Source organism: Chiloscyllium plagiosum, unplaced genomic scaffold (assembly GCF_037043375.1).
Source record: "Chiloscyllium plagiosum isolate Xiang-an unplaced genomic scaffold, Cpla_swu_hap1 HiC_scaffold_3, whole genome shotgun sequence".
NCBI lineage: Eukaryota > Metazoa > Chordata > Chondrichthyes > Orectolobiformes > Hemiscylliidae > Chiloscyllium > Chiloscyllium plagiosum.
This window is the reverse complement of record NW_028270141.1, coordinates 86,474,141-86,546,229: the sequence shown is the minus strand read 5'-3', so window position 1 is coordinate 86,546,229 and position 72,089 is coordinate 86,474,141. Positions and strand designations below refer to the sequence as shown.

General features: G+C 40.5%; 1 protein-coding gene and 1 long non-coding RNA gene across 2 annotated transcripts; one reads left to right on the top strand and one right to left on the bottom strand.

Moving 5' to 3' along the window:
- Positions 1-31,122: 31,122 nt before the first annotated feature.
- On the bottom strand, positions 31,123-35,603 carry LOC148150620 (uncharacterized). Its single transcript, XR_015753808.1, has 3 exons — positions 34,967-35,603; positions 32,931-33,031; positions 31,123-32,551 (listed from the first exon to the last, which is right to left on the bottom strand). It is a non-coding gene; the product is annotated as an uncharacterized LOC148150620 (long non-coding RNA).
- Positions 35,604-37,474: 1,871 nt separating this feature from the next.
- On the top strand, positions 37,475-52,532 carry gprc6a (G protein-coupled receptor, class C, group 6, member A). Its single transcript, XM_043685070.2, has 6 exons — positions 37,475-37,748; positions 39,698-40,001; positions 41,846-42,694; positions 45,337-45,540; positions 48,961-49,084; positions 49,940-52,532. Exons 1-6 carry the CDS (start codon positions 37,558-37,560, stop codon positions 51,013-51,015), a joined length of 2,748 nt encoding a protein of 915 aa, XP_043541005.1. The 5' UTR covers positions 37,475-37,557; the 3' UTR covers positions 51,016-52,532.
- The last annotated feature ends 19,557 nt before the right edge of the window (positions 52,533-72,089 follow it).

The following is a 72,089-nucleotide window of genomic DNA, read 5'->3' as shown; positions in this document are numbered from 1 at the left end:
CATTTAAGTAACTGCTAGACATGCACATGGACAGCAATGAGTTAAGGGGTGCATAGGTTAAGTTACTATATTTTACATTAGGATTAAACCTCAGCACAACATTGTGGGCCAAAGGGCCTGTTCTGTGCTGTACTTTTCTATATTTTATGTTCTAAAACCAGTCTGACTCAATATTGGAATACATATGGACTCTAACCTCACACCTTTAATGCATTGTCTGAGCTGAGATGTCACCTTTTCTGATAAAACCTTAAGTTATCTCGGGAATGTGACTTGAAAGAAGTTCTGGGATTTACATATTAATGAATCGTAATTTGCAATCCAATCTAAAAGATGAAAGACTTAACAGCAATCTAGGTTTGTTCAATATATCATTTCAGTTGTATGACACTATGATATTTTGTTATAAAATTCTGTGTCCTATGATCCTGCCCCACTAGCTACCTGATGAAGGAGCTGCGCTCTGAAAGCTTGTACTTCTAAATAAATCTGTTGGACTATAACCTAGTGTTGTGTGAATCTGAAGATTATATAGAGATAATAAGAGGTTCAGGGATAGAAGGACTGAAGTAGGAATTGAAATGAATGATATCACAGAGCTGGAAGTAAGGAGGACTTTTCATGGGAAAGGATTTCAGGTTTGAATAGAACACTGTTCTTCCAAATAATCTGACTCAACCTGAGACATTCACTGGAGAAGAGATGGAATTGGTGGTGAGGATACAACATTTTTCGTGAATGGAAATGTTTGGCTTCAGTTAAATTGTGCTAAATTGTGAAATGTTTGGCTGAACACTAACTCACAAAATTCTTGAATTATTTTATGAACGTTCCGAATCTTATGTTGCCAGCAGCACTGGAATTTGAGACTTGCCACAGTAGCATTCACAGTGGGCAGGATAAACATGAGATTACCTGTAGTTTTGGGGAGTAGGGGAATGTCTTTGTCCCTATAAGAGTTACAATGGATTATTGTCAATCAGTATTACATGATGATATAAGGATTTCTGAAAAAACTTAATTTGAAAATTCGATTAACATCTGCTTCGATCTGCAGTCTGCTGAAATGGCATCAGCTTCTTCTGCCACCTTCAAGCATGACAAGTTTCCATTGATTTTCATAGAAGGTTGCCTCTTGCTACGACAAAGCATCATGGGTCTGACCAACGCACCCTGTAACTTAACTTTGAGATATGTTTTTGGAAATAGCAACTGACCCAAGTTAGCCTTGTTGTGATCAATTCTCTGTTTTAACAGTCCTGACAAGTTTAATATGATGCACATTCACAGGGTTTAAAGGTGGGTTTCTCATGCTCAACAGCCATTGACAAAGAGCTTCTTCCTGACTACTGACAGACACCAGATTTACTGATAATATTCGATGAAATGAAGTGAAGTGGGAGGAGGCTTTTTGTGGACTGTAAGTGGTGACAAACACCATTGATGGATCTGTTACTGTACTGTACATTCAATGTTAGCTCACCTTTGATTCTGATTTTCCACTATTGAACCTTCCTTTGTAACAGCAACATTAAACAAATATTTGATCTTATGTTGTATGGCCAAACCTTATGCAATGTCCAAAAAATGAACACATTTTCACAGCATGTGTGCCACATTTCGGATCCATAGTTCCCATATTAATATTTAGTATACAGAATTTTAATTGATTGTTAAATGCATTGTGCAAATTGCAGCTTCTGTTGCTGAAATGCTTTTTAAAAATAATTATTGTATTCTTTGTGGCCTATAAGTTATACCATCAACTCCTTGTTAATGTTATGAGTGAAGTACAAGTCTGTGATTCATCGATTTTATATTCTTTGCACAGCTGACTTGACAACTCCATGCAGTTTTAATTAAAGAAAAAGCAAACCTTTATGTTTGGAAAGTAGTTTGCTTCTCCCTGTTAAACTCATTCATTGGGAATATCTTTTTGACCCTTTGTTATTAATGTACTGGATTGACATGGTGTAATAAAAACAAATCCATACGGACAGTTTAAACCCAAAAGCTCCTTACAAAAAGAACCATATTTTTCTGTTTAAACTGGTCTGCCATGTGACCCATCCAGAACCATTTGAAAATACGCTTTTAAAATTATTTGCAGGGAACTGCAATGTGTTGCAGTGAAAACAAAAAACACACCAAAAGTGCCTACTCCAACAAACACTTTAAAATTGAACTTACAGTATACTGCAAATCTTTAACTTCCCACATTTACATGTATTAAATGTAGTCAACATAATAACTCAAAAGGTGACAATAGTTTATATAATCTACATTAAGTGAAAAAGATTGTTGCAAAGATGAGTGAATACTTTTAGGAGTGACCTTAGTGAGGTTTATAAAATCATGAGGGCCATGTATAGGGTAAATAGACAAGTCTTTTCCCTGGGATGGGGGATTCCAGAACTCGAGGGCATAGGTTTAAGGTAAGAGGGGAAAGATTTAAAAGGGACCTAAGGGGCAACTTTTTCACACAGAGAGTGATGTGTGTATGGGAATGAGCTGCCAGAGGAAGTGGTGGAGGCTGGTACAATTACAGCATTTAAAAGGAATCTGGATGTGCATATGAATAGGAAGGGTTTAGAGGAACATTGGCCAACTGCTGGCAAATGGGACCAAATTAATTTAGGATATCTGGTCAGCATGGATTAGTTGGACCAAAGGGACTGTTTCCATGCTGTACATTTCTATGACTCTATGATTAGGCTTTATTTGCAGTTATTAGTATATATGTACATTCGCAACATTTTTTAGAAATATTCAAAATGATCTTTATTAAAGCTGTGGCCAGGTTTGCTCACGATTTCCAGTGGAATTGGATTGAAACAATTGCTATTGATGATGAGTGTGGTCAGTCTGAGATTAATCATTTCTTTGAAGGAATATGCCATGTGAGTTTTCTGAAAACACATCCCTTTACCCAACAAATGCACAGATGCCAGACCTAAATAAATAGGCAACACTGCTTTATGGTCAGAGGTTTTATCTCATTGTTTCTTTTTAAATCGATGCCCAAGTTGTTAAGCTGCATTGGGAATTGTTTCCTTTCAAAATAAATAGGACAAGGAATGTGAATGATGCATGAACAACAAATAAAAACATGGCAATGTCACTTAGTTAACATTCCCAGCATTGAGACAATTGTGGTGCCCTTGTTTCAGAAGAGAAAAAAAATAAAATATTGTCACAGCTACAGAATATTATATTCTCATCCAATTGGAAAAAACTTTGTTTTAAAATATTTTGATTTTAGTTTGTAATTTTTTTCATTATTCATTCATCAGATGTGTGTCGATGGCAAGGCCTGTGTTTATTGAAAAACTGTATTCGCCTATATGCCCTTGAGAAAATGGGGGTGAACTGCTTTCTTTGTTCACAGTGCGTCAATCCAATGTTGTCACTTGGCTCTAAGTGAGAGATCAAATGTGCAAGTAATCAAGGGCAAGAAGTAAAGAGGGCCACAGAAAAAAGGAAAATTAGAAAGATTAAAATGACGGAGAAGCAAGCCTAAAGACTTTAAACTTTAATGCATGAAGCATTCGGAATAAGGTGGATGAACTGGATTAGCAGGATTTTGCAAAGACATGGCTGGTGAAATTTCTCTTGGAAATTGTGATGAGTGCTATCTATTATCCGTGCCTCTGATATGTACAGACCAGCAGGTAATATGACTGGGTTGTGGAACATAAACTCAGAAGTCTTCATCATCAACCACTCTGTTTCTCAAAAGGCCAAAGATTGCACTGGCACATTGAAATGGGGGGGGGGGGGCGTGGGAGACACTGCCCTGCCCCCATAATGTAACATGTAGATAAAGGTGCTCACCTGACTGTCCCCTGTGTATGCTAGGAGAAGTGATACTGTAACAATATCACATGGTTTTATTGATGTGACTTCCAGACATATTTGGACTGAGCCTTTTGGGTAAGATCAAGTGTAGTGTCTATTCTTATCAGAATCTTTTCTGACGAGCGAGAGACCATGATCAGGAAGGTGGTTCTCGCAGGATGGACCTGTGTCGAGACCTTTCATCATCATCAGAAGATCATGATGTCATTGCTGGATCATGACTGCTAGTGGAAATTGGAGGATCATTGGTGGAGCTGAGCTGCAATTGCTGGATCTTTGTGCTGTCTTCGGCATAACTCCAGTTTAGTGACTAGCCAATCAGAACTATGGCCTCTGCGAACACCCAAGTTCCAGACCGAGGTTTGCAATACAATGAGGGTGACTGTGAAGACAGTGGAGGAAGGATTGTTGGTAGACAATCTTCGTGAAGAGAGTCTTCGTGGATTGCTGTGGGTTCGTAGCAGTAGATATTTTCGATTTGTAGGATTTCCCCAGTGCGGGCTACTTTGATGTGACCTGCAGGAGCATGAAGCAATGTGAGCATCTCCTGAATGTATTTGAGGAGAAAAGAGATCAGGGTCCCCTCTCCATCCTGTTTGCAGCACTGCACTGGCACATTGAAGGGTGGGGGATAGAGGTGGTGGGGTGAGAGTGTGGTGGGGAGTGTCAGTTTCTTTGGACCCTCCCTGTACAAAGGAGCTAGGTTGTTAGAATCCATATGTACAACCCCAAAACCTGGCAGCAGATATCTTGACCTTCTCAGGAAGGTACATACAGCTTGAAGGAGGCAGTACCAATGTAGTAGATCCCTTTGGACTGGACTAGCAAAAGGCAGGTCAAGGTACATAGAACATAGAACAATACAGCACAGAACAGGCCCTTCGGCCCACAATGTTGTGCCGAACATTTGTCCTAGCTTAAGCACCCATCCATGTACCTATCCAATTGCCGCTTAAAGGTCGCCAATGATTCTGACTCTGCCATTCCCACAGGCAGTGCATTCCATGCCCCCACCACTCTCTGGGTAAAGAACCCACCCCTAACATCCCCCCTATACCTTCCACCCTTCACCTTAAATTTATGTCCCCTTGTAACACTCTGTTGTACCCGGGGAAAAAGTTTCTGACTGTCTACTCTATCTATTCCTCTGATCATCTTATAAACCTCTATCAAGTCACCCCTCATCCTTCGCCGTTCCAATGAGAAAAGGCCTAGCACTCTCAACCTATCCTCGTACGACCTATTCTCCATTCCAGGCAACATCCTGGTAAATCTTCTCTGCACCCTCTCCAAAGCTTCCACATCTTTCCTAAAGTGAGGCGACCAGAACTGCACACAGTATTCCAAGTGTGGCCTTACCAAGGTCCTGTACAGCTGCAACTTCACTTCACGACTCTTGAATTCAATCGCTCTGCTAACCCTAATGGTGGACACCGAAGGGAACATCCTCCACCCACCGTCAGCTTCCTGATGGGAGGGAGCCGTGGCCACCTGCCATACATGGGGCAGTCTGTAGTGTGCCGAATCTGCTGGAGGTCAAGGTACATGGCGGAGGACTGCAATGTCACCCTCTGCAGGGCCCAGGCAGGCAGCGTCAGTGGAGGAGGTGGAAATGAAAGAGAGTGAGGAGTGAATATCAGTGAGAAACAACAGAAAAAGGAAATTGTGTCAGACCCCCGCTGACCCACAAAAAAATCAGAAAGAAACAGCTGTACAATGGACATAGCAGCAGCTCCTCTGACAATGAAGATGTGCACAGGAAAGGCCCATCAGTAAGAAAAGAGGCACAGCACCACAGGGGAGAAGGAGAAGAACATTCCCCCATCCCAATGTGGCAATGTTGGATGTTCCAAGGGACCTGGTGAAACCCAACCTCCAGCTGTCTGGAACCAAGGGGTACCCATTACTCTACAGCACTGGGTAACTGGGAGCAGTAACGCTCTGAGTCAGGAGCAGAGCACCTCAGTCCCTCTGTCAGGCTCCGAACCAGACTTTCCCGGCTTCATCCTCACCCTGAAAACACCCCCAGGGAGGAGCAGGACAGCTACTTCAGCACTGAATGTGTCCAACAGTTCGCCCACCCCACAGGGATGCAGGGACTCCCCTGGTGACAACACTGTGGCTGAACAGACTGTGGATCGATGGATAATTCTATAAAAGTTCAAAAGAGGTTTTAGAATTAACTTGTGTAGCATTTAATCTACTGCATGATGTGTTTCCATGTTGGCTTACCTGGTCAACAACAATGTGGACCTCCTGTTTCTGTAGGAGTACAGCATCTTAGCAGCAATAGGAAATGGTCAAGCTTGTGGACCCAGGGCCTTCAATTTGATCAGGAAAAAATGTGGCTGTTCCTCCAGCCTGGGTATTCTGCTGCGAGGGGCAACTTCATCAACTCCGAAGTTAAGAAGGTAGTTGGCAGGCACTTCCTCAGAGTAGACAATATGTACAGAAACGCGTTCCTGAGACTAATTAATGAGTACATTCCGCTGGTAAAGTGAGTGTCCGACACAACAGCAGGCCGCACTGATGCTGGAAACATCCAGGCTAGAGATGTCACATGCATCATCATTGCAGATGGATGGTCTGGAGGGGTTGACAGGAAATTGGACGCTTGATGGAAATGGTTAAAATTGCCAAACTACAAAACATCTTCAGATGAAGCGCAATGTAGATACATCTGATCACAGCCAGCCAGCCCTGTCCACTAGAGGATATACTTCCTGTTTGTATTCCCCAGTGTTCTCGGTCCAATCCACCAAGGTCAAGCTGGTGTTCTTTTCCAACCACTGCCTCCTGTTGGCCGACTGTCACCAACACAGCAGGCCAACAAGGGAACATGGAAACTGAATGTGAAACTGTTGACCCCAGAACACATCGAGGAGCTCAAAAGGGATCACACAGTTTGGAGAACAGTGAGGCCTCTTTTTCAGTCTCCAGCAGACTGGTAGAAACAGTCAAGAGGAAAATCAAAAGGTTCTTTATCTTCAAAGGTATTCAGAAGGCAAGAGAGAGATGGGAAAACTGTCCAAACTCCAGAAGAGCATGCATAGCCCATTTCTGCTGCATACAATGGGGAGTCGATGTCATTGGAGGGTCATCAGGAGGTGAAGAGCCAGCAAGCCTCGTTCTTTGCCTTGGAGGCCTCCAAGATAGTGCTCTGGTCCAGTGTCCACACCGAGGAACAGGATGAGATGTGCTCACATTTCTTCTTCCACAAGATGCACAGGGAGAGTTCTGTCCTCAGCAGCATGAAGGAAGAAGATGGCTTGGTAACATCATCCTGAGGATTGGCAAATCCTTTTATGTCAGATTGTATGACACAAAACTGAGTGTGGCCTCTCAGTCGTTCCTGTCCTCTATCATGGAGGTCTTACACAACAACATGCAGGAGTGACTGGACCAGCCATTATCTCTGGAGGAGCTGACCAAGTCCCTCGAGTCCTTAGAACAGAATAAAACGTCTGGAGGTGTTGGCTTACTAGCCAAGTTACATTCAGCTCTGTGGAACTTGATTGGCCAGCACCTGCTGGACATGTTTGACAGTATGCTTCTGGCAGGTAGCTTGTATAAATCCATGAGTAAAGGTATCATCACCTTTAGAAATTAGAAATTGGTGACCAATTCATTGCTGAATGCAGATTACAAAATCTTGTCAGGTCATTGCCAAATGGGTTAGGTCTGCTCTGGGATTGGTGTTTTACCCCAACCAAATCTGTGCTGTATGGGGCAGGACAACTTATATGCAGATGGGGCAGGTGGATGCCTGACTCATCTGCCTGGACCAGGAGGAGGCCTTCGACAGGAAATCACACACCTACATGTGGGATGTGGTCTCTAAAATGGGCTGTGGGGAGGGAATCCTAAATTGGATCTGACTGCTCTACGGGGAGAAAGTGAGGACTGCAGATGCCGGAGATCAGAGCTGAAAATGTGTTGCTGGAAAAGCGCAGCAGGTCAGGCAGCATCCAAGGAGCAGGAGAATCGACGTTTCGGGCATGAGCCCTTCTTCAGGAAGAAGAAAGGCTCATGCCCGAAACGTCGATTCTCCTGCTGCGTTTTTCCAGCAACACATTTTCAGCTCTGACTGCTCTACACCAACATCGTTATTTCAGTCTCAATCAATGGGTGGGAATAAGAAAGCTTCCTGATCAGATCCAATTTGGGCAGGTCAACCCATTCTCTCCTGCCTTGCTTGTGCTGTACAGAGGATTTTGGTGAGACCATCAGGAAGGATGTGAGCCTGAGAGGGGCAACTATTCCACACAGAGGAGGCCTGCAGATCCGTGTACATGGATGACATCACAGTATTCTGCTCAGATCCGGTGTCAGTGTGCAAACCCATGAGCACCTGTGACCAGTTCAAAGTGGCCTCGGGAGCCAAGATACATTCAGGCAAGGGCAAGGCCATGTTCTTTGGCAACTGGACAGACCAGTCCTTTCTCCCCTTTACCATCAGGAGAAATTAGCTGAAGGTGCTGGGAATATGGCTAGCGCATGTGCAAAAACTTGAGAGGAGCATATTGCCAAATTAAGGCAGAAACTGGGATTTTGTGGGAGGCAGGAGATGTAGAAATTGTCACACATCTCCTGCTGGAATGTGCCTTTACAAATGTTGTGGTTTTTGTTGAAGTTTGCACCTCGCAGTTCCATGATGTAGGACTTTGTGCTATACGTGCTGTTCCCTAGGACACATACCGAGACAAACATCGACTGTCCCTGGAAGACCATCAACTCGTTAAAAGATGCTCTTTGGTCTACCTGAAACTTGTTGGTCTGCCAGAACAAGGAGTTGACTTCAACTGAGTTTGGCAGACTGGCAAATTCCAAGGTCCAGGAGTATGTGCTGAAGGACGGACTACAGCTTGGAGCAGCTGCTGCCAAGACACAGTGGGGAAAGACCACTGTCTGAGGTCTTTCTTTTAAAGTACAACGAGGGTCTGTTCAGTTATCGAACCTTCCCAGTGCCTCCATTATATGTAAATAGTATCTTATGTAAGTAAGAAATACCTTGAGTTTATTCGTTCTCCATATGCAAAGAATATACAGAACCGGACTGCTTTAGTGACTATGCATTTGTATGTCAAGACTTTTTACGAATAAAGTACATGTTTGAAATTGAAAAAACTTCACACATCTTTAGATCATGGACCACTTCAACAGAGCAGCAGCCCTTTCCTTCTCCTGGGGCTGCTGGTGTTGTACAAGGTAATTGTTTTGATTGACCTCCTCCCACCCTATGTTCTGCAAAAATGCTATCCCGTATTCCCAATTCCTCCGCCTCCACTGCATCTGCTCCCAGGAGGACCAGTTCCACCACAGAACACACCAGATGGCCTCATTCTTTAAAGACCGTAATTTCCCCTCCCACATGGTTGAAGATGCCCTCCAACACATCTCATCCATGTCCTGCATCTCCATCCTCGAATCCCACCCCTTCACTCCACCAACCGCCGCATAAATCACATCATCCGCCGACATTTCCGACACCTTCAAACGGACCCCACCACCAGGGATATATTTCCCTCCCCACCCCAATCCACTTTCCACAAAGAACATTCCCTCTGCGACTACCTGGTCAAGTCCATGACCCCCCCATCCATCCACCTTTCCCTCCCGGCACCTTCTCCTGCCACCGCAGGAATTGCAAAACCTGGGCCCACACCTCCCCCATCATCGCCATCCAAGGCCCCAAAGGAGCCTTCCACATCCATCAGAGTTTCACCTGCACTTCCATACATGTCATTTATTGCATCTATTGCTCCCGATGTGGTCTCCCTTACATTGGGGAGACTGGACGCCTTCTCGCAGAGCGCTTCAGAGAATATCTCTGTGACACCTGAACCAATTAACACCACTACCCTGTGCCCAACATTTCAACTCTCCCTCCCACTCTGCCAAGGACATGCAGGTCCTGGGCCCCCTCCATCGCCACTCCCTCACCACCCGACACCTGGAGGAAGAACACCTCATCTTCCGCCTCGGGACCCTTCAACCCCAGTGGCATCAATGTGGACTTCCCCAGTTTCCTCATTTCCCTTACCCCCACCTTATCCCAGTTCCAACCTTCCAACTCAGCACCATCCTCATGACCTGTCCCACCTGTCCATCTTCCTTCCCACCTATCCACTCCACCCTCCTCTCCAATCTATCACCTTCACCCCACCTCTATCCAACTATTGTACTCTCAGCAGCCTTCTCCCCAGCCCCATCCCCCTTTTCATTTATCTCTCCACCCCTAAGGCTCCCAGCCTCATTCCTGATGAAGGGCCTTTGGCTGAACCATTGATTTTCCTGTTCTTTGGATTCTGGCTGACTTGCTTTGCTTTTCCAGCACCACTCTAATCTTGACTCTGATCCCCAGCATCTGCAGTACCCACTTCTGCCATTTTGATTGAGTTGATGTTGAGGTAGCATTAGCTCCAACCAATTGTTTTGAACGATTTTCTTCTCACGTATATTTTACAGTGCGAAATTCAACAAAATATGGTGAAAAGCTTTCATTCGTCACCATGATACAGAGCCGTTTTGATAGTTTTAAGAATAAACTGAAAATAAGGAGATATAGCTTAAAGAGAAGTCCATCTACATTCAAGTTCTCAGCCAGCTCAGAACCCCTACTGCCACTTCACCACTGTCTACTCTGGACCTAACTAATGTCCAAGTCATCAATCCTTGGGTGCCATCTTCCACCACTGGGCTAATTCATCTCTACCATCGCCTCGCTGCTGCCTGCACCAGACCCACCAGCATCTGAATCGCATCTTGTGATGACACACAATCTTTAGGTGGGAAATCAAATTAGTTGTTTTACAAAGTTCCAGTAGAGAAAAATGTGACAAAGCTAGCTCCTAATAGTCATAATTATGGCTAAACAGATAATGTTAATTGTACCTGTTATTATTATGCAATAAAATATGCATCATTATGTTTGGCAAGTGTCTCTTTCGAGATCTATTGTCTACCACTGATCACTAGAGAAACTTGTAGTCTCAGCATACATGGGTCAATCAATGGCAGCTCATTACCCCAACCAAAGCTGCCAGTGGTTGGTACTCAGAGCCATAAGACAGATGACAGTTGCTGTGTTCTGGAAGCAGGAACTTAGAATGGGCGTGTTGGGGTCAGGGATTGTATGTAGAGCAAGAGGAGCAGGCAGCTTGTTTATTGTGCCAACTTGTAGGGAAAGAAACAACTGGCAGGCAAGAAGGAGCATGAAGCATTCTCAAAACAATCTCGGAGATGTAAAATGACATAGATTCAATTGCTGTTGACTTCATGCCACAGAGAACCAATTCCTCCAGAGGGATCAGGAAGTGTTGGTTTCCTTGTATCCTTGTGTGCCTAAAGCTCACTTATACTGTATTCACCTTTGTCCTTACAAGCATGTCATTGATTGTGAAGCAGTATGTTTAGATAATGTACCTGCGAAAGTTGACTAACACAAGGTATGTGCACGCAGTGAGAGGTATGTGGCAGAGTGAGGTGGAGTATCTAAATGCTAGTCCTGCACCTTGAGGGCCAGGGTGTGCTAATGGGTGAGTAACAGGAAGTGATGCTTTGAGGAATTTGAGAATCTGGAGGGAAGATGGTTAGGAGATGTTCTGTGAAGTTACATTCACTGCCATTGACCACCCATGAGGTTATTGGTCTCTTGTAGCAGTGCTGCCCAATTCTCAAGGCCAGAGTCTGGGAATTAATCTCCCTAGTCTCTCACTGAGAATGGTCCATGATCTCTCAGGGAATCAGGCCAACTCTCCTCCTGTTCATCTTCTTGCCTCCAACGCCATGTCTGTGACTCTGGAACACTACATCTGCCGTAATGTAGCAAATTCCTTGTTTCAACTGAAGCAATAATGTCCAGCAGTCTCTGATAATTGAATGTCTATTCCCTTTAAGAAGAACAAGCTACCTTTAGGAACAGAAGACAGTCTGCGCCACAGGATATTCGTGTGCATTGCTCAGCCTTCTAGTGACCACAGAAGTATTGACATCGGGGAAGAAATATAGCCTATATTGCAATCAGGTAAACAAGTTTTAAGAAGTACGCTGTGCACTTCCCACCCTTAAAAATGCAGGCAGATTACCTAGCAGCTAGGTTGGATTCTTTTAATAAGACAACCCCTTGCCAGTATAAAAATCATGTAACTACTGGCGAGGGAGCCTTCACAGAAAGCACAATGTTGTGGTTCTGTTTGCCGAGCTGGCATTTATAGTGATTTGTACCTGCCACTGCAGCGGACAGCTGGAACTGACAACCGGAAGCGGCAGGTACAAATCACCATAAATGCCGGAGGAAGCATCACAGAAGCGCTTCACAGGAGGCTCCCAAGCACTGAGGATGTCATCTAGACAGTGGCTGAAACGTCTGCAACACAAATTCCCAGCTCGGCGAACAGAACCACAACAACGAGCACCCGAGCTACAAATCTTCTCCCAAACTTTGAAGAAAGCACAATTTTAGAACTGATCCATGAGTGCAAAGTGCATTAAATGTAAACTGATGTGCTTATCGTTACATCTTTGAAGCCTTATTTTCCAAAAAAAAACTCACATTTCTTTGCCTAAGTTACTGTATCCTGGAAAAATCTCTATTGCATCCTTCAGCATCGTTAAGGGCAATAGTTCTTTTTTTGATGAGAAAACAGAACAATGTATACTAATCTGAATCAAAGGTATTTGTCAGTCTTTCACTTAATAGAATTGCTGCTACATTAATAACATTTGTGAGAAAAACCTGAGACATTTCTAGAACCTGAATGCAATGAAACGGAAATACTTAATTCTGAATGAACCAATTTAGCGCGAGGATGGAATCCAATATTATCCTTGGGGACTCCTATACAAGACAGTGGAACTATTTTATATGGTAAAAACAATGACTGCAGATGCTGGAAACCAGATTCTGGATCAGTGGTGCTGGAAGAGCACAGCAATTCAGGCAGCATCCGAGGACAGGCAAAATCGACGTTTCGGGCAAAAGCTTTTATATGGTGTGTCTCATGCTGTCCTGTTTCAATTTACTGTAACTTACTTTTGCATTTTATTTAAAAATGAGGAAGTCCAACATACAAATTATTTAAGCTGTTATTTTTCCTGTTAAACTCTATTGTGTCAATCTTTTCTCCAGTCTTTTCCTGGTAATGTTATGAGAAAGGTGATGGGTGCAGTGGAGTTAAGCAGATTAAAAAGAATTTTACGGTACACTTCCTTGTTTTTAAGCAAAACATAAAATTATATCAGAGTAACTTGAAACAGGATATGAGGAGAAGGACCATATAAAACAGTTTAAGTGTGTTTGTATAGGAATGCCCCAAGCATGATATCGTATTCCATCCCTGCACTCACCGTGACTCTAGGCAGTAAATAGGTCAAGAATTATAAAATGCTCAACCTTATAAAAATATTAGATTGGAATTTTGAAACTCTGCGGGGGTGAGTACAAAACTAAAAGAGCAGTGGTCACTCAATAGTGTTTTACAGAACTAATTAGATATACTACAAAATCCAAAGACGAGACAAATAAAACTGCCCAAAGCAACAGCAAGCCTGAGGACTGGGAGCACCTCAGAAAAACGAGGACAAAAGATTGAGCATGGACTGTCAAAGTAAATGTACAGGGAACAGAAAAAACTGACAGTAAAATCTTCAATATATATGTGAAGAGTAAAGTGGGGAATGAAGACAAATGTAGTCCCTTACAACCAGAAATGTGGGGAAATTATAATGAGAAGCAAAGAAATGGCAGAAGAATGGAACACATTTTATTTTTGTATTCACTAAAGAAGATACAAGTAATTCCTCAGAAGTCTTAGGGGACCAAGACCGTAAGGACATAAGAATGAGGAACAGAAGTGGGCAATTCAGCTTCTCGGGCCTGCTCTGCCATTCAATACAATCATGGCTGATCTCATCTGGGCTTTAACTCCACTTTCCTACCCATTTTCCATAGCCCTTCAACCCATTACTAATTGAAAATCTGGCTATCTCCTCCTTAAATATAATCAATGTCCCAGCATTCCCCACACTCATAGGTAATGAATTCCACAAGTTCTTTGAGAGAAGTAATTTCTCTTCATCTCTGTTTTAAATCTGCTACCTCTTGTCTCCAAACTATGACATTTCATTCTAGATTGTCCCATGTGAGGGAACATTCTTTTCACATTTGCTTTTTTAATTTCCTTTTGAATTTTAAATACCTCAATTTGATGTACTCTTATTCTTCGAAACACCAGAGAGCAGAGTTCAACGTCTCTTTAAACTGGTCGAGCTCTCTTCATAACCCAAACCCCTCATCTCTGAAATCAGTTGAATGAACCTCCTCTAAAATGCCTCTAATGCATTACATCCTTTTTCTGGTAAGGGGATTAAAATTGTTGGCAAAACTCCAGGAGCTGTCTCACTATGCCCTGTAGTGTTAAAGCAACACTTCTCTGCTCGTACATCTGTTCCTTATCTATAAACGCCAAAATTCCATTTAACTTCCTTACTTCCCGCTGTCCCTGCATACTAGTTTTTTGTGCTTCATGCACAGGGACACCCAGATCCCTCTGCACTGAAGCACTCTGAAGTTTCCTGCTATTTAAGTCATAAATTTTTATTCTTCCAACCAAAATAGAAAATGTCACACATTTCGTGTTAAGCAACAACTTGGTGAGATTGTGAGTTATAAGAAGGCGAAAGTGGGTACTGCAGATCCTCCCCCGTCACCTCCGTCCAAGGCTCCAAAGGAGCTTTCCACATCCATTAAGGTTTCACCTGCACTTCACACATGTCATTTACTGTATCTGTTGCTCCCAATGCGGTCTCCTCTACATTGGGGAGACCGGACGCCTCCTCGCAGAGTGCTTCAGAGAACATTTCCGGGACATCGGCACCAATCAACACCACCTCCCCATGGCCTATAATTTCAACTCCCACTCCCATGCTGCTGAGGTCATGCAGGTCCTGGGCCTCCTCCATCGCCACTCCCTCACTCTCCGATACCTGGAGGAAGAATGCCTCATCTTCTGCCTCGGGATCCTTCAACCCCTTTGCATCAATGTGGACTTCACCAGTTTCTTCATTTCCCCTCGCCCCATCTTACCCCAGTTCCAACCTTCCAGCTCAGCACTGTCCTCATGACCTGTCCCGCCTGTCAATCTTCCTTCCTGCCTGTCCACTCCACCATCCTCTTCAACCTATCGCTTTCTCCCCAACTCCATCCAGCTATTGCGCTTTCAGCTACCTTCACCCAGCCTCACCCCCCTCCCATTTACCTCTCCACAGTCCCCCGATGCTCCCAACCTCATTTCTGATGAAGGACTTTTGTCTGAAACATCGACCCTCCTGCTCCTCGGATGCTGCCTGACCTGTTGTGCTTTTCCAGCCCCACTCTAATCTTTGTAATTAGTCCAACTAGCCATTGTGCCCTGTATATATTACTATTATGCAACAAGCTTAAAAACCCATGGGCAATTAGGATAACTGAGGAAAACATAAAATCAACAAAAGTTACAGCAGAGAGGAGGCCATAAACATAAGATCGTGTCTAATTTGTTTCTGTTTCAAATTCCATTTTCCCATCTAATGAGCTGCCAGAGGAGTAGGTGGAAATGGGTACAGTTACGTCATTTAAAAGGCATTTGGATGGGTGCATGAATAGGAAAGGTTTAGAAGGATGTGGGTCAAATGCTGACAAATGGTTGGGATTTGCTTACTATATCTGGTCAGCGGGAACAAGTTAGCCTCAAGTGTCAGTTTCCATGATATATGACTCTATGACTTGATATCCTACCTAGCAATAATCTAATCACCTCCATGTTAAAAACAACCAATGACCTCACCTCCACTGCCTTCTGAGGCAGAGAGTTCGAAACACATACAATCCTCTGACAGAAAGAATTTCTCCTCATCTTGGTGATAAAACTGTGATCTCTAATTTTAAAATATCCCTTGGTTGTGGACTCACCCAAAGAGTAAACATTCTTTCAGTGTATATTTATGATCTTATACATTTTAGTCAAATCATCACTTACTTCTCTGAACTCTAGTGAAAGAAAGAGAAAAATAAATGGTTCACTGCACAGGTTCCGAATCCAATAGGCCACTGAGAGAGTGTAAATAATTTCTAATACAATCCATTTGCTTCTTACTAAGATATAAGAAGAGATGGAAGCATGGAATTCCCAAACCGAAACAGTGATAGAAGCTGTTAAGAGGGAATGAACAAAATCTGAAGAAGATAAAATGGAAAGAATTTATGGACTGGGTAGGAAAATAGAGAGCTGTGCAAAAGAATTCCATGTAAATAGCCTCCTCTCTGCTATAACATTCCATGATTTTATGTCTTCCTGAGTGGTTTTAATTGCCTGTGTGTTTTTTTTTAAATGGTCTGGCATCAGACTTTTACATCTTACAAACATATCTTTAAAATGGTGAAATTATGGAAGTAACTGGACTCAAAGCAATTGACTATCTTAGGAACATAATGACAGAAAGAGATCAATTGGAATATGACTGTTCTGCACCATTCATCCTCCGTGGGTCAATTTCCTTTTAGCTTTGCTAATGTCCCATCAGATTAGTTGCAGAAAAGACTGTATCTGATCAGTTCCTTGTAACGCTCACAACCATCTCCCTCCTTCACTCCAAACCAGCCTTCTACCTACACTGACTGTGGAAAAAAATTATCACGTAGAGTTATAGAATCATAGAGATGTACAGCATGGAAATAGACCCTTCGGTCCAACTCGTCCATTCTGACCAGATTTCCCAACCTAACCTACACCCATTTGCCAGCATTTGGCCCACATTCCTCTAAATCCTTGCTATTATACACCCATCCAGATGCCTTTTTAATGTTGCAATTGTACTAGCCTCCTCCACTTCCTCAGGCAGCTCATTTATACACGCATCAACCTCTGAGTGAAAAAGTTGCCCCTTAGGTCCCTTTTAAATTTTTCCCCTCTCACCCTAATCTATGCCCTCAAGTTCTGAACTTCCCCACCCCAGGGAAAAGGCCTTGTCTATTTACCCTCTCTATTTGCTAAAACATTTCTGAACTACTGGTCTAGTCTATTCCCTCTCCACTTTTGAAACTTTAGTTTCCTCTGGCTTCCTACCAGTACAGTCACCATCAATGCTATCTTAGTCCCAAGAATGCAGATTTGAACAGATATGGTGTTGAAATCTTTTAGCCATCTACTACCAGATCTAGTTGAGCCACATAAAACACTCTTGAGATCCTGTTCTCATCTGTTAAAACTAAGTGTTCTTTCAGTAATACCATAGAATGCATAGATAGCCCACTGTTTCTTCAAACTGTAACTGTAAACTGTATTCTTAAAACCCTCGCTGTCACCTCCATGCTCACCTCCAATGATCAGTGTGAGGACCTCACAGACATCTTTGCCACTAAGATCAAGACAATCTGATCAGCTCCTTCTGCCCCATCCTTCTCTTCCACTAGTGCACTTGAACTAATGCTTCTCACAGTCCTAACTTGAAGTTGCATTTATTTCTCCGAGGTCTACTGCTTAGCGCAAGCCTCGGGCGTTTGTGAAACTGGAGCCATAGTGGCTGGGGCCCAGCATGCGCCCTCATGGAGGTAGCAGTGAGTGGCAATCGGTGACCAGTAGTGAAGCGATCAGTGAGAATGTGACAGTCAGAGCTGAAACCTTGCAAGTGGCAGCGAAGTTTGGCCTGTCCAACCAGGTCTTAGCCCAGCGCGGGGAGATCGAACCCTCTTGGTGAATGCTCAGCTTGGAAAGCACTGTAATGTTTGACATTTTAACTTTATTTCTTTATTTTTGACTTTTATGCTAAGAATATTGCAGTGCTAAACTCTGTAGCTTATTTCTTTATTTCCCTATTTCTTTAAGTAAGATTTTGTACCTAGGTACTTTGTATGGTGACGTTGTACAATTTTTCTCTGTAGTCTTGTACTCTGTACTTGAATACATAGGACAACAAAACCTAAATCTGAACCTAAATCTAGAGCTGCTGAATGTGTCAAAGATTGGTTGAACAAGTTAAAAAGATGATGTCCTAAACCTATTGTTGTTAAATATTCGAAAAAGAAGAGTTGACAAAGTAAGTTCTATCAAAAATGAGCCTGAGGAATTAATAATGGAATTAATAAAGAAATAGCAGACAAATTAAACCGAACAGGTCTTCATTAGACACTACACATGTGATATCCTGAAAATAGCTGTGAATCAGGAATTGAAAGGGAGGGAGGAACTCAAGAAAATTACCAAGGAAGTAGTACTGAGTAAATTGTTGGAACTGCAAGATGGCAAGTCCCCAAAGTCTGAAGAGATTCATTCTGGGGTCTTCAAAAAGTAGTCAGTGAAATAATTGATGCATTGGTTTTTAATTTTCCAGAACTCTTTAGATTCTGGGAAGTTTCTTTTCGATGTGAAAGTAGCTAATATCACTCCTTTATTCGAAAAGGGAAGGAAGAATGAAGCAGGAAAAAGCAGACCAGTTAACTGAACAGGTATCAAAGGGAAAACGTTAGAGGCTATGATTAAAGACATTATAACAGGGCATTTGGATACATTTCAGGTATTCAAGCAGAGCCAAATGACTTTGTCAAAGGAAAATAATGTTAACTAATTTATTGGAGTATTTTGAAGAAGTAACTTGTGCTGTGGGTAAAGGAGAACCAGAAATGTATTTTACTTGGTTTCCAGAAGGTATTGAATGAGGTGCCACATCAAAGATTATTACAAAAATTAAAAACTTATAATGTTGGGGAGTAGCACATTGGCATGGATAGAAGATTGGCTCACTAACAAGAAACAGGGAATAGGAATAAACTGGATCTTTTGCAGGCCGACAGGATATTATGAGTGGTGCGCCACAGGGGTTGGTACTGGGAGCCTCAACTCTTAATAATTTATGTAAATTATTTAGATGAATAGACCAAAGGTATGGTAGCTCAATTTTCTGACGTCCCAAAGATAGGTTGGAAAGTTAGTTGTAAAGAAAATATAAAGAGCCTGCAAAGGGATATAGATTGGTTAAGCGAATTAGCGAAGATCTGGCAAATGGAGTATATTGTGGCAAAATGTGAAATTGTCCATTTTGGTAGGAAGAATTTCTTTAAAATCCACATTACCAAAATAGTGATGTTGCAGAGCACTGAGATGCCAAAAGATCAGAGTGTTCTAGTGCCTCAATTGCCAGATGTTTATCTGCAGTAACAGCAAATAATCAGGAAAATCAATAGAACACTGTGTTTTACGGTGAGGAAATTAAATGCAAGAGTAAGGGGTTTAAGCTTCACTTATATAGGGCATTGGTGAGATTGCATCCAGAGTACTACGTACAATACTGGTCACCATACAAGGAAGGATGTTAATGTACTAGAAGTAGTTCAGAGAAGGTTTATTAGATTAATATCTGAAGTGAGCAGATTGCCTGATGAGGAAAAAATAGCCAGGCTAGATCTGTATGCCCTCAAGTTTAGAAACATACAAGATCCTGAGGGGACTTGACTGGATGGATGTGGAAATGATGTTTCGTACTGTGGGAGAACCAAAAACTAGATACCGCAGTTTAACGCGAAGGCATCACCCATTTCATAAAGTCATACAGCCGTACAACACGGAAACAGACCCTGCAGTCCAACCTGTCCATGCTGACCAGATATCCTAAATTAATCTAGTCCTTTTTGCCAGCACTTGGCCACTATCCCTCTAAACCCTTCCTATTCATATATCCATCCAGATAACTTTTAAATGTTGCAACAGTACCAGCTTCCAACACTCCTTCTGGCAGCTTGTTCTAAACGTACACCATCATCTACGTGAAAAGGTTGCCCCTTAGGTCCCTTTTAAATCTTTCCCTCTCACCCTAAACTATGACCTCTAGTTCTGGACTTCCCCACCCCAGGGAAAAGACTTGTCTATTTATCCTATTCATGCCCATCATGCTTTTATAAACCTCCATAAGGTCACCCCTCAGCCGCCAACGCTCTTGTAAGACCTTGTGTTTGACTTAACCTTTTGTGCCAAGGGGTGTTTACGGGGATTGTTGCAAGTATTTGCATCAGCATCATTACGTTGGGATAATCTGTTATGTTTTTGGATAGGTTAAGTTATTCGGCATTATGTTCTCTTTTGCTTGTGTTTCATTTGGTAATCTTGTAAATAAATTCTGTTTTGTTTAAATCTAAGTAGTCTGACCAGCTGCATCACTTCTGGAATATCCAATGTCCACCTGCTTAAAGCAACTAGCAAAGTTTGGGTCTGGGCTACTTTCTTGAAATGTTTTGAGAGGGTCTGGCCTGGTCCACAACATTACCAAGAGGATGAAAGGTCATCAGGGCTAAGCACGTTTGTAGGGTTGAGGTCAAAATCAGACCAGCCGTGATTTTATTGAAGGATGGAGCATGCTCAAAGGGCCAAGTGACCTACTGTTGTTCCTTGTTCATTTGTTCAGAAATATAAACTCTCTTACAATAGCCCAACTCCTCTAAACATGAAAGTCATCTGACTTCTGTCAAGTGGCCATTCATAGATTCTGATTTTTAAAAATTCGGCAGTGGAGACTAATGCAAAGTATTTATTCAACTCCTACCACACAAAATGAAACCTATAACCTCCACACCAACCTTTGAGGCATGCACTTAACTCCTTGACTTAAAGCAATAATCACATCCCATGACAAAATAAATTTTAGTGGACCTCATAAAGCAGTGGTAGTATCCCTTCTCTGAGCCAGACAGCCTGGGTTCAAGTCTCACCTGCCCTAAATATGCATAATAACAACTCTGATGAGATTAGAAAATGGCTAAAATTAATTTAAACATATATGGGACAAACCTACACAAGAAGCATATTTATACTATTCCATGTGCCTGTTTAGCTTCAGTTATCTGTGACTTAGTTTTTGGTTTTTGCTGAAAAACAAGGAAGTGCAAGTATGTAATTTTTAGGCTACTATTTTCCTGTTAAACCCGTCTGTCAGTAATTATTTCTTTCTCCACTTTTTTTTTCTCATCGATACTAATTCTTGTTGAGATGTAGATGATAAGTGTTCACTTTACGATGGAAATCCCTGGCTAATGACTCCAGACAGTCAAAGACCCTGGAGAATGCACTAGACACTTAATGTTATGGAGATATTGGGCTGGATTTTCAAAACTCAATACAGCTGAGACCAAAGGTAGAATTACCGTGAAAGTACAACTAAGACTCCATGTGCTGATTTGTCAGCATCTTCTTGCCCCCAGGGCAGTTACAGACAGGGTGGGTCAAAAACACAATGATTACTCACCCACAGGCAGCAGCAAACTAATTAAGCAGCCCAGAAAGGCACCTCTCCTACAGTGACTGGAATTTACCCACCAGAAAGTACTCCTCCTCCTGGCCTGGCACCACTGCAGTGACTAAGAAATAAACAATGAAGGGAGACTGCCTGTTATTGGTAGACTGAAGATCAGTACTCAACATCGCCTTCTTTTAATACCACCTTTCCTCAGGCCTCCCCTTACTGCCAACTCACAAATGATCAGACTGTTTTTCCTGCAAGCTGGCCTGTCGTGGTAGTTTTCCTCCACAGTGTCGCTCTGGCAGCTCTGGTCATTTTTAATCTCAATTAAATGTGCTGCGAACATGTCTCCATCTTGGGCCACTGTCTCTCTCAATCTTTCTTGCTCACTCTATCTCCTATGCCTGATTGGGCAGGCTGCAGTTGTTTTACTTCTAGACTGGTCTCCTAATGGCCTTCCAGGGTTGGGAGTCAACCCGCAGTCCCAATTGGATGGCAAGTGTTCCCTCTGGACATCGTGGACCAATCCTGAAAAAGACTGTGTATCTGTTGACTATTGTCAACGTAGCAGGGTCTTGGGACATGTATCTGATCGTGATGTCAATCCCAAACCAAAGTCCAGCCATTTGTTATTAACAAAGCCAATGCCATTGGTCCAAAGTATGTAACATTACGATAGGTTTAGATAGTAGTGGTGGAGATAGTGGCGGGAGGGGGTTGGTGGTGGGAGTAGAAAGGCCTTGTTCTCCTGGGTTGCAGAATCCATAACCATATGGGAATAGATTTATAGCAAAAGGTAGGATGAAGTTTCAGAAGAGATCTGAAAGGGAATGTTATCACAAGGAGAGTGCTGAAGATTTGGAACTCTCTGCCTGAGTGCGTGGTGAAGACAGAAATGCTCCAGATTTCTAAAGCAGAGTGGGTGTGTACTTGAACTGCCGTAATATTGATATGATTTATTATTGTCACATGTACTGATGTACAGTGAAATGTTTTGTTTTGCTCTCAGTGCAGGCAGATCATACCATACAAAGTGCATAAGGGGAACATAACAGAGTGAGGAATACAGTGTTATGGCTGCAGAGAAGGTCAGCAAAGAGCCAGATCAATATTAACTTTAAAATTTGAGATGTCCATTTAAAAGTCTAATAACAGCTGAAAGAAGCTACTCTTGAATCTGTTGATTCGTATGTTCAAGCTTTTGTATCTTCTGCCCAATGGATGAGGTTATAACCAGCTTGGGTGGGGTCTTTGATGATGTTGGCTGCCTTTCTGAGGCAGCGAGAAGCATAGATGGCATCTGTGGATGGAAGGTTGGCTTGTGTGATGGACTGGGCTATGTTCACAGCTCTCCAGAGTTTCTCACAGTCCTAGGCCGACAGCTGCTATATCAAGCCATGATGCATCCAGATAGAATGCTTCCTATGGTGCATCTATAAACATTGGCCAGAGTCTTTATGGACAGGCCAAATTTCCTTCACTTCCTGAGGAAGTAGAGGCATTGTTGTATTTTCTTGACTGTCCTATCACACGGCCGGATCAGGAGAGATTTTTGGTGATCATCACTCCCGGGAATTTGACGCTCTCAACCATCTCCACCACAGCACCATTGATGCAGACAGCAGCATCCCCTCCACCTTGCTTCCTGAAGTCAATAACCAGCTCTTTTGTTTTGATGACGTCTTATCATTGTTTGAGATCCAGCCTACGACGGCCATTTGGCCTGCAAACTTGTAGATAGAGTTAGGACAAAATTTGGCCACACAGTCCTGAGTGCACAAGGGGTATAGTAAGGGGCTGAGTACACAGCCTTGAGGGGTGCCAGTGTTGAGGATTATCATGGAGGAGGCGCTGTTGCCTAATCTGTAAAGACTAGACAAAGGGATTAGGCTGGTTGCCTACTCCTTATTGGTGAAATCCATTATCAATTGATGATACTGCTGATGGGTTCTGAAGGAGACTGCAAAACCAAATGAGATGCTCCAAATCATGGCCAAAACTCTGCTGCAAAATACCATGGCCTGTCTTCTACAATGCCTTCCCTGGCTGACAACATCCTGATCCGCCTCAACTTTTGGTACTGCCCACTGCTGGCATTGAGGCTTCTGTGGCTGACTGGCAACAGCTTTCTATATTTTCATTTACTTATGGAATGTTGGCGTTGCTAAGCCAGGGCATCCCCAATTGCCTTTGAGCATTTCTCTCCCCTTGCCCCCAAGTTCCCAGTGATAGTGAGTGTTGAGAACTTTAGAATGATTCCAGCAATTGACTGTGCAAAAAAAGATTGAAGTTGTTATGAGAATGTGCGTGTCCATGAACTCGAACTGTAGAAATACTGAGCAAAGAGATTATTAACTCCTTATTAGAAATTCGTTCATGGGATGTGAGCATTGTTAGCTGGGCCAGCATATATTGCCCATCCCCAAGTTGTCTTTGAGAAGGAAATAAGGAGCTCCTGCAGTCCACGTAGACCCACAATGTCGTTAGGGGTAGAGTTCCAGGATTTTGACAAAGTGCCACTGACTATTTCCAAGTTATGATGGCGAGTAGCTCAGAAAGGAAGTTGCAGTCACAGTATTGTGAAGGAGGAGTCAGGCCTACATGGGAGTACATTCTGGAGCTGTGGTTAAAGAGAGGCCATGGCTCTGGGCCTTCCAGAAGATGGAGCTGATTTCTCAGTAAGGCCACAGAATTTCTGCTTTCTATTAGTCTTCAGTCAATATTAGAGTTAATAAGAAACTTAAACAATTTTCTCCTTGGATTAAATTTTGTTTCAGAGTAATTTGAGTAAGGTACGGCAGGAGAGCTCAATCCTGTGTTGCTGGGCCTGAAGAAGGCTTAGATGCTGCTAGAACTCTGCATGGCCAAAACTGCAGGACGTGCTGTCAGTTTGACTAGCTGGATTTTGGAGCCTGAGCATTAGCTGGAGACACTGCAGTGCATTCGCAAGGCTGGGAGTTACATGGATAACAGCTTAAAGAAGGCCAGAGAAAGAATAGGTGACGGGAGAAGACAGGAGGTAGAGAGGAAGGCAACACAGTGCATCTCACTCAAGAATGGGTTATTCCATGTTGGAAAACAATGAGAGTGATGGATCATCTGCAGAGAGCAGCCAGAACCCAGATGTACAAAAGAAGGAGGAGAAAGCAAGAAAGAGCAATTGTGCTCAGAAACCCAATAGTGAGGGGTACACACAGACAATTCTGTGGACTCAAACATGACTCCAAGGTGATCTGTGCCTCCCTGGGGAGGGCACCAAGTGGCTGTAGGACATTCTGAAGAGGGAGGGCGAACAGTCAGAGGTCATGGTTCATATTAATACCAACAATATCAGTAGGAAAAGGGATGTAACAAGAATTTAGGGAACTCGGTAGCAGATTGAAAAACAGGACTTCAAAGGTATAATTTTCGAATTCCTCAAAAGTGGCAAATGCCAGTGAGGAGAATAAACAAGCCGATGAATGTGTGGCTGAAGAGTTGGTGCAGGAGGGATGATTTTAGATTCCTGAATCATTGGGTCTATTTCTCGGGGAAAGTGGAACTTGTACAAGCTTACACCTGAACTGAAAAAAAACCCCAGGATTCTTGTGTACGGCTATGCAGGAGTTGCTGGTGTGGTTAGTAGGGCTTTAATCTAGTTTGGCATCATCTCTTTCTGTCGTCCACAACTAAGTCTGCACATGCCACACCCAGGATGGTCAGCCTTTCCCTCTTCTACATCTCGATGACCCAATCTCATTTCACATGACCCAAATGTAGCTGATCCTGAGCCTCCACACATGTTGCCATTCACCCCCTTCCCTCCAAGTCCAGCACAAACAACAGCTCACCTAAAATACAACTGGCACAAATCCAACTTTAAATCAGCATTAACAAGCCTCCTCAAGATTCTTGTGTACCACTGGTTACTGAAGATAGTACCTAGTTTCCTGGTAATAAGTAATATTTGCATACAAGTATGTGACAAGAACAAACCTGATATTGACCAGCATCAGGCGTAAACATGCCACTAGCTAAATCTTGAAACCTCAATGCACCACTCGGGAAATCGAACTTTCAGCTCCCACCTAATTCGTTCACCGCACAGGCAATGTCCCTGCTCTTGCAGGCTCCATAAACCCCCACACCCGATTGCAACCTGCCAATACATCTGCCGTGGGGAAACATTGAATGAAACTACCACTGCAACAACTTACTTTGTATAATGCCATTAACATAATGAAATATGTCAAATACTCCACAAGCTAAGCAGTAGTGATGGGGTGATGTAGATCAGATTCTTGTAAATCTTAACCTGAGCTTGGGCTCTTTAATGTTGCAAATCATAGTGAAAGATCAAAGTAGACAACAACTGAATCACAATCCAATTTGAATGCCCTACCTTCAACATCTATTAATTAAATTATATCACTCCAGTAATAACATAGCAGACTAACAAGGTTTTCCAGTCATTTTGTAATTTCATAGTATTATGTCCCACTGGAGTTCATATACCGAAATGTTAACATGCTGATAATGTAAGTCTCATATATAATGCAGTTCAGAACAGCCTGATCATGCGCACAGGCACTTTTTGAGCAACTCTTAGGTAGCATAATCTGCTGGAAGATCAGCCCTAACTGGGTTAGGAAATAGGTATATGTGCAATGTAAAATAGAATTATACAATGTCTGCTTTACAAGCATGGTTATCTTAAAAACATATGGCAAAGGAGTAATGTAGACCACGTGGGCTCCTTTGAAATGGTGACTACAATAGCCATGAGTACAAATGCACATTTATTACTCTCCACTGTTTCATTCAGGAGGATTAAGCAGAATGTGAGGCTTGAATGATCAGCTTTCATTAGGTGGTAGCACTCTCACCTCCAAGTCATGGACCTGTGAATCAAACCCCTACTCCCAATTACAGCACTAAAGTCTGAACCTGAGTTAGACTATTGAAGGGGTGTAGAAGATGCTATACTGAAGACCTGTTTAGTTATTAAATAAACATAAAAGACCCCCTGGCTCTTCTCAAAATCAATATTTTTTTCCTAAAACAATTCCCTGGCCTTGTGCTCCTCGAGGATTCATTGTGCGTGCAGTGTCAGTATACAACAAGAAAGAAAGCGCTTCTTATTTTCCTTGCCAATCTTAGAAGAGATGTAAGAGTTATTAAATTACAGATCTTTCTGTGGTTACATAAATCGTAACTGAAGCAAGCCACAGAAGTATCACGAGTGTGGGTGTTGTCTTGGCAACACCCTGAGTCTTCACCCTTGGCAAATTTGTACCAGGTAAGAATTTTCAGAAATTAGTATTAACTGAAGGGTGGTTGCTGGCTCATAAGTCTGTGGATCTTTGTTATTAAGGGTGGGAGAGAGAAACCAGATAACTTCAGGTCTGTCAGCTTAATGTCAATTTTAGGGAAGCTACTAATATATGATATAAGAGATAGACTGATTGAACAATTGAACAACTTTTTTATTCAGAAAGACAGCAAAGCATTGTTAAAATTTAGTCAAATCTAACTAACGTATTTGATTTTTTCTGGATGTTACTAACAATGTGACCAAAAGAGACTCTACAATGTTGCCAAATAGGTTTCAAAAGGCCTTCAATAAGGTTGCAAACAAAATATTAAATACACAAGTTGGAAGTTGGTTGAAAGACAAGTCTACATAAAGGGTATGTGCTCAGATTGGCAGGATGTGACACGTAGAACTCCCCAGAGTGCTCCTCTGAGATCTCACCTTTCCCCTTTATTAATGACTTGGATAAGGAAATGCAAAGTTATGAAATAAGAATACAAGTAGGTCATTTCACCTCTCAGTCCTGCTCTGCAGTTATCTGCTTCAAATTCCATATTGCCACCTAATTTCTGATAACCTTTGATTTTCTTGCTTAACAAGAATCTTAGTACCTCTGCTTTATAAGTACTCAATAACCCTGCTTTCAATGCCTTCGAGACATCCTTCTGAGAGAGAAAAATAATTCACCTCATCTTAGCCCTAATTAAGACTGCTGGGTCACAGATGCAAATTGCCACGTGAAATTGAGATGCTGTGATGATAACATAGATTTGGCTCAACAAAAGCTGGTGTAAGGTCACCATCCCGGTTAGTGTAGTGTCCATGGAGAAACAGCTCGCACTACCGCAGAGCATCCATGACCTTTGCAACACTGCCAGAGTAAATTCCACTATTTGCTCTCTGCTACCTCATACTCTGTCTCTGTACTGCACCCACTTCCCATCAAGAATCATGCTGTACCACTTTCATTGCTCCATGCAACATCTTTCCTCACTCACTCTTGTTGATGTATATTTTGTTGCACAAATTTTCTGTACAACAGCAACAGCGTTATTATCAGACAGCCGGCGAGAGATTCAAAATGTCCCCAAAGTAGCCATGTGTCTACTTGTGGTGACACTTCATCATGAATCCCTGCCCTACACACAGAGACAGTATATTTTCTAGGAATTAAACAAAAGGTTTATCAGTCACATGGACGATTGTCATCACATCGTTTAAGGTAGATAATTATGAATTTACAAAACCCAATGAAAGTCGATGTCCTGTGATAACGTGTGAATGGATTACAGAAACTGTTTATCATATTTTTCATGATTATGTGTTGATGGGAAGAGATTAGGGCAGAAGGGTTTTGCGTGCTCTAAATGGTGAATTCACGGTGGCACAGTGGTTAGCACTGTTGCCTCACAGCGCCAGAGACCCGGGTTCAACTCCCGCCTCAGGCGACTGACTGTGTGGAGTTTGCAGGTTCTCCCCATGTCTGCGTGGGTTTCCTCCGGGTGCTCCGGTTTCCTCCCACAGTCCAAAGATGTGCAGGTCAGGTGAATTGGCCATGCTAAATTGCCCATAGTGTTAGGTATAGGGGTAAATGTAGGGGTATGGGTGGGTTCTGCTTCGGCGGGTTGGTGTGGACTTGTTGGGCCGAAGGGCATGTTTCCACACTGTAATGTAATCTAATCTAATCTAATCTAAGCTAATATGGAGGGGAAGTAAGACAATGGGAGCAGGAGGCAGTTTAACAGGGTTGTGGCCAACGCTATCAGTCTTGTCTGGAAAGGGCAAATATCTCTGTCTGGGGCTACAGGGGAAATCCACAAATGTGGCTCCACTAGTCTCAGCTCTGAGAGACAGTCAGCCTCCCTCTTACTGAGAAGTTCTGTCTGTATTGTAAGAGTACAGGCTTTCAGTTGATATTGCAGTAACTCCTTTGGTAGTGGAATGTTTAACCCTCGACTCCCCAATGAGAAGTAAAGCATGGAACTGACACCTTTGTAGCATTTTAACTTCCTCACTCTCATCCACCCAATATCCCCACACCACTGACCCTGCATGGCCTTAGTGCCATTTAATCATTCAACTGGGGTGCCACACCATGTTTCACTAGTGCTAATAATTGTGCCATCCACTTTCATCTCACGCAACCTCTCCCTTTCTCTCAGTACAAGAGAAAACAGCCCATTACAGACCCAAAGTCCAGGGGTGGCTGCTTTCCCAATAGTCTGCTCCTCATTCTGTAAGAGGAAAGGATCCTTGTTCACTGAGAAGACCTGGACCCCTCCAGTGGAGATCTACGTCCTACAACTAATCGAGAAGCGTAGTTCATTGTTGTACAACTCTCTCACTGTGAATCTTTTCCTAACATGCCACAACTTATAACCTTGGTTGCGATGCATTCTTTTGTGGGTACAAATGGAATGTCTAATGAGGCTGCAGTGAAGGTGACTGCCCCACAAAATGTTCCCTCCTCCACCTCAAAACAAGAGATGCTTCAGAGAAAGCAGCAGCAAGGCTGCCTCCTGCATCTCCCAATCAGCCCATATTCTGGCACCTCACGAGATATTTTAGTGCCATGCCGCCACAGCTGGACAAAGAGGGAACACCCCAGATCACTGGCACAGTGAGGACTGTCGGGGACCAGGCACTTTCTCAGCCCCTGGCAAGAGAGGTGCCTGCTGTGTCAGCATTCAGGAGGACTCCATACAAATGTACCAGCAGACACCAGAGTAGCAGGCAGGTTTGTCCAGAGGACTGGGCAACCTGGCACAAAGGCTACAGGATGGCAGAAACTTGGCTGGAATCCTACTGCCTCAGGAAGGCGAGCATCCACCCGCCTCCATGGACAAGTTGATGATTGCCATGGAGAGTCAGATCCAGCAGTCTCCAAGTCTGCTGAATGTATGAATGGACCTACTCTCCATCGTCCTGGTCAATGGTCTTCAGTATCAATGACAGGGTGGCAAGGTCAAGGGAGCTTGACCTCACTCCAGGTGCCCCTTCTCTGGAAGCAGTGCCAGTAGGCAGTCAGTACGATCAAGAAGCAAACAAAGGACCCCAAAATATCTTCCCAGAACACTCCCCTGGGCCATTCAGCTCCACCCTGTCTGCCCCTCTCAGCCCTGTGGGGGTTCAAGCTGAGGAGAGAGCACTTGTTTCTGGAAGGACACACTGAGCATTTCTCAGCCATTTGGACAAAGATGATCCCAGGTCAGCTGACCAAACCTCCAGGGCCTCTAGGCTCTGAAGAAGCTGGATCTGAACTGGAATGTAGTGGAAGGGAAAGAAAGCAGATCTTTTAAGAGCGCATCGGTGGTACAGACAACATTTCATTGTAAATAAGATTTCACTTTGTAAATATACATTCTGTCCTTTACTGTCATCTGTGTGCTTTAGTCTCTGTGTAGTGGCAAATGCAACATTTTGATTTGATTTGTTTTATTGTAGTCACATCTACCTAATTACAGTGAAAAGCTTTGTTTTGCAAGCAATATAGGCAGATCAATGCAAACAAGGACACACAGATTATAGGGTGCTTAGACAGAGCAAGGTATATAAGGATATGGCTGCATAGCAGGTGTGCAAAGCAAAATCAACATTAGCAAGATCAATATTATTTGAAATTAGAGAATCCATTCAGCAAAGAATGACAACAGAGAAGAAGCCGTTCTTGAACCTGTTGTTATGTGTTCAAGCTTCTGTATCCTCTACCTGACGGAAGAGGTTGAGGAGAGCACTGAAGGTACTGAAGCCACCTTATCCCTAAAGGATGTTCCATGGAACTAGGTGAGGTGTAAGTGGCTTCTGAACCATGTGCAAGCAATGGGTAAGGTGACATTGACCTTGGGAACCAGCCTCCATCTTTCCAAGGTTACCAACATTGCTAATGTATCACAAGCATTAGTGAGCTCCTGTCATTATCCCACATGAATTGGTCAGGGATCTCAGTGAAGTGATTTGGACTGCACGCAGTCTGTAATCAGGAAGGCTAATTGAATGTCGGCCCTATTTTCAAGAGGATTGGAGTATAAAAATAGAGAAGTCTTATTGCAACTGTAGAAGGTGCTAGTGAGACCACAGCTAGAGTACTGTGAGCAGTTTTGGTCCCCGTATATAAGGAAAGATATTTAGTTAAAGACAGTTCAGATAAAGTTCACTAGGATGATGCCTGTGCATGTGTATGACGTCCCTGTTTGATGACATCACAGGCTCCTCTCTCCCTGAGGCTGACCAAGGGCCTGGTCCCCAGCAGTCCTGGCAGTGCTAGTGATCTGGGGTGACCGCTCCTTGGCCAAGTGTCGAGGGATGGCATTGAAGTGTTCACTAAAATACCTCCTAAAGTGCCAGCATCTAGGCTGACTGGAGATACAGGAAGCAAGGATAGTATAGAGGGGTGGTCTTATGAATGAAGGCTGAACAGATTGGGACACTGCTCACTGGAGTTTCGAAGAGTGAGAGGATCTCATTGAAACATAGAGGATTCTCAAGGGGCTTGACAGAGTAAATGCTGAGAGGACTTTTCCCTTCATGGGAGGGCATAGGACCAGATTGAATATACAGGTGCCAATTTAAGACTGAGATGAGGAGGAGTTTCTTCTCTCAGAGAATTGTGAGTCTTTGGAAAGCTGTGGGGGCAGATTCCTTGTGTATATTTAAGGCTGAGATGAATCGATTCTTATTCAGTAAAGGAATTGACGATTATGGGGAAAAGGCAGGAAAGTGGGCCTGAGGAGTATCGGATCAGCTACGATCCTGTTGAATGCTCAAGGCCACTCCTGTCACTATTTTGTATGGTGTTTGAGGGGAAACAATGGCCTGGGGTATTACCGCTGGACTGTTAATCCACAGATTCAGCTAATGTTTTAGGGACCTGGGATTAGAATCCCACCACAGCAGATGGTGGAATTTGAATTTTAAAAATCTGTAAATAAGAATCTAACGATGACAATGAATTCATTGTCAATTGTCAGAGCAATGCATCTGGTTCATTAATGTTCTTTGGGAAGGAAACTGCCATCCTTACCTGATCTGGCCTACATATAGCTCACAGCAATGTGATTGACTCGTAACTGGCCTCTGGGATGGGCAATAAAATGCTGGCCTAGCCAGTGACATCCGTGAATAAACAAAAATGATCTTATGGTCTTACTGTGCTGGGTCGCCTTGACTGATGCCATGGACTTCAGTGAGAATATCTCCCTTTAAACTATGAGACACGACTGTTTACTTGCAGCACGTGTGGTATGTTTACTGTGTAAGCATTAAACTGCAGAACTGTACTTGATGTGGATCTGTGTGGTGCCATGTTGATGTGTTGAGGCTAGCACTCATTGGATGCCAGAATCCTTGGATGTGTGGTGGATGTGGGCACTGCCCATGGGGTGTCCTCTGAAGCCTTGGTGATAGTATCCAACATGGTAGTCTGAGGGAGCAAATGACATGGACAGGCACTCAATCTGACCTCCACATTGGGAAATCTCAGCATTTAGTTTCCATTGTTGAGCTACAATAGCAACCTGCAAATTAATGAGGTGATGTTCAGCGGTAACGAGGGTGACAATTATCAGTAAATATGTTAATAAGCGTCCCGTCAGTCACTTGCAAGAAACTGGTCTGGAAGTGTGTTGGAAAAAGCAACTTGTTGCTCCCAATCTCAAGAAAGATCTTGGTTGACTTCTCATGTGATTCTTCCAGTTTTCCAAGCATACCCACATCATTCAGGGCCTGGTCAGATTCACACCATATGCTCAGGTCCAATGAGAAAGTGGCACTGCTAGCCCCGGTGGTTTGGAATGAGTTGGGTCAAGTTGATCAAGTGTCAGTGGAGGAGAATTCAGGGGACAGTCTTCATTATGTCACAAGATCTAGGATGAGGGTGAAAAAGGATAACAGATAATGCAGAGTAAGCTTAATTAACAGCAACAGAGCTCACTTTAATGGGTCAAGGGGCAGAGCTGAGTTGGATAGACCTGAGCCAATGGCCAATGAGAAAAACTGTAGCTGAAGAATGTGCTACCTTCAAAGCACAGGTGGTTTTGGCACAGTCAAGGTATGTTCCCTCAAAATGGAGAGGAAGGCAGACAAATCCTTAACCCCCTGTGGTATTCTCTTCCTCCAGCACTGAAGAGTCTGGTTTTCAGCCTTGGAGGTAAAAGGAGATAGAAATTAAAATTATTATGATTCCAGCTGAAGTTATTATGGGCCAAGTCAGATCCCAGACTGAAATCTGGCTTGATAGATCATATTTTGTTTCATATTGGTTGTAATGAGGGGGTTTCTTAATGAGGCAGAAGCGTGCAATGTTGCACATTTTATTTTAACATAAAAATGAATTTTATTAAGCAAAATAAAGATAAAATAAAATAAAGCAATCTATTTACTTGTAACACAAATTCAAAGTGTTTTAAACACATTGTAAATGTATAACCCTAATAACCCCAAAATACTCCCTTAACACTTTGCAAACATGTAATAACACACCGTATATAGTACCCAACAGCAACCCTTGTGCATTACTCACACTAAAATTACTTTCTTTATATCTCAATAGGTTCAAGGTAACTGTGAACTTTAACTCCTCGACTGGAACCTCTGATTGCTTCTTCTAGGACTTGCATGTGCCTGGGCAAGTAGAAAATATTCAATTATGCTCCTGACTTGTGTTTTGTAGATGGTGGCCATGATTTCTGGAGTCAGGCATTGAGTTACACATGAGAGAGTTCACAACCTCAAACCTGCTCTTGAAACCTCAATATTTATATAATTTCTGGTCAATCACAAGGATGTTGATAGTTGTGGATTCAACAATGGTATTGCCACTGCCTGTCAAATGACGCCAATTAGATTTCCTATTGTTGAAGATGGTGCAAATGATACGTGCCACATATCAGTCCAAGCCTGGATATTGTCCAGGTCTTACTGTATTCACACGTAAATTGCTTCACTACCAGCTGAACATTGTGGAATCATCAACAAACCCCCTATTCTGACCTTATGATGGAGGTATGAATGGTCAATGGTGAAGCAGCCGAAGATGGTTGGGTCTAGGACACTGTTCAGATGAATTCCTGCTGGAGTTGGGATGACTGACCTCCAGCTATCACAACCATCTGCCTTTTTGTCAGGTATGACTCCAACCAGAATTTACCTGATTCGTATTGATTATGATTTTGCTAGGTCTCCTTGATGCTATACTCAGTCAAATGCTGCTTTGATGTCACTCAAGCTTCCATTCTGTTGAGCCACTGTCTGTTAAAGTCATTAGTCTCTCTCACCCTGATTGTTCCGTGCCTGCAGACCCCATTATGAGATGGCAGTGGGCTAGTGATAATATTATTGGTACAAGGATTCCTGAACCACAGACTAATGTTCTGCTGACTTGGATTCAAATTCCACCATGACAGATGTCAAAGTTTGAATACAATAAAATCTGGAATAAAAAGCTTGCTTAAAGGTGACCATGGAGCAGTTGTTGATTGTCATTTAAACCCAGCTGTTTCACTAATATCTCTAGAGAAGGAAATGTATTGATCATACCTGGTTTGGCCAACATTCTAGAGTCAATTCAATTGTTTCTTACCTGCCCTCTGGGAAGCAGTAAATGCCAGGCTTGGCAGCAATGCCCTCATCCCATGAATTACTGTATTTTTTAAATTATCCCCTCATCTCCACTCCCTGATTGTCAAAGGTTGCTCACTTGAATTGTGGCCAACTAGTTTAGCCTAGTAAATGAACGTTCTTATTGTTGACAGTAATTATTTACCCTAATGAACTGAGTGTTTCTGCACCACATGGACTGGAGTGGTTCAAGAAAACAGCTCACCACTTGCTGAAGAGCAATTAGGATTGGGCAAAAAGATGCTGGCTTTGCCTATCATGTTCATCAATGGATATTAACTAAAGATTTCAAGATTATGCAGATGGAAGTTCTTAGTATGAGAAGTGCCCAAACAGTTGCCAATGAATCTTAAAATGATTCTGACCACTTATGAGATACGTGCCTAGCACAGAAAACTCTATTATAAGCTTATCAACAAAAACTTATTTGTTCTCCATCCTACACTGCTACCTGATATGCCTGTGTTCAGGAAGTAATTTGAGGAACAATGTAGAACCTTTAATTTGGTTCAACATAAGTAATGTCTTTCAAATCAAACTAAGCCTCCTTACAAGCAAAAGCTTTGTTCCTTTATTTCATGGTGTGAACACTTCTTGTAAGTGGAGGACAATTTGATTACCTTGCTAGCCTATAAATGTCTTTACCAAAGCCAATCACTGATACCTGAATTAGCAAGTTTAAATTTATGAAAGACAGACGGGAAACTATAACTAATAACAAAAAGACCAAAGGCTTGCAATGTAAAAATAGAACATAAAAAATAATTAATGTAAATATTTCATGATTAGTCATTACATACACAAAATTGGCACCTTTTGCTGACAATTGCTAATAGAATTTTAATAGAAATAAAATTTGAAATGTTTGGTGGCTGTATTAAAATATAAAATTTAAAAATGCAATTTTGTACTTCACCAGTACCATTCTGGAAAAATTACCTGATATCGTGTTGGAAAAATGCAAGCAAGCAAGATGGTCATTCTTGTATATGGGTGTAGATCATCTGCAGATAAAGCTCAGAATTTAATGGGAAAATAATAAACAACAAGCCTTGAGGAAGTCTTTCTGTAGTTATGAAACAATATTTAACTATTACTTTTCAATCCCATTCTAGTTTCAGGTGGATTTTGACCTCTGCAGCAGCTAGACAGTATTAGAGTTAAAAAGGTTGTGGCGTGTTTGCCATCCGACTTCCACACCAGCACCACGTATTTGCTGAGTTTTCCATGAGTGCTCCACATCCGTGTGAATGTGGGAGTCAGGATATTGTATAACTCATGACATAGAACACCAGAATAATTTCATAGGGCAGTAGAATGAAGCACACACTTCACACTCAGCCTACTGCTTGTATTACATGGTAAAGTGGAAGAGGGCCGTCAAAAGTAAACTAAATTTTGTGGAACTGAGATAAGCAGGGCAAGCTTCTTGAGTGACCTCACTCTATAATTGGCACCACTGACATGTCCCAGAATGACTTTCCTGCTGGCTGAATCAGTCTCTGAGACTTTCAATAGTGTGGCATGCAGAGTGTGCAACATGATAATAAAGGACCAGCATTCAAAATAAACCTGACCTCCCACTGTACGAATGTGCAGTCAACTGACTCACTCTCTGAGCCAGAGTAAAATCATTCTGGAGTCACTAAATGCCTCCTCATTTTGCTCATTTTAATGATTGTGTTAAAGGTTTCTGTAATTTTGGAGGGAATTATTTTGGGGATTGTTTTAAAACCATTAAATTGACCCCAGCTTCCAGTTGTTTGCTACTTCAACATACCGCCGTATTCCCAATATCTCTGTCTCAGGCCTATTGCAGTGCTTCAGTTAGAGGAACAACACCTCATCTACCACCCAGCCACAGCCTTGAGCAAGCATGACCCCAACCTTCCCATAGCCGGTCATTTTAACACAACATCGTGCTCGCATGCCCAGTTCTCTGAGCTTGGCATGCCATGATGCTCCAGCAAATCACAAACAAACTAGAAGAACAACATCGCATCTTCAGACTAGTCACTTTACAACCTTCTGGACTTAATATTGAATTCACCTTCAAATTCTGAATCCATTCTTTCCTTTTCTCTTAGCTTTATTTGTTGCATTCTCTGTCAATATTCTCTCTCCCTTTCCCCCACTCTAATGGGACTGTATGTTCTCTCCAGTTTGGAAGTTAGACATGCCATTGTTCTGCTGTTCTTACATTCTGAGTATTTAATCTGCACTATCAACATCCTTTCTCACCAAGCACTCTACCCCACCCCTTCACTATTATATAAATACTGCCCCCTCCACACTTCACTTCAGCTTCGATGAAGAGTCATCTAGACTCGAGGTGTTAGCTTACTCCCTCTTCATGGATGCTATCTGACCCGCTGTGATCTCCAGCAATTTTAGTTTTCAGAGGCACCTTATAGCCTGAAGGACTGAAAATTGAATTTAACAGCTTCAGTGTGGGAACACATGTTTGTTACTCACAGCCCTACTCCCTGGTCCTGTTTAATATGGTGTGTTTGTAACATAGACAACCAATCCTAACTGTGCATACTGCCCAGTATCATCTATTCAGCTTTCCTTCTAGCCTGGCTTACCATCAGCAATCCCTTTGGCCATTTCCCTGTGTTTTCTCTCTCTTGGCATTGTCGCCATCTATCCGTCTCACTTCTTAGTCATCACACTTCAGCTCCATCATCAGCATAAATATCATTCTTTCCCAGCTATTTTCAGTTCTGACAAAGGCTCACTAGACTCGAAAGGTTAACTCTGCTTTTCTCTCCACAGATGTTGCCAGGCCTGCTGAGTTTCTGTGGTGCTTTCCAGTTTAGTTGGTTTCAATGACGTTCTTGCCACAATTTTCTGTTCAGCCCTGTATGAGAGCACTGCTGATGCGGAAAGTCATTAAGGAGCAGGATCAACAGGATAACATTTAAACACATACAACCTCAACTGTTTAGAACACCCCGCCTTCCCTTCTATCCAAAATTAATTTCCCATACTTAGCTGACAGCTGGCAGATAATCAATGTCCACCTAATGTTCCAAAAGTTGGAATCTGACACCTGCACACATTCAGCCCATTTTGTGACCCAAACAGATTAGCCAAGAGCCCTGGGACTTAAGTCATATTGCAGTGGGAGGGCAAGAATCAAACTGAAAAACTAATAGTTTCTTCAAAACTCCTCTGATGTTTAAACACAAAGCTAACCATTTGGTGACAGTCTTTTTTGACACATTCATAAAGTTGGCAAGGCAGTCAACAGTAAAACTTGTCATAACATGATGTAAACAAATGAAACTGTAATCTAATACTTGCACAGTGATGACACACCATACCATTTTGATTGGTGCCTATTGTATTTCTACAAGCCAGGAGCCCACACTGAACACCAATGAAGAAGTAGAAACGTTTAAGTAAGGTGTGGCTGAATATTTCAGGCTTTCTTTCTCCTGTAACCAGCAGATATCAGAAAGCAGATTGTGCAAAGAACAGTCACAATCTGATTTAAATCTATCATTATCATAAACAGTTTAGAAATGTTTCAAAGCATGATTCTGTACATGGTTCCCATTTTCTGCGTACTATCTATCACTACAGTACTTGCTTGTGATATTCTCGATGATTTTGACAACACCAGAGATCCAGGACATATCATCATTGGAGGTCTCATTCCAGTACATGAAAAGGTTGTAATTGCTAAAAAACCAGAGAGTCAAAAATGTACAGGGTAAGTGACTGATTTAAAATGTAACAAAAGAAATGTATGCATTTAATAATAACTTAAATCAGTATAATTAGTATAAAAGATTATCATTCTAAATTAAAGTACTTTTTAATAGTTTACTATATTATCTTAAATTCAATAGTGAGATATGAGGTTCTTGAAGCGTTGAGTTCAAGGGGAAATATTTGGCTCATTATAATGCATGCTGTAACCAAAGTAGATATTTTGAACAATTGAAGTTACCATAGCACGTCTTTTCAAAACTTTTAGATGTTTATAATAAAATTATAAATTTTCATAAAACTAAAAGTGCTGATGGATCAAATTACTTACATAATTTTGCTTTAGGATAGAAATGAAGATATTGTGTTAAAAATCAGGTCAAACCCTTTAAATACCACTTGAGCATAGGTTTAGATTGGTTTACATCCCGTGGCAACACAAAGTTATATAGGGCAACAAATTTCATGATATTTGTTGCTGTGACCCATCTGATCCTGTAAGACATTTACGAGATTAGAACCCTTAATGAACAAGGAAGTTGTTTAGTTAAGTTATATAATGGAATACCAGACATTTTTTTCCATAGGACAGGAGGATGCTAGCACTTGTTTATAATTAATCACATCTTATTGTGGTTTGATGCAACTAAGTGGCTGGCACAAGACTATTTAAGAGGGCTGGTAAGAGTCAACCCAATTGCTGTGGAACTTTTGGCCTGACCATCCTTTGAAAGCTCTCTGACTTTACTATGGGGCCTGTTTCTATACCATATGACTCTATAAAACATCCAAACAAATGCAGGTATAAAAGTTTAAAAATGGGAGAGCATTTAGTAAGAAAAAAAATAAAGACTATGCTGTTTAAAATGTCCTTAGAGTCCCTGAGGTGCCAGATTTAACCAGAGACCATAGTTTCTCAATTGATGATTTCAATCCTTTGTAAAATTTGTAGCTGTCTGTGAGTTCTAGATGAATGAATATTTCATTGATTTGTTTTACACTGGGCACTGCTGAGACTTTGAGAGAAAAACAGGAAAACTAAGAGAGTTAACTTTCCAACTCTGCTGTTGCAAATCTATCTTTCCTCACAGTCTGTCTCTGTTCAAAAGCTGTTGTCTGAAATACAGTTCTTCTGTATATTCCTGTCTCTGGCTTCTTTTTTATCCCCCAAGCTAGATAATCTGCAGGTGATATTTCATCCCAATATGTACAATTTCCAGAACAGTATAAATCAAACAAGTGATACAGATCTGAGTGACAACCAACTTTAGTGATATATCAATTTCATTTCAATCTGGGGAATGATAATTTCATGAACCTGGGTCAACATGGTCAGATTTTCACCTTAATGAGTAAGTTTTAAAAAATACTTCAGTCAATAAAAGGTCCCAGGTATTGAAAAACAGGTGACGAGTCAAAAATTGATAGTATAGTTTTGTAACTATCATAGCAGTGCATAAATTCATTGCTATATTTCCTAAATAATATCAGTACAATGCGTAAAAAAGTACTTCATTGACTGCAAATAATTTGGGATGTTCTCATGCAATGAATGGTGCTACATTGGTGAAAATAGGAGCAACTTACTGCAGATGCTGGAATCTGTACTGAAAACAAAAAAGTACTGGAAATCACAGCTTATCAAAGCTCTGATGAAGAGTGATCTAGACTCGAAATGTTAGCTTGCACTCTCTCCATGAATGCTGACTGACCTATTGTGATCTCCAGCATTTTTTTGTTTCCACTGCATTGGTGAAAGTTTTCTTTCTAGTAGCAACAATGGTAAACAATAACAACAACAGAAATCATAATAATATTTTATATCTCATTATATCTTATTAAAATAATCATAATGATAGCAATATAATGTTAAATTATTGGAATAATATCATACATTTATTTAATAACTTTTTATTTGTGTTTCTATTTTCTTTACACTCTGATGTGCAGGTATGATGTCCGAGGCTTGGTGAAAGCCCTTGCCTTGATCCACTCCATAGAAATGGTGAATAATTCAACTCTATTGCCTGGAATCAAACTAGGTTATGAAATTTATGACACTTGCACAGATCCTACAAAAGCACTAAAAGCAACCTTGAGGTTCCTTTCTAACTCCAACTCCACAGATAATTGTGTCAAAGTACAGTGTAACTATACAGATTATCGGCCAACAGTACAGGCAGTTGTAGGAGCTGCTACATCAGAGGTTAGCATTGCAATTGCAAGGTTGTTGAACATCCAACTGATACCTCAGGTAAGGACATTTTCTCAATTGTATCTACGTGTTATTTTGCTGTTAAGGTATTTTAGAAATGATTGTATCAATCTTATACTCTTATTCAGAAAAAATATTACAAATCTAGCTGTGTATCGATATGGTAATTCACTGTTGAGTTCAGGTGGCAGATGAAATAAAACAACAAAAAGGAAAAAAAAAAATAGACCAATTATCCTGTCATTTTATGATTGATAATAATCCTATAAAATCTTCATATCCCTCAATACCTTTTCTCTCCTGAAATATTTGTGTTACATTCAGTAGTGATATTTTCTCCCTATAATTTTCCCTTCTTAAATATGTTAAATATTGTTACTACCAGAAAAAGAAGTTCTGTAGCATGTCACTCCCTGGCCCTCACTCTGATGGCCAAACCTTTGCAGTCAGTGGAAAAGCCACTCTGTCTGAAACAAAGCTGTATTGAAATATTGCACAATCTCTATGTTGAGGAATTTAACTCTCTTGACGTAGCATTGATTGCAGCAATCTTTGGTGGGTTCCAAAGAGCCAAATTGCTGTCATCATCACACCATCACATTCAAGATTTCTCACAGATAGCCACCAGGAAATGAAAAGCATAACGAATTAGATAATTTTTTAATACATTTCATTGTGAATGAAATAAAACTTCGAACATTCTCATGGCGTTGAGGTTGAAACTGAAATATTATAGAATTTTTTTAAAAAGTCATTAAAAAATCTACTTTTGAAAAACCTAGCAATTAATCATAATCGAGACTTTTGACATTGTTTCACTAAAATTGTATTATATTTTCAAGATCCGATTGGTTGCTTAGCAGTAGTTATTACTGAATTCCTGGCAGAAAAGCTAGTTCCTCCTCATCGAACATAGCTCAACATTTTGTGTGGTTTCTTACAATGACATGAGAACAGAAGTGGGTGCATTTTACCAGTTCAGCTGATTTCACTACTAACCAGCTTTGGGGTGGGGTTTGGGATGAAAGAGAAGGAACAGAGAATGACAGATTATAATTTCAGGGTTTCCAAGTTAACTTGTGCTCATGGTAAACTCTAAAGTTGTGGGCAGATCCAACAACTTCAGGGTGGCAAATAATATCCTATCAAATGTCCCACAAGTACTGGCCATGATGTACACAGTTGCTTTCAGTTTTATGAAATTGTGTAGAAAGACACACTTTTTGGTGGCTGAAATCTCAGTATGATTCATCATGAGCTATATTGCCATGAGATGCACTCTTATTTCCTTTCCTACTTGAAAATAACATCTTTGTGTGTTATATTGACCTCAAGATAAACTGATTTGATCACATTGCCATAAGGGATTGCGAATTACAGGATTGTAATAGCACATGATTGATATGATACTAAGAGTTTGGCCTTGTGAAAATTGATACTGTACTTTTCACATTGGCATGTCCAAAATTCATGACTGTTTTTTAAAATGGTTCGTACTACTGTGGGCATCATTCTCTTCTTTTGTACAGCACATCATCTTCTAATAAGCAGTAATAAGATCAGGCAGTGTTGTTTAGTTAGAAAGCAAAGCTCTATAAGAAATTGACAGACAAAAGATACCTTTTTTCTATAAGAACATTTAACACAGCCCATCTTGACACTTTAAACTCTAGTTGGTAATGTTCAACATCATTTTTAAGTCACTGAGAAAACAAAATCAAAAAGGTTTGATTGTTGGAAAAAATAGCAAATACTAACTTTCTTTGTGTGACGTTATACTATTAGAGTTTTAATAAATGGTGGACTCATGGTCGTAAATTATGCAGCATGTCAGAAATGTAGACTTCAAGACTGATATTTCTGAACATTTCTATTTTTCACAGATTAGCTACTCATCTTCAGCTAAAATCCTCAGTGATAAGGCTCGATTTCCTGCTTTTTTTCGAACAATTCCAAGTGATGAGTATCAAACCAAAGGCATGGTCAAACTGGTTCAGATGTTCCAGTGGAACTGGGTTGGAACTATCGCAAGTGATGAAGAATACAGCCGTTCTGGAATAAATAATTTCATCACACAAGCAGAGCAAGCAGGCATATGCATTGCTTTTCAAGAAGTTATTCCATTTTACTCATCAGTTCAAGTAACTAATTCCAGAATAAAAGAAATAGCAAACATTATCATCAACCAAACAAGAGTGAACGTCATTGTTATTTTTGGGAAAAGCTCTCATGTCACCCAACTATTTAAGGAATTAAGCAATCAGAACATAAGTAAAGTATGGATTGCCAGTGACAGTTGGTCAACTAACAGTAACATTACTCGTTTAGAGAACATTCAAAATCTCGGGAATATTGTTGGATTTACATTTAAGAGTGGAAACGTTTCCACATTTCAAAATTATGTGAAAAACTTACCACGTAATCCTAAAAGTTCGAACACATTTTTAACAGAATACTATAACCTTCGAAAACTTTGTGCGCATGTACAAACCTATAACTTAGATTCATGTCTTTCAAACCATACGCATCATGCAATGGCTAATAGCCTGCTTACTGTCAACAATTCCATGGAGATACAATACCAGGAGGATGATTTTCTGGTGAATTATATTGACCCAGGTGTTACTTCCAATATACAGTGGTCGGTGACTGCTCTTGCACATGCTCTTAAAATGCTACTAAAATGTAATGAAGGAATTTGCCAGAAGTCATTCAACTTTGCACCTTGGGAGGTAAACCTTATCTTAAGACACAAAAATGAATTACGTTATGTGCCATTCAGTCTAACTGCATGCTACGTATACAATATCCAATTTCAATATTAACAATTTTTCTGCAATTCGGCCTTTACAGTGCATAGTTCTATTTGGGGCAAGCAGGTTATTAGCACTGTTTACACTAAGAAATTGTTTTAAAGCACATACAATCTCTCTTATTAATGCATGTTGACAGGCTGATCGCATATAGTTGTGTACTGCAGTGTAACAATGAGATAAAGAATGAATAGTTCTGCTGAAATAATTACAAAGAACAAAGAACAATGCAGGCCCACCCAGCTTGCCCCGATTCCTAATCCTTATTTAGACCTGCTACATATTGCCCATGTCCCTCTTTTCACTTTCCTCAGCTTTACTTTCATTCTCTCAATGGTCTGTGGAAGCATTCTAGTTTATTTACACCCAAACCAAAAATGTAAGTTAAATTCTCCAAGGGCCAACAAAAATAAATGTGAATTTATAACTTTAATTTTTTTTCTAACATATCATTTGCTATTTGTGCTCCTGGTAAAAGGAATGTCATCCTCGTCCTATAAAGAATCAGCAGAAAAAATTGGATTTTTCACAGATTGTGGACCCTGACAACATTCCAGTAATTGTACTGAAGGCAGAAGCTCCAGAACTAGCCACATACCTAACCAAACTATTCAGTAAAGTTTTAATTCTGAAACAGACTGAACAATATTTGCAAAATTACTAAGTTGTCATGTCCACAAAAAAAAGGATAAATCCATTTCAGTTAATTACTTGGTCATTAGCAAAGTGATGGAAGAACCCATTGACAGTGCTATCAAGTAGCATTTGCTGAATAATATCCTACTCATTGATGCTTAGGTGGTTTCTGCCCTGGCCACTTAGTTCCTGACCTCATTACAGCCTTGGTCCAGATACGGACAGAAGAGCTGAACTTCAGAGACAAGGTGAGAGTGACTGTCTTTGGAATTAAGGCCACATTTGACACAGTATCAAGGAGACCCAGTAATATGGGAGTCAATGAAAGTCAAGACTCTTCTCTAGTTGAAGTTATACTTAATACAAAGGAGGATGATTGTGGCCATGGAGATCAATCATCCACATCCAAGGACATTTCTCTAGGAATTCTTCAGAGTTGTGTACTTGGCCCAATTATCTTCAATTGTTTCATCGATGACCTTTTCTCCATCATAAGGTCAGAAGTGACAATATTCACTGTAAAATTCACATCTACTTTTTTTTGGGCTGTAGACTAAAATTGAGAGATGCCTTAACCTAAAGAAACCCTGTAAAATGTTTGCAGTTTTAAAAACAAGTCACTTAAACACATTGTGAGTTGTATCTACAATGTTACCTTATTCAAGCAATGAAGGATCACTCCAGACACAATGTACTATGTCTATGTTCAGGATAATTATGCTCAGAAACAATCTTTTGAAAGGCTTTTCAATTGACATTAGTTGTTGTGAGCTCAAGAGAGCCCAGAATAGCAACAATCATTGGATTGGTTCCTGGGCAGACTTGGGTGTGAACAATATAATGGTAACATCCATCTTTCTCTCTCACTTCTTGGTGGAGAAGTAAAAGAAAGTCCCCAGTAACTAATCACTCTCCCTTGTCTTTTTCTGTAACTTGTTCTCCCTGTAAATCCCTTGCTGAAAGGAAAAGGGCTAAAAGCACATTTAGAGGCACTGAATCCTCACCAGTGAATGAAAGACTCAGAATTCCTGTATCCACATTTGCAAAGAATCAGGAGTCAAAAGAAATCTGTGAGAAAGAAACATTCATAAACATCTGTGATCCAGATTGGTGCCAGAACTGCATGTCTCTAATTCTTTTTGCTTTCCCACTCACAATACTTGTCTAGTCTTGTTGTTTTGTTGTTAGTTTAGAGGTGCATCTGCGTTTTTAAAAGGGGTACCATTTAAGTTCTAAAGTTATAAACTAATAATTTGATGTGTCTATTCTTTGCTTTTGATTAATTAAACATCTTGACTATAAAAATAGTAATTTTCTTGTTGATAGAAAAAATAATTGGTGCATATGTCTTTTTAATCTATGTTAGACAGTTAGGTAAAATTGGGCAATTTGGTGGTTTAATCAAACTTTCACTTTGGGATAGGTCTGGGAATAGTGGGGCTTGATTTTCAGTTCCAGTGAGTTGTGACAAGGTTTGTCAGGGTTTTGGAAGAATGACAAGGTAAGATTGAGTATGGAGTTAAATTAAGTGTTAATGGATAAAAGGCAATACCAGATTTTGTATTAAAAATAAAGATGGCATTAGATGCTGCTGAACACAAAAAAAATCATTTTGTCAATTTACAGATTTCTCCTTATGAAATCAGATTCTCTGACGTGAATCTCAATTGTCCTTTTCTATATTCCATAGTTTACCTAGATATGCCTCTGAAAATAAGTCAGTGAACACAAATAAAAGCTTTTTATGGACTAAATGCCTTCAAGCAATTATTTTGAAGATTCAAAATGAAGTTTCACCATCTTCATAATGGTGATAGTCTGAAATTCAATATTGATTCATATAATTAAGTCCAACCTATTTAATTAAGCTTAGTGTGATGATATTAAGTAAAAACATTCTAGTTATTCCTTACCTTTTCCTGCAGTTGCTGGAATACCTGAAGAAAGTAAACATAACTGATGAAGGAACAAAGATTCATTTTGATCCTTCAGGCGATTTAATGTCTGGATATGATATCGTGATGTGGAACTTCATGGAAGGCAAAGTGGAGATCAATCGGAAAGTTGCTGAATATGATATAGAGGAGAATAAAATTACAGTGAGAGATTCAAAGCTCAATTGTTTAAAGGTAATTTTGTTCAATATTAATCATTCTTAGCTCTTACCTTTTAGGGTTTCACATAGCACCAAAATATTATTGCCAGTAATATTACCAAATATCTTCTTAGGAAAAGTGACTGCCTTTCCATCAGGAAACTAGGATGGCCTGCCTGCCAGGTTGAAGGGGAACCTCTGTTTGTCCCATATGGGGACAATTGGAGGCATTGGTGGCGAAACAGGGATCATGGACCACCTGACCACTCCCTCCCCTTTCCCTGATTATCCCAGTATCTCCCGTGATGCCCATACCTTTCTCAGCATTGCTGCACAACTTCTGCCTTCAGTGTTCTTCACTTACATCCAAAAATGTAGGATCAAACATGTTGGTTTTAATCACATCACCAGATCTGGCTGCACTACATCAGTGTGTCATCAGACCACTACTCCCCAAAACTGTCCACTGCTCCAGGATCACACTGGAGAGAAAGGACAACCTTCAGCTTATTTTCTCACAAGTTTCCAAGATCCCCTCTTTTCTACACCTTCACCTCCAATAGCACATGCAAGGAGCTTGTACACCACAAAGAACCTTTCAAAATCCAATATAATTATGTCAAGTTGATTTGGATTTATAGAAGGAAAGTAATATTTCAAAAATCTTTTAGAGTTGTATGAGGGGTATAACTAAAAGGATAGATAAATGGGAGCTGGTGAAGGTGGAACATTTGGATTTTCAGATGGTATTTGACATGTTATAGGATTGGGGTATTATACATGGGAGATTATGTGTGGAGCCAGAGGAAATGGGTGAGATCCTTAACGAGTACATCGGTATTCACCAAAGAGAGGGGTGTGAGGCTAGTTAAGGCTAGGGAAATGTGTGTGAATATTCTTGGGCAGATCAACATAATGAAGGAGAAAGTGTTAGGTGTTTTGAAATGTATTAAGGTAGGCAAGTCCCTAAATGGGATTCATCCCAGGATACTGTGCGAAGAAAATATCTAGGGTCTGCACAGATATCTTTGCATCCTCTTTGGCCTCAGATGAGTTCTAGAGGACTGGAGAATGGTCAATGTTATTCCTTTGTTTATGAAGGGATAATTCAGGTAATTACAGGCTGGCGAGCCTGACGTCAGTGCTGGTGAAGTTGTTGGAGAAGATACTGAGAGACACATTTCATTCACATTTTGAAGCGAATGGACTGGTTAGTGATCGGCAGTGTGGATTTGTGTGGGGGTGGAATCAACAACTTGATTGAGTTTTCTGAGGAGATGACAAGAAAGATTGATGAGGGAAAGGCAGTGGATGTTGTCAACATGGACTTTAGTCAGGTATTTGATAAGGTATCTCATAGCAAACTGGTACAAAAGGACAAGTGAAATGGGAGTCAGGATGAGCTGGCTAGATGGATACAAAACTGGATTGGTCATAGAAGACAGGCAGTAGAAATGGGAGGGTATTTTTTGGAATGGAGATTAGTGTTTGCAATACATATAAATGATCTGGAATGAAAATGTAGGTGGTCTGATTAGCAAGGTTGTGGATGACACCAAAATTGGCAGAGTTGCAGATAGTGAACAGGATTGTCAAAGAATACAGTGGGATATAGATAGATTGCAGATTTCAGCAGATGGAATTTATTCTGGACAAATGCACTGTATTGTATTTTGGAAGATCAAATTTGGGTGCAAATTATACAATAAATGATAGAACCCTTAGGAGCACTGATATATGGAGGGATCTAGATGTGCCAGTCCATAGAACCCTGAAAGCGGCAACACAGGTAGAGAAGTGGAAGAAGGCATACAACATGCTTGCCTTGATTGGCCAGTGCATCGAGTACAAATGTCGACAAGTTATTTTATAGCTACGTGAAACTTTAGTTAGGCCATATTTGGAATATTGCATTCAGTTCTGGTCACCCACACGACCAGAAGGACTTCATGGAGTCATACAGCCCAGAAAGAGACCCTTCAGTCCATACAGCCCGTGCTGAACATAATCCCAAACTAAACTAGTCCCACCTGCCTGCTCCTGGCCCATATCCCTCCAAACCTTTCCCAGGCATGTATCTATCCAAATGTCTTTTAAATGCTGTAATTGTACCCGCATCCACCACTTTCTCAGGAAGTTCATTCCATACGCGAACCACCCCCTGTGTAAAAAACCTGCCTCTTATATCTTTTTTAAATCTCTTCCGTTGCACATTAAAAATGTAACCCCTACTCTTGAAATTCCCTGTCCTAGGGAAAAGGTAACTACCATTAACTCTATCTATACATCTCATTATTTTATACACTTCTATCAGATCACCTCACAACCTCCTATGCTCCCAGCCTATCCAGCCTTCCTTTATGAGTCAAACCTTCCAAATCCGGCAACATCCTGGTAAATTTCTTCTGAACCTTCTCCACCTTGATAATATCCTTCCTATAACAGAGCGACCATAACTGGACACAGTATTCTAGAAGTAGCAGAAAGTGAGGACTGCTGGAGATCAGAGTCAAGAGTGTGGTACTGGAATGATGAAGGGCTTATGCCGAAACGTCGATTCTCCTGCTCCTCGGATGCTGCTTGACCTGCTATGCTTTTCCAGCACCACACTCTCGACAGTATTCTAGAAGAGGCCTCACCAATGTCCTGTACAATCTCAACCTGACTTCCTGACACCTATATTCAAAGTTTTGGGCAATGAAGGCAAGCATGTCAAACCCCTTTTTAACCATGCTGTCTATATGTGACACAAACCTCAAATAATTATGTATCTGCACCCCTAGGTCCTTCTGTTCTACAACACTGCCCAAGGCCCTACCATTAAATGTATAAAACACACCCTTGTTTGTTGTACCAAAATGCAATACCTCACGTTTACCCAGATTGAACTCCATCTGTCATTTTTTAGCCCATTGACCCATTGGATGCTTTGGAGAAGTTGTAGAGAAGATTTATCAGAATGTCGCCTATTCTGGAGAGTTTTAGTTATGAGCAGAGGTTGGATAAACTGGGCTGGTTTTCACTGGAAATACAGAGGTTTGGGGTGAGCTGATAGAGGTCTACAAAATTATGAGAGGCCTAGATAGGATAGATCGTCAGAGGCTTTTTCCCCAGTGTGGAAAGGTCAACTACAAGAGGGCACCAGTTTAAGGTGAGAGAGCGAACATTTAGAGGACAAGGAGGCAAAATGCTACTTTTGAACTAGGAAAATATTATTTTTTCATTGATGTAATTTAAATTTCCTATTTGCTTGATATTTTTCATTTATTTTGCTTAACAATTCAGAAAAGCTAAGGTGGCCTCAGTATTACTCCAAAATGAACTTTTTTCAAACACAAATTGTTTTTAAAATTAGAATTTGCAAGCATATTAGCTGAGAGCATATTTGGAGGTCACATTTTATGATTATCATACATTTCAACATTGATAAATATTGTTTGCATTTTCTTAAAAGGCTGTGGTGTCTAACTGCTCAAACCAGTGCCAGCCAGGACAAATAAAGTTGTCATCTGAAAGCCAACATACATGTTGTTATGATTGTATAAACTGCACTTTCAATACTTACTCCAAAACAAAAGGTAGGTAGTAAATAAGTCTATTTGTAAATTATTGTATGTGTCATCTATTTGTACAGTCATACATTAAATTACATGTGAAATATCCAGGAGGGCTAGTATCTTTGCATCATTAGGATTCCAATGACAGTAATAGAATTGTAATTTGTTCCCAGAAAAAGATCTCCACCTCCTCAGACACTTCACAGTTAAGCACTGTGGCTCTCAACCCCTGAAACTTTAAGAGGAAATCTTAAATTATATTAAATCTATCCTAATAGAACATTTGTCGTAGAATTTGAGTTGTATGGTAACATACAGCTCACAATCATGCACACTTTTGACCAATTTTCTTCCCTCATTCTTGACTCACTTACAGGGAGCTGATAAATTGCTACATGTCCTCAATATTTTGCTCAAGTGGATATTATTCATCTGAAACTCAGGAGTGACTGCAGGCAGAATACTCAACCAAGGATATCACAGTTACTTTCTCTAGTTTTTATTTGCAATTCACACAAATATATTTTTTTTCTGTTGTAAAATTCCATGAACAATGTTTAGAAGCAAACATCTCCATTCCTTTCCTACTGCAGGAGAACTGAGGACAACTGTAGCATTCCTATCCTCATTACAGCTCAGCTTAGCTAAATGACTTTCAGGGAAGGAAGTTGGGATCATTTTAGACAATAAGGATCAACTGATCATCATAAATATCAATTCATCCTGAGGAAGCATTAGCAAAAATCTGGAATAAGAATCAGGTTAGAGGGTCCCTAGTTAAATGACAAAAGGCCTTTTACCACTAAGACCAGAGGATAGTTTAAATTAATAACTTGATGTATTAACTTGTAAGATCTTTTGTCCTCTTCATTTCAGATGCACTGCAATGTGACTTTTGTTTACCTGATGAGTGGGCACCAAGTGGAAGTGCACATTGCTACAAAAAACGCATTATATTTCTTGACTGGAGCAACGGATTTTCTATTGTACTGTTAACTCTTGCAGCTTTTGGAATTGTTTTAATCATTATAATAATTTCCATCTTTTTCAAGAATGTCAGTACACCAGCTGTTAAGTCCAATGGTGGTACCATAAGTTTCATTATGCTCATCTCTTTGCTGTTCAGTTTTTTAAGTGTTGGCTTTTTCATTGGAAAACCAAATGACATTACTTGCAATATCAGACAGTGCTTATTTGGCATCAGCTTTACTCTTTCTGTTTCATGTGCTTTGGCAAAATCACTTAAAATTCTACTAGCGTTCGACTTTAATCCAGCTAATCAACATAATTTGAGGAACTTTTACCATTCTGGGCTCATTACAAGTTTCTGTACTGGACTTCAGGTTATTATTTGTACAATGTGGTTGGTGTTCAATGGACCAAAAATGCACAAAGATGATACCAGATTGCGAAAGGAAATTTTGGTAGAATGTAATGAGGGTTCTTATGTGGCATTTGCTGTTATGTTAGGATACATAGCACTTCTTGCGCTGATATGTTTTAGTTTTGCCTTTAAAGGAAGAAAGTTGCCAGAAAACTACAACGAAGCTAAATTTATTACATTTAGCATGTTGATTTACTTTATTTCATGGATTACCTTTGTACCTGTCTATGTAACCACTCATGGCTTGTATCTCCCAGCAGTGGAAGTAGTTGCAATTTTATCTTCCACCTACGGCATATTATGCTGTCAGTTTTTTCCAAAGTGCTACATTATTCTGTTTAAGAAAGAATGTAACACTACCAACTCGTTTTTGAAAAATTTGTATGACTATTCACTAAAAAGCACAAATCTTATAACAAACAGTCAACATTCACTGAACGACTCAGGACATAACAAGTCCTGCAAGTCCATCAAAAGTAACAACAGTCAAAAGATACTTAGCATCACTTCTGCTGCACAAAACAATGGATTCACTTGTGTTTCAAGGAAGAGAAGTTCTAGTTGGTAAATGTTGATTTGCAAAAATTGACTAAAAATGTTTTGCACACAGATTAAATCACTTCACATTGAAGCTGTTTTACATTTGAGTCTACATTATGGTCGGTTCAATCTAGCCCGGTAGCATTATTCACTTTGTAATTTTTGGGCCTTGGTTGCCTAACACAGTGGTTCAGCGCAACAAACAAATTGCACTTTTATGAAAGGTTGGAGATTGATTTCCCCACATTACAAATGTAACAGTTCCACGTAGTGGGCATTATTAATTTACAGAAGCAAAGTCACTTCTTACCTCATACCTGTCCTCCTGATGAGGAAATAATTCATATAATTAATGATCATGGTCGGAGAAGGAATGTTTGTAATATTTCTAATCTTGCCTATCTTTTTAAAGATTAGAGTTTAAAAGATCCAAGTTATTTGAATGTAAAATTTCTAAATATTGAGATCTTATTAGATATCAGAGGATGCATATAATGTCATATTTTACTACATATATTTTCTAATATATTAATTTTATATCTTATCCAATGTGAAACAATGACTAAGATTCTTTCTATAGGATGCTATGGAAACATAAGTATCATTTTAAAATGAATATCTCTTATTCTTAATTTTCCCTTCTTTATACCATCATTTGCACACCACCACCAAGCAATTTGCAGTAATATAAGGAAGGGCAAAAGCATCCTTTCAGGCATGGCAAGGATGTTAGATATCACCCCAAAAAGAAGAACATATAACAAGATGTTGACTCACATCTTAATTCCACCTCGTTTTATAACTTGGGTGGTGCTTGCTGGCCTGTTTTCAGATCTTTCACAAAGTTTCACTTCTGGGTGAGACGCTGGTCAGCAAAAATGTTGACTTTTCTGTCTGAAAGTATATGATGATGCATTTATTTGGTATGGAAAACCTCAGGTGATCCTGAAGTACATTATACTTCATCATACAGGTTGACTATACTTCAGAGAAAGAAATTTACCAAAATAAACTTTGAAATGGTTTCATCTGCAGCAATGGTGCAAAAATAGATGGGGTTGAGTAAGCCAGCAAGTTAATACAGGAAAGGGATGAGTAACATGCTACAACCATTCATGTATCAATCAAAACTACTTTTAAATTAATATGCTATGGCTTCTGAAATTTGTATAAATATTGAGTATATTGTTTGTTAATATCTCATATTTTGTGCAGTTGTACTGTATGGCTATTAATATTGGCCAATAAAATCGGCAAAAATAATGAAAATGTAGAAACCAGGAAAATCCTAATATTCTAAGTAATATTGATAGCACTAGAATCTAGCCACTAGCAACTTGGAATCACATTCATGTTAAGTAGTTCAATTATTACTTTCACAGTTGTGTATATTATGCTCTATTTTTATTAATATATTTTAATTTTAATTTTTAAATATAACAAAGTATGTATAAATACCTGATCGAAAAATATGTACAGAATTAACACATTGATATTTTTGAATGCATTGAAAATTACTGTTTAAGTAAACCTAAATTTGAATTACTTTCTTTGTTAGTAGTATTCTTAATTGGCCAGGAGTTTCCAAGGTTGTGTTTACATGAAAATTTAGCCCAGTTTCTTACATCACATTTGCGGTAGGAACTTATACATTAAAAAAAAGTGGCTTAACGAAAACACAAAACAAATGCTAACTTTCTTCTTTAGGTCATGCTATGTCTCACTAATGCAATAAAAAGGTTTGAAGCCATCAGAACATCATTAAGAGCTTTCAAACACAATAGCCTGAAGTTTTCACCTAGGAGCCATCACTTATCCAGTCATAAGGTGCACTCAAAATTGCCCTGAATGCGTGAGGGATTTTATTTCTGTCGAGTTACTGCTCACGTCATTTGCATATTTGGCAATATTTCAGGTTTTTTTTGAAGAAGAGTGTCTTAAAATATTTCTAAAGAATGATAAATTATGTAATTTAGTTTATTTAAGGTGTGTCTATCAGAAATTATAAATATTATTGATCAGTGTATGTGTGCCAACTGCTATTAACATAACTTTAAATAATGCAAAATGACTTTAAAAAGTTGTATCCAGGACCATTTGTTAGTTATATTGGCATATGTCAATTAAGAAAAAATACATTCAAAAGTTATAATTTTCCTATTCATATCCTTGTCATAAAACAGTTTAGTTCTAAGAGTTCCCTTGATGATCAATAAACAGAAGTTATTAGTGTAATCTAGCAATGGTTAGTTTGATTTACAAGTGTACCAGTTGTGTAGGTGGAGCCAGATTTTACCACTTCTTTAAAGCTAGTATAAAACATTTTGGAAGCTCAAGTCCAGTTAAACACAATTGCATTTAAAATGTTTCAACCATTTGTATTATTTTAGGTGAATTGTGGTTAAAAGTATCAACATATCTAGCAGAAACTCCAGCTTGTCCAACTGCGGGAGTGTTCCCATTTTTATTGAATAGCTTCTGACTCCATAAACAAATAATTGGTGATATAACAAAATGCAATGCAATTCTAAATAAGATTGCTGAAAGACAATCAACAGCAAATAAAGCACCTGAAAAATTATTTAGGGTCTTGCATCAAGTAACAATTTGAGCAAAGCTTATAACCATTCAGAATTCAATGAGGGTTACAGGAGTGCAACAGGCTTACCTAAAAATGTGATTTTAAACTAGTTAAGCTACAAAACGGTACTACTTGCATGTCAAACTGCATACACAGTAAATAATAGACAGAGCTAAGCAATTCTACAACTGTCAGATGTGATCTAAACTCTTCAGTCCTGTCACATATAATTGAAGATAGTGGTGCACAATTAAACAATTTGATGGAGGAGGATGCTCCATAAAAATCTCCTTCCTCTATCACAGGGAAGCCTAGCATATTGATGCAAAAGATAAGGCTAAAGCATTTGTAACAATCTTTGGCCAGACGTGGCAAGTAATCCAACCCAGCCTCTGCCAGAGGTCCCCAGCAGCACAGTTGCCAGTATCAGCCAATTCGATTCACTCCATGTGATATCAAGAAATGGCTCAAGGCACTGAATACAGCAAAGGCTCTGGACCCTTAAAGTATTTCGGCAATAGCACTGAAGACTTGTGCTCCAGAACCTTGCTGTTCCTTCAGCAAAGCTATTCCAGTACAGCTACAACATTGGCACCTACCTTAACATGTGGAAATTTGCCTAGGTATGTCTTGTACATAAAAAGTAGGACAAATCCAACCCAGCCAGTTATTGTTCCATCAGCCTACTCTCAATCATTAGTAGTTGGTGGAAGGTGATCATCAACAGTGTGATCAGGCACTTCTGAATTCGCAAAACATCCTCAAAGATGCTCAGTTGGGTTCTGCCAGAGCGACTCAGTTCTTGATATCTTTACAGCCTTCTTTCAAACCTGGGCAAAAGAGTTGAATCCCAGAGATGAGGTGAGAGTGATAGTCCTTAACATCAAGGCCACACTTGACCGAATGTAGCAACAAGAAGCCCTAGCAAGGTAAGTGAAGTAGAGTCACAGCAGGGTATAGGAAAATCATTCCAGAGCATGGAAGCTTGACACAACTACAAATGTTGAAGACATTAAAATCAGACATATTAGGCCAGTATTAGAGGATTCTAGATATCTTGGTAAATTGCAGGATTGGTGGAAACTACAGACATAGGAAGGGGTCAAACCGCTGACAGCCAAGAAAAAGATTCTAAAATGAACATTTCTTGACTCAGAACCAATGTTGGTCAGCAAGTGAGAATAACTTCAAAATTTCAATGTTTGATATCTAAAATATTGCTGAAACTTTAATCCAGTGAAATCATAAATCTGTAAATTACTTTGGACACCTGAACCCCAAGCACAATCAGATCATGTTCCTCTGTCTCAATATTGAGCAAGAACATTAAATGTTTCATGCTATCAAAGTTAACATCAGAAATGTAATAACATATGAAGGATCATATTACACAATGTAACATTTTATCCGAAATTCTGGGGAATTACAATTACTCAGCCTTAGGCATAGAAATAAGGTGCTTAGTAACCTAACTTAGTTTTGAAGTAAACAGAGATTACCTACTGCATCATTAAACAATGCAGACTACAGATGATTGCACTTAGCATACAATACAACTAAATTGTTTTGCATCATTTTTGTATTCATGCTTTTCTCACGTGACATTGTTAATGGGCAATTACGGTAGAGAAGCAACAAGCGGGAAAAACATACTTGACCCCATTCCTTTTTCTCCTCCGTTGAGTTGTTAAATTGTCCACTGGATGTGGGATAACTGCAGAGCTTAAATATGATCCGTTGACAGTGGAATTATTTAGCACTGTGTATTACTTGTGGACTGCTTTGCCCTGTCTAACACTTGCTGCTTATGCTATTTGACACATGAGTAAACCTGATTTTTAGCTTTACCAGGCTAACACCTCATTATTAAGTACGCCTGGTGTTATTTACTCATGACACACCCTGCTCCATTCCTTATTGAGCCAGACTTTATTCCTAGCTTGATGATAACAGCAGAGTGGGGATATGCCAGACTATGAGGTTGCAGATTGCTTTCAAATACAGTTTTGCTGCTGATGACAGCACACAGTGCCCAATGATTGCCCAATGATCGCCCAATCTTGAGATGCTGGAGCTATCAAAGTTAGGAGGAAGTGGAAAATCACACAACACCAGGTTATAGTCCAACAGGTTCTCCAAATCAGGAGGAAGTGGGTGCAGCATGTAGCTTCCAAATGGGTACATTGGTGCAATCAAACTAAATCATGAAATGATGTGAACATTCCCAGCATCTTTGTGCTTCTTACTGGTTCTAAGGTTGGTTGACATTCCTCTACAACTTCCTTTTGGTTTTTTTTCTCTCCTCTTCTGAAGAGGAACTGCATTCTGTGTTTTGCTTTTCCTACAGTCAGAATACTGAATGGCCTGGACAAAGCGGATGTTGGGAAGATGTTTCCATTGATAGGAGAGATGAGGAACTGAGGGCACAGCCTTAGAGTAAGGAGAGACCTTTTAGAATGAAGTTAAGGAGAAACTTCTTCAGCCAGAGAGTGGTGAATCTATGAAATTCACTGCCATAGAAGGCCAGGTCATTGAGTATATTCAAGACGGACATGGATAGGTTCTTGATTACAAAGAGGATCAAGAGTTACGGGGAGAAAGTGGGAGAATGGGGTTGATAAACTTATCAGTCATGATTGAATGGCAGAGCAGATTTGATGGGCTAAATGGCCTAATTTCTGCTCCTATGTCTTATGGCCTTATGGTCTTTCAATCCTAAACCTTACTGCTGCACTGATTGTTCAATTCAAAGAACAATTTGACGATCTTAGCCAGTGAATAAGGTTGAATCCATCAGTATTTCTTTGGGCACCTTAACTCCTATTGCCATTTCATTGTCTCATGGTCGCTACAATAGTAACACTCTTGAACTCCTTACGGGTGTAATCTACCACATTTTAAGTGGGTGTTTCTTGTCTCCGGGTAATTAGTCATTGTCTATTTTGACACCTGAACAGATCGGGAGTGTGAACTGACACATCCTGACTTCAAAAACATGGCAACAGTCAACTGTGTGAATCATTAATAGATAGTAGACGATGGAATTCTACAAAAAAAGTTCCTGCCCTCCCCCAGAATATGCCTGAAGTAAAGAAGGTGGTCATTTCGATAGACATTGGTAAAGCACGTATGCCAGATCCTTTGGTCAGTCAGTGTGGCTCCTTCTTGTTCTGATATGGAACCATGGAATCCCTACAGTGTGGAAGCAGGCCATTTGGCCCATTTGGCTCAATGGCCATTTGGCCCATTGAGTCCTGCATTTCCCATGGATAATCTGCCTAGCCTGAACATTTTTAGATACTTTGGGCAATTTAGCATGGCTAATCCACCTAAACTGCACAATCTTTGGACTGTGGGAGGAAACCGGAGCATCCAGAGGAAATCCACCCAGACACAGGGAAAGTATACAAAACTCCAGACGCTACAGTCAGCCGAGGCTGGAATCAAACCTGGGTCCCATCTTGATGACAAAGGTCTTCATACACATGTGAGTAGCTCTTAGTTTAAAGGCATCGTTATCCTTAATTCACAATATGGTTCCTATTAGGTTTCAAATGTTTGTAATGCCCAGTTACAGGCCCTGGACCTCTGGAGGCATGTTTAGAATGTTAGAAGTGTGCCTCTACTGAAATACTGTCTCCTTTAAATTGCACCACTATGTTCTTTCCCTAGCTCTAACCAACCTTTATTTATATAATGCCTTTAACAAAATGAAATGCTCAAGGTTTTAAAGCAACATTGGACAGCAACATTTGAAACCTCATCATTTGATGAAATACTAGGCCACTTACCAAACATTGGGTCAAAGATGTAGGTTTTAACGAAAGTTATGAAGGAGGAAAGAGAGGTAATGATTTGGAATGGTTTAGGGTAGGACTTAAAGGTACAACTATTAACAGCTTTTTGGAGATGGCTGCTGCTATTCCAGCTGATGCTGCTGCTAATACTGTGTCTCCTCCTCTACTGTCTGACTCCCTGATGTTGTGCTTCACTGTTGTGGTGACTTCCTGCTGTGACTCCTTGATGCTGTGTCTCTCTGCTGCTGGAGTTCCTGAGGCTGTTTCTTTCCGCAACTATTCTCTCTAATGCTGGCTTTTCTGTTTATCTGTTGCTATGTTTTCTGCTGCTGTTCTGCCTCTCTCTGCTGCTGATTTCTCAACTGCTGTTGCTCATCTTGACCTTCATGTAATTCTGCCAAGTAATAAAAATAACATTCAGTGATAGAACTTTGCCTCCAGTGTAGTAAAAATGATCTCCAACTCAGTGAAGTCACACTCTCAATACAGTTAATGTGAGCATAAGGCAAAGACAGAGTTGTGATGCCTCAATATTTTGGGGAATACCTAATATGTCATTACTGCAGCCATGTCGATTGTCTTGCTTTCCTCTGCAGGTTGCGGAATCACAGGCACTGTGCTAAATTCAAGTGCAATGCTACTGTTAAAGTATCCGACAATGAGGCATTATGACATTTGAATGACAAAGTATTTATCCTAAGGTGGAGTTTCTCAAATGCAGGCTAACACCCATGCAGTTAAATGTGGGGTCGATAGGATGGAGCTGAATTCCTGAACCAGTCAAATACCATGCTTTTAACCAAACAACCACAGACAAACCATTTGCACTTTCCAGTTACAATTCTCCCACAGGGATACTTTTCCTTCAATCACCTCTCTCTAATGAAACACACTTCAGCATGGCAGACAACATTCAGTATTGCAGTGACTGAACTCAGACACCAGTGAGAATGTTAAAGGTAATTTTAACTAATTATTTATTGTTTAATTAAATCCAATTTAGATTTTCAAATTAATAAGCTATTATAATAACACATTTTCCCAACAGAAAACATAAAATATCCTGTTGTATCAGGTTCGACAATATGTAAGGACCACATCTTTTCATTTTTTTCTTTACTTATGGATTGTGGACCAAATGGGCAAAGGATAGTGTTTTCAACCAAGGAACCTGTGGGAAGAAATATCATCATTTTAAAACACAAGACTGGAATGCATTATGAGATGCATTTATATGGTCACCTTGTCAAACAATGGGAGAAGATTGCAGAACTCTGTCGCCATGATTGTGTGACTGGCACAACAGAGACAGTCAGTTGATTGGTTTTTCAGTCAGTCAGCCTTTCCTGAAGAAGGGCATGTGCCCGAAACGTCGAATCTTCTGTTCCCTAGATGCTGCCTGACCTGCTGTGCTGTTCCAACAATAAAGTTTCAGCTTTGATCTCCAGTGTCTGCAGACCTCACTTTCTCCTTTTCAGTCAGGACTATTGCATGGATCAACCTGACAGCAACATGATTGGCTCCTGGGCAGGTGGATAACCTTGTCTACAAAAAATGCAGCAGCTGTCGTCATTTTTGGCTCCGGACTCAAAAATGACGACATCCTCTCTCTCCTTGCAGAGAAGTAATAACAAATTGAAAGATAGCTAGTTACTGGTCTTCTTCCTATCAGAAAGATGTGAAAGTTGAAAGGGTTCAGAAAAGATCTACAAGGATGTTGCCAGGGTTGGAGGATTTGAGCGATAGGAAGAGGTTGAATAGGCTGGGGCTGTTTTCCCTGGAGCGTCGGAGGCTGAAGGGTGATCTTATGGAGGTTTATAAAATCATGAGGGGCATAGATAGGATAAATAGACAAGGTCTTTTCCCTGGAGTGGGTGAGTCCTGAACTAGAGAGCATAGGTTTAGGGTGAGAGGGGAAAGATATAAAAGAGGTCTAAGGGACAACTTTTTCACACAGAGGGTGGTATGTGTATAGAATGAGCTGCCAGAGGAAGTGGTGGAGGCTAGTACAATTGCAACATTTAAAAGGCATCAGGATGGGTATATGAATAGGAAGGGTTTGGAGGGATATGGGCCGGGTGCTGGCAAGTGGGATTAGATTGGGTTGGGATATCTGGTCGGCATGGATGGATTGGACCGAAGGGTCTGTTTCCGTGCTGTACATCTCTATGACTCTATTCTCACTCATCATTTTCTCATAAGCTGCTACATCGAACTAGTGACTGGGACACTAAAAACAAAGTGTTTGAACTGCCCTGTGTCTTCACTAAAGACAAGAGAGGACTTGGAAGGAAGAAGAGCAGAAGGACTTGGAAGGAAGAAGAGGACATCTCATTAAGTCCTCTGGACTGGAGCTATTGAATGGTGTTTCAATTTTGTTTTCTCTAGCCATAATATCTATGTTCTTCCATTTATCTGTCTGCATGTGTGTGCAATATTTTAAGGAGAGACAGAGTTTAAGTCAGAGTTTATATTTCACAATTCCTTTGCTTGTTGTTAGAATGAATTTATTTGCATTAAATAGTCATTTCTTGTTAGATACAGAAACCTGGTCAGTGCTTTCTTTAAACTGGGTTCATCAGACAGAAAAATTGGGTATTCTGAATAAATTGATTAAATTTTTAACTTTTGTGACAATTCTGTAAGTAGGGCATTCAGGGGTCAGTGCGCTTTTCCAAGGGGATTATGACAGAAAACACATAACTTGTGCAGCGGCTCTCGAGACATGAGTGTTATGAATATATGAAATAGGAGCAAAAGTCAGCTGTATTGCCTCCCAAACTGGCTCCACCATTCAATAAGATCATAGCTGATCTGTGTGTGTTTTGAATTCCAAAATCCCATCCACCCCTGAAAACCTTTGATTCCCTGTTTAACAAAAATCTGCCTAGGCCCACCTTAAAAATAAATAATAGCCCCATTTCCAGTGCTAAGGCAGAGGGCTCTAAACCCTCTGACAGGATAAAAAGCACCTAATTTCTGTCTTGAAAAGGTGACCCCTAACTTTTAAGTCCCCTACTTCTGAACTTATCAATTGATAGAAACATCCTTTCCGCATACACCTTCTCAAGACTGTTCATAACTTTACATGCTTCAGTCATGTCACCCTCACTATTCTAAACTCCAGTGGCAACAAGCCTGGCCTTTCCTCATAAGCCAACCCACACATTCTAGCTATCAATCTAGTAAATCTCCTTAATGTATTTACAAAACATAAACTGAAAGAACCGCGGATGCTGGAAATCATAAACAAAACCAGTATTTACTGGAAAAGCTCAGCAGGTCTGGCAACATCTGTGGAGAGAAATCAGTTAACATTTTGGATCAAGTGATTCTTCCTTAAATAAGGAGGTCAAAACTGGAGATATGGAGGTGTTGTTTCTTCGGTATGTTCAAAACTGAAGCATGCTATCTTTTTTGTTTAAAACTGCTGATAATAAAGAATAGTATCCTATTAGCTTTTTTAATGACTTACTGTACTTGCATACTGTAGGCCATCTTGATTCTTCAGCACCCCAGAATTCTGCTGCTGTCCTCCATTTATGTAATCAATTTTATTTTGTTCTTCCAAACAATGTGAACAACTTCACATTTAGCTGGGTCTTGAGATCTAACTGTTACGAATATGTGAAATAGGTCCAAATGTTGTCCACTCAGTCCCTCAAGCTGGCTCCATCATTGAATAAGATCATGGCAATATTCTCCAGCTGCCAGATTTTTGCCCACTTACTGAAACTATCCATCTCTATCTGCATCCTTCTTATGTCATCTTCACAACACACTATCCCACCTATCTTGGTGTGTTCCACAAATTTAGCCACTGTGTATTGGATCTCCTCATTCAAGTCATTGATGTGAATTGTAAAAGGCCGAGCCTGAGTACAAACATCCTGCAAATCTAAGACCATTGGTGCATACTTTGATGATGCAAAGTCCACCTTAATAGCAGCTGGGGACTCGTGTCACAACTGGGAAATCCATCTTACAGACTAATCAAACAACAACAAGGCAGAATCGTACGCAAAGAATCATAACTTACACACAATGTCCCAGGCACCACCATCAGCAACCCAGATATGGAGTGATTTTATTATGAAGAGAGGTTGAGAAGGTTGGGCCCATCCTCAGTGAAATTTGGAGCGACGAGAGGAGACCTTATTGAAACAATTTAGATTCTCAGGAGGCTTGACAGAGTAGTTGAGGACAGGTTTGTTTCCCCTTGGGGAAGAATCTAGAAGCAGGATGCACAATCTCACACATTTAAGACAGAAATTAAGAATTATTTCTTCCCTCAGAAGATAGTGAAACTGTAGAATTCTTTACTGCAGAGGGCTGCAGATCTGGGTCATGTGGTATTTCCACAGCTGAATGGACATATTTTTTACTTAGTAAGAAACCCAGGGTTATAGTAAAAAGACAGGAAAGTGGAGTTGAGAATTATCAAATCACCCATGATCTCATTTTTCAGCACAGCAGACTTGATGGGATAAATGCCCTACTTCTACTCCAAATTCTTATGATCTTATGACCAACTCCAATATTCAGCATTTTTAACAATTTCTTAAATACAGAAGCAGTCTATGTCCAAATTCAGCAAAACCTGGACAATGTCCAGGTTCAGGCCGACAACTGGCAAGTAACATTTACACCATCCAAGTGCCAGGCAATGAACATCTCCAACAAGAGAGAATCTAACCTCACCCCATGGCATTCAAGTACCACCAATAGTGATTCTCCACAATAAATATCCTGAGGATTATCATTGACCAGAAGTGGAACTAAGCTAGCTGTCTAAACACTGCCACTACAAGAGCAGATCAGAAGCTAGGAATCCTCCATCAGTAACTTGCCTCACATTATTCCACCAAGAGCTTAAATGCTCACTGAAGGGTGCAAATTGGTGGCAAGTTGAGAAAGTCTCCAATAGACATTTTCTCACAGCATTTAATTGTTAAGGTGTAAAGAGGAGGGTAAGTATTTCTCTATAATCAATCACCAAAATATGTTGTCCTCATCACCTTGCTTGCCAATTCCAGGGAAAGGTTAATCATGCCCCTAGGTCCACAATATTTTGTCATGCCTCTTCTGAATCTTCAAGAAATGCTGTGTCATCAGAGTACTGCAAGTTTGTTATGTTCTCGCCTCCAGGTTTTAAGTACATCTAAATTGTCTAATTGAAAATATATCTAATTCGCTAAGTATTTGTCCAGTGCACAGATTGAATTGTTCAGGTGACAGTAGACAGCCTTTTGTACTCCCTCCCACTTAAACCCAACCTGATTATTCTCCTCGACTGGTATTTGTTATGTGGTCCCATTACAGGCTCTCAGATCTTTGGTGCCAACATCACATTTCAGCAACTTTTGCATCAACATTTGGTGAGAAATACAGTCAAATGCTTTTTCATAGTTTTTGAACTGTTTAGGAATAGTCTTGTTTACTTCACTTTTGTTCCCACACCAGATGTAAATTTGCATGTGTTTTGTTAATCTCTGCTACAAGTATGTTATTATTTCTTTCTGCTATGATTTTCAAGATCACGGTAATGAGATGACTCATTAAATTACGGTTCTAAAAATATTACAGCCCATTGTCTAAAATTTTTTAGAATACTTAACTATTGAATACCCAAAATAATTTTGACCTGTACTTTTGAACGTTTTTGAATGGGTAATGTTAATGTAATATCATAGTTGCTGGAATAATTGTCCAGAGGCTCACTGTAATGTTCTGGGCCCATGCGTTTACATCACACCATAGCACCTATGGAATTTAAATTCAATTAATAAATCTGGAATATAAAGGTAGTCACGATAATAATGACCATGATTGTTGATTTCACTTGATATTAAAAAAAACTGGGTCACGAATGCCCTTTCGGAGGGAAAATCTGCCATCCTGAAATAGTCTGGCCTCATGGTTGACTCATACTCACCCTCTGAAATGGCGAACCAAGCCACTCAGTTCAAGGGCAGTTAGACAAAGGCAACAAACGCTGTCTTCTCCAGTGTTACTTATGTCACCAATAAAACTAACAAATTTCTTTTATCACTTCTAATTTTGTTCCTCCAATGGCTTTCAGATGTCCTTTCATTCCATTATCTATGGTTGTAGCTTTTCTTGACCTCATCAATTTCAAAACGTTCTTTGCATCTGATATTGAAAACTTTATTACTTCATTTGCCTCTGTCTCATGAGGGCTCTCATGAGTTGGATCATTGTATTTATGTTACTATCGTTTTTTTCTATCTGTCCACAATTTCACCTTCTGGTGAATAACTCCATCCAAGTCTAAATCATAGAAAAGAACATATACATTGATTTCTATATTTAGCTATTAGTATAAAAATAAATTTCTGTACACCGGGTCAAGGTCATAGAGTCTTAGAGTCACACAGCATGAAAACAAACCAATTCACACTAACCATGTTCCCAAACTGAACCGATCCCATCTGCCTGTGCTTGGCCCATATCGCTCCAAACCTTTCCCATTTGTGAACTTATCCAAATATCTTTTAAAGTTGTAGCTGTGCCTACATCTACCACTTTCTCTGGCAGTTCATTCCACATATGAACCACTCTCCGATCAAAAACATTGCCCCTCATGTCTTTTTAAAATCTTTCTCCTCTGATCTTAAAAATATCTCCCCTAGCTTTGAACGCCTCCACCCTTGTCACTCATCTTATCTATGTCCAACCTGAATCTGTATCTACATATCACAATACCTTACGGATTATTTGCTCCAATCTATAGTTTAATTTTAGACAAAATATAAAAGTGCTGAAACCAGTTCAGCGTGCTTTGACAATGCTGCCATAATCAAAGCTGTATGTATGGTGTAGGGTGCATATCATATCCTGACTTGAATAAAGAAAAGTATCAGAAGAATTTATGAATACAACCTTCAAGCCTGCTCTGCCTTTCAACATGATCTTCTGCCTCAGTTCCACTTTCTCAGCCAATCCCTGTATCTCTTAATTGCCTGAGAGACCAAAAATCTAACTATTTCAACTTCTAATGTATTCATTGATGAATCATCCATGATCTTCTGTCTGAAAGAATTCCAAAGAATCACAACCCATTGCATGAATAAGTTTTTCTTCATTTCATTCTTTAATAATACACCCCTTATACCGAGGCTGAGCCTCCATGATCAAATTCCTAAGTCAGGGAAGATAGACTTTCAATCTCTACTTTGTTAATCCTCTTCAGAATCTTAAACAGCAATGTCTGAGAAAGAAACACAGATAATGTTTCAGATCAAGGGCAATGTATCATCGGAGCTGAAAATGTGTCGCTGGAAAAGCGCAGCAGGTCAGGCAGCATCCAGGGAACAGGAGAATCGACGTTTCGGGCATAAGCCCTTCTTCAGGAAAGATTCCTGAAGAAGGGCTTATGCCCGAAACGTCGATTCTCCTGTTCCCTGGATGCTGCCTGACCTGCTGCGCTTTTCCAGCAACACATTTTCAGCTCTGATCTCCAGCATCTGCAGACCTCACTTTCTCCTCTAATGTATCATCGGAACTAAGCAAAGGTTAAAGTATGATGAAGAGAAATACTGTGGGAGCTAGAGATCTGAAGTAAAAAGGAACGTGCTGAGAAGCTCAGTAACTCTAAGTCACATGTGAAGAGAGAAACAAAGTTAAGATTTGGGAGAAAGAGTCTATCAGACCCAAAACATTGACAAATATGTAATAGATTTTGGGTAGGCAGAAGTCATAGGGTCATAGGAATCTACAGCACAGAAACAGACCCTTCAGTCCAACTTGTCCATGTTGACCAGATATCCCAATCTGACCTAGTCCCACCTGCCAGCACCCGGCCCATATCCCTACAAACCCTTCCTATTCATATACCTATCCAGATGCCTTTTAAATGTTGTAATTGTACTAACCTCCACCACTTCCTCTGGCAGCTCATTCCACACACACAACCTTCTGCATGAAAACGTTGCCCCTTAGGTCTCTTTTATATCTTTCCCCTCTCACCCTAAACCTATGCCCTCTAGTTCTGGACTCCCCCACCCCAGGGAAAAGACTTTGTCTATTTGCCCTATCCATGCCCCTCATGAATTTATTTAAATTAAATTCCATCTGCCATTCTCAGCCCATTGACCCATCCGAGCAAGATCCAGTTATAATCTAAGTTAACCTTCTTCGCCATCCACTACACCTCCAACTTTGGTGTCGTCTGCAATCTTATTAACTATACCTCCTATGTTCACAACTAAATTATTTATATAAATGATAAACTGTAATGGACCCAGCAATGATCCTTGTGGCACTCCACTGGTCACAGGCCTCCAGTCTGAAAAACAACCCTCCACCACAACCCTCTGTCTTCCACCTTTGAACCAGTTCCATATCCAAATAGCTGGTTCTCCTTGCATTCCATGTGATCTAACCTTGCAAACCAGTCGCCCATGAGGAACCTTGTTGCATGCCTTACTGAAGTCCATATAAACCATGTCCACCGTTCTGCCCTCGTCAATCCTCTTTGTTACTTCTTCAAAAAACTCAATCATGTTCCTGAGACATGATTTCCTATGCACAAAGCCATGTTGACTAAACCTGATTGGATCTTGCCTTTCCAAATACATGCACATCCTGTCCTCAGGATTTCCTCCAACAATTTGCCCACCACTGAGGTCAGGCTCACTGGTCCATAGTTCCCTGGCTTGTCCTTACCACCTTTCTTTAACAGTGGTGTCATGTTAGCCAACCTCCAGTGTTCTGGCACCTCACCTGTGACTATTGATGATACAAATATCTCAGCAAGAGGCCCAGCAATCACTTCTCTAACTTCCCACAGAGTTCCAGGGTACACCTGATCAGGTCCTGGGGATTTAACCACTTTTATGTGTTTCAAGATATCCAGCAGTTCCTCCTCTATAATATGGACATTTTTCAAGATGTCACCATCTATTTCCCTACATTCTATATATTCCATGTCCTTTTCAACAGTAAACACTGAGGGAAAATATTCATTTATTATTTCCCCCATCTCCTGCAGCTCCACACATTGGCTGCCTTGCTGAGGGGCCCTATTGTCTCCCTAGTTACTCTTTTGTCCTTAAGCTATTTGTCAAAACCCTTTGGATTCGCCTTAATTCTATTTGCCAAAGCTATCTCATGTCCTCTTTTTGCCCTCCTGATATTCCTCTTTAGTATACTCCGACTGCCTTGATACTCTTCTAAGAATTCACTCAATCTCTCCTGTTTATACCTGACACATGCTTCCTTCCTTTTCTTAACCAAACCCTCAACCTATCTCATCATCCAGCATTCCCTATACCTACTAGCCTTGCCTTTCACTGTAACAGAAATATACTGTCGCTGGTCTCTTGTTATCTCTTTTTTGAAGGCTTCCCATTTTCCAGTCGTCCTTTTAGCTGCGAACATCTGCCCTCGATCAGCTTTTGAAAGTTTAGATTAGATTAGATTACAGTGTGGAAACAGGCCCTTCGGCCCAACAAGTCCACACTGACCCGCCGAAGCGCAACCCACCCATACCCCTACATTTACCCCTTACCTAACACTACGGGCAATTTAGCATGGCCAATTCACCTGACCCTGCACATCTTTGGACTGTGGGAGGAAACCGGAGCACCCGGAGGAAACCCACACAGACACGGGGAGAACGTGCAAACTCCACACAGTCAGTCGCCTGAGTCGGGAATTGAACCCGGGTCTCAGGCACTGTGAGGCAGCAGTGCTAACCACTGTGCCACCATGCCGCCTAATACCATCAAAATTAGCCTTCCTCCAATTTAGAACTTCAACTTTTAGATTCGGTCTATTCTTTTCCATCACTATTTTAAAAACTAATAGAATTATGGTCGCTCCCCCACTGACATCCCAGTCATCTGCCCTGCCTTATTTCCCAAGAGTAGGTCAAGTTCTGCACCTTTTCTTGTAGGTAAATCCACATACTGAATCAGAAAGTTTTCTTGTACACACTTAACAAATTCCTCTCCACCTAAACCTTTAACACTCTGGCAGTGCCAGTCTATGTTTGGAAAGTTAAAATCCCCTACCATCCACCCTATTATTCTTACAGACACCTAAAATCTCCATACAAGTTTGTTTCTCAATTTCCCGCTGACTATTAGGAGGCCTATAATACAATCCAATTAAGGTGATCATTCATTTCCTATTTCTCAGTCCACCCAAATAACATCCCTGGATGTATTTCCGGGAAAATCCGCCCTCAGTACAGCTGCAACGCTATCCTTTATCAAAAATGCCACCCCCTTCCTCTCTTGCCTCCCTTTCTATCTTTCTTGGAGCATTTGTATCCTGGAACATTAAGCTGCCAGTCCTGCCCATCCCTGAGCACATCTCTATAATTGCTATGATATCCCAGTCTTGAGTTCTTAACCATGCCCTGAATTTATCAGCCTTCCCTGTTAGGCCCCATCTATTGAAATAAATGCCGTTTAATTTATCAGTCCTACCTTGTTCTCTGCTTTGTTCCTGCCTGCCCTGACTGTTTGACTTGCTCCTTTTCCCAAAGATTGATCTCTTTCCTCACTATCTCTTGGATCCCACCACCCCCCACAACCTTACTAGTTTAAATCCTCCCGAGCAACTCTGACAAATTTCCCTGCCAGTATATTAGTCCCCTTCCAATTCAGGTGCAATCCATTCTTCATGTACAGGTCACTTCTACCCCAGAAGAGATTCCGATGATCCAAAAATATGAACCCTTCTCCCATGCACCAGCTCCCACACATTCATCCACTCTATCCTCCTATCCTAAAATAACAATAGTCACCTCCAAAACCTAAAATACCTCAAAAAAGTAGGTCTTATAGCCACAAATCCATCCTCCATCTTGGATTAGTGAGTGAAAAACATAGAATCTCAACTATGCAGAAAGAGGCCACTCAGCCCATTGAGTCTGCACTAAATTTCCAAACACCATCCCACCCAGACCCGTACCACCACATTTCACCAGAGCTAACTCACCTAGCCTACACATCCCTGGACACTACAGGCAATTTAGATCGATCTACCCAACCAGCACATCTTTAGACTGTGGGAAGAAACCAGAGCACCCGGAGGAAACCCATACAGACACAGGGAGAATGTGCAGACTCCACACAGCCAATTACCCCAGACTGGAATCAAACCTGAGTCCCTGGCGTTGTCAGGCAGCAGTACAAATCACTGAGCAATTGTGCCATCTATGCGTTAAGGGTAAGAATAAAATGGAAAGGTCTATAATAGTCATTTAGGAAAGACTAAATGACTAAAGGCATTTTGGCAAAGGGTAAAATGATGATATAGATGTTATGACCAAATGGAGTGTGGATGGCTGGATAGCAGCCATCTAAGTGCAAAGTAAACACATAAGGAAATGAATTAACCAAAATGGAGCCAAATGTTTAGACATTGTTAATGCAAATGCCTCATTAGTAAAATATTGTTGAGAGGCTTCATCCTTAAAGCATTGCTAACAATGGTCCATTTGGAGTGATGAGTACATTCTTAGAAGTTGTTTTTAAATAAGAGGTTGCAAAACAGAGTCTAGATTTTTATGACCCGTAAGATACTTTTTGCAAGTCACATGGCTTCATTGAATTGCTTGGACTTATTTACTGGAAATCATATGCCTCAGTTCATGGCTTTGCTTTGGACATTGCTTGAGTTTTAGTTGTATAGAGCCTGCTGAGAGAAAGAAGCTACGCAGCTCCCAGCTTATCCTCTGCTTTTCTGAGAGAACTGCCTTGAAGAGACCAAAGTGAAAACTGAAAAATATGATGTAGCTGTTCACCTAAAAAGCCACTTAATGGTTGATTATTCCTGATGGAACACTGTTAAAAATCCAAGTGACATCTGGCTACATTTGGTTACACCCATTGACATGTGCAAGGATGTCTACTGAAAGCCAACTGGAACAGTCACAACTTATGTTTTTTTCCTTCAAGGACTAACAATTACTAGCCAAATGATTTCTTAAAATGAATCTCTGTGGAAAAATGTTCTGCATTGTTATTTTTTAATTGCTATGTTTGGTTGTGTTGGGTAATTTAGAAAACTAAATGTTTATACACTCTTATGTCTTAATCAGCTTTACAAAAATCAATAATTTTGTGGTTTATCAAAGAAAGTTGATGATAGCTTTTTTTATTCTAAACCTAATATAGATACATTATACAATTGGTCACATCTAAGAAAAAAATCAGGAATTTATGAGCAGTCCGGGATTAAAATCCTCAACAAACTATCTACAAATAACATTGGCTAACTTTTGCAAATCACTCAGGGCTTAACCATTCTTCTTCTGAACAGATTTGGAAACTGACAAAGCCAGGAGTGAAGAAGCGTCAGAATTAACACAACACTTTAACTCTGTTTCTCTCTCCACAATTGCTGCCAGACCTGCTGAGTTTTTCTATAGATTTTTGTGTTTGCGTCTGATTTTTCATAAGATTCACTTCAGTGCCAAGAAACGTGGTGTACTTCTTTGATCCTTCTCATTTAGTATGACCCCACTTCCAATTAAGTGTTTCTGGATGAGCCCCCAATGTTATGTTGTCAATGGAGCTGGAGATGTGCAAAGTTTATCTTGTCCCGCCAGTCCACTGGTCACAACATACACTTAAATGTTTTAACCAGTTAATGTTCTGGCCAATTATATATTTTATTTATATTATGGTCTATCAAAAAGGTTTCTTTAGTATTGCTGAGAAAAGACATAGTTTATCAAAGCTTTTCGTCTTGCACTCATCAAGGCATTTTGCAAGAATATATAAATTCAAGAACATAAATTCAGTAATATATAAATTCAAACATTTATGCTACATAAGAGGAGGTTAGCACCTGAACGCTGAGTCATAGAGGCACTGTTATGATAGAACGGACTCATTAATGCTGATTGATCTTACCAATAAGCCTTTGTAAACAGGGCAGGTTGACCAATTGCTCAGGGCATTGTTCAGTGGAATAAACTAGCAAGTTGCTGTCACCTATATTGATGATTTGAAACAGACACAGGGCATGTACACGTTCTTACTGCCTTCAAAGAGGCGGGTGTGTGGATTAAAATATGTGGCTTCCTGTAGATGCAAGTATGTAACACTACGAACCCCATGACAATCAGATTGTCAGCTTAATTCCTCATACACCATAAAGGATATTAATGCACCAGAGGTGTTTAGGCAACAATTTATAATAACTTCATGGTCATTATTACTGCGACTCTTTATCAGATTTAAATTTCACCAGCTATTGTGGTGGCATTTGCACCTGTGTTTCCTAAGCATTAGACTGCACCTCCGGATTACTCGCCCAATTTTTTTTCTTTTTTTAATGAGGACATGGCTGGCTAGTTTGAGATTTATTGCCCAACCCAGAGGCTGCATTTACTGCCCATCCCTGAGAGCAGTTAAGAGTCAGTCAATCACATTGCCGAGGGTCTCAAGTCATATCTAGGCCAGACTGAATAAGCATGACGGTTCCCTTCTCAAAAGGACATTAGTGAACCAGATGGGTTTTTCCGAGACTTGACAATGGATTCATGGTTGTCAGTAGACTCTTGATTCCAAATTTTTATTGAATTCAAATTCCATCATCTGCCATGGCAAAATTCAAACCTAAATCCCCAGATCAATATGGTGATCTCTGAATTAGTAACCCAGCATTAATACCATTAGGCCATTGTCTCCCCTCTGGATTAGTGGTGCTGGAAGAGCACAGCAGTTCAGGCAGCATCCAAGGAGCTTCGAAATCGACGTTTCGGGCAAAAGCCCTTCATCAGGAATAAACCAGAATCTGGTTTCCAGCATCTGCAGTCATTGTTTTTACCTCATCGTCTCCCCTTGATTACTACGACATTATCTTCAAATGAAATAAAACAAAAGCTGTGGACACACTGGGATATTATTGGACTGCTACATTTGGCAAAAGTCTGTACAAATATTAATTTAAATGTTAACACACTCAGTTTTATTCAGATACTTTTATGCTGATAACCTTGTGAGTTAGGGCTTCTCAAAGAGGTCATCAGGTAACCAAGCAGGGTCATAAGCTGAAAATTTGGAGCCATTAGTTCCAAGAGAGAACTGGCTGTTGCAGATCTCTGACCTGCGTACTCCCACCCACTCCCCCCCAAACACCTGCTGGCCTCACAGGTACACTGCCGCTGAACCCTATCCTCGGTTCTCATAGTTGTGATTGGGAGGGCCGCAACAGTTTTCATGCACTAAAATGAGATTGCAGTGGGAAAAAGTTTGAGAAGTACTGCCTTAATAACTTAAAAACAAAACTTTCTCCATAAATTAAGCTTGTTTTGTTGTGTCTCTACTGGCTTGAAGGAGTTTTGGTGGTCAAACCTGTTTAACTTATATTTCATAGCATCTAAACTATTTGAAGGTACTAGCACAGATGTATATTGAATTGCATTCATGACATTCCTATTCTGTCTCAATTATATACTGGATCCATGACAAAGCTTGCATTAGGGTAGGGATTTTGTTTCAGGCAGTGATATTTGAACAATTCACCTTTGTGGTATTGTGACGACATTTAAACAGCTTTAGCAGCTGAGTGACAAAAATATTCATAACATATTTCAACAGATTTATGTCCTTGTGTAAGTAGAAACCAGAAAATCTCATGTGTTTAAAAAGGTTAGGTGCTGAAAATAATGGGATTTTAGCATGTAAGTTAAGCAACACCCATTGATTGTGAAACAGACAGCACTCAACCTATTTGCGA

Excerpts from the sequence above, each read along its gene's own strand:
- gprc6a (XM_043685070.2), top strand. The coding sequence starts at position 37,558 with ATGTTTCAAAGCATGATTCTGTACATGGTTCCCATTTTCTGCGTACTA. Across the intron at positions 37,749-39,697 it reads GAGAGTCAAAAATGTACAGG|GTATGATGTCCGAGGCTTGG; the intron begins GTAAGTGACTGA and ends TCTGATGTGCAG. Across the intron at positions 42,695-45,336 it reads TCAACTTTGCACCTTGGGAG|TTGCTGGAATACCTGAAGAA; the intron begins GTAAACCTTATC and ends CTTTTCCTGCAG.